At 45.1% G+C, this 72089-nt stretch overlaps 4 protein-coding genes across 4 annotated transcripts; all 4 read right to left on the bottom strand.

Moving 5' to 3' along the window:
• Positions 1–6110: 6110 nt before the first annotated feature.
• Positions 6111–7058, bottom strand: LOC122929187 (olfactory receptor 5V1-like). The gene has a single exon (XM_044282693.1). The coding sequence runs from the start codon at positions 7056–7058 to the stop codon at positions 6111–6113; it is 948 nt and encodes a 315-aa protein (XP_044138628.1).
• Positions 7059–36697: 29639 nt separating this feature from the next.
• LOC122929189 (olfactory receptor 490-like) lies at positions 36698–37711 on the bottom strand. The gene has a single exon (XM_044282694.1). The coding sequence runs from the start codon at positions 37709–37711 to the stop codon at positions 36698–36700; it is 1014 nt and encodes a 337-aa protein (XP_044138629.1).
• Positions 37712–53092: 15381 nt separating this feature from the next.
• LOC122929190 (olfactory receptor 5V1-like) lies at positions 53093–54034 on the bottom strand. The gene has a single exon (XM_044282695.1). It carries the CDS (start codon positions 54032–54034, stop codon positions 53093–53095), a length of 942 nt encoding a protein of 313 aa, XP_044138630.1.
• A 12782-nt stretch (positions 54035–66816) lies between these two features.
• On the bottom strand, positions 66817–67758 carry LOC122929191 (olfactory receptor 1468-like). Its single transcript, XM_044282696.1, has one exon. It carries the CDS (start codon positions 67756–67758, stop codon positions 66817–66819), a length of 942 nt encoding a protein of 313 aa, XP_044138631.1.
• Between the last annotated feature and the right edge of the window lie 4331 nt (positions 67759–72089).

Here is a 72089-nt window from a genome sequence, read left to right on the forward strand (position 1 = left end):
TTATACAGTCAGTCTGACATGTCAAGGGTGGAGTTCCAACGGGTGGAAATGTTGCATATCAGTCAATGTCGGGGAACGCTATTCTGCCTTTGCAGCTCAAGAAGAGCCTGCTTTGCAATGTAAAAGTGACTGAAGAGCATGTACAGTTTCCTAGTCATTTTCTGAATGTCTTGCAGCTGGGTGGTAGACTTAAAGAACTGCTTTACAACCAGATTAAGACATGCATCATGCAGGGTGCATGGCTCAGCCCTCTTTGGTGCAGCACCGACACAATCTTCTTCCCGTTGTCGGTGACCATGGTTCTGATTTTAAGTTGGTGAGGAGAAAGCCAGTATTGGATTTGCTCTTGAAGGACACAAAGAAGTTCCTTCCCAAAGTGACTCAGTTCACCCAGGCAAACCAGGTGCAAAGCAGTGTGTCACCACCGTGCTCTGCACAGGTAGTATGCTGGAGTGGCACTCCAAATTGTGCCTGCAGTGGAGGCTGAGGACAAGGTGGAGGATGAGGAGGCAGAGGAGGACATTGCCGCAGGACTGACAGTTTGAGAACGTGAAGGCGGCAGTGCCGTCACCTGGTCAAGTTGCTGGTGTGGCTGGGCAGGAACCACATTTTCCCAGTGGGCCATAAAGGACATATATTGTCCTTGACCGTAGTTACAGCTCCACACGTCGGCACTGGAGTGAACTTTAGCAGACACCAACAGGCTCAAGGACTGGCCCACCTTCTGTTCAACATATGTGTGCAGGCTGGTATAGCCTTTTGGAGAAGTAATGACGGCTTGAGATTCTCCACGGCTCGGCACAAGCCATCAGTTCTCTGAAATTTGCACTGGCCACCACATGGAAAGGGAGCGACTGTAGTACCAACAACTTGGCCAGGAGCACATTCAACTTCTGCACTGTTGGCTGAGTGCACGCATACTGTTGTCTTTTTGCAATCTCCTCAAGGATTGATTGCTGACAAATCGGGTGACTATGAGTAGGAGGTGGAGGAGGAGCAGGAGTATCAGGACCAGTAGACGATGGGAAGGACAGACAGCTCCCTTCTTCTGAGGTGGTGGAGCCTTGACTGCTGGAGAATAGGTGCAGGTGACTGGGTGATTCAGCAGTTGATGAGTCAGGCTGTACCACTACAATAAAGCCACAGTTTTCCTAAGCCACTTTATGGTGACACTACATGTGTTGACTCAAGGCCATGGCTTCAACCTTGGCCACACTTCACCTTCTGCCCACATATTCTACCAATGGCCACGCTGATGAAAAATTACTACACCGCCAAGTATGGCAATTTCCCCCTACCTCTCTGTGCTGACTAGTTCTTTGCAGAAAGGTAGGCTCCTGCATAGCAGACAGTTTACCCCAGGCACGTTTGGCTCCAGACCTCACACTGCTGTTACCCTGCTGACTCAACGCCACGCTACCAACTTGCTGGCTCAGCTGCTGCCTTACAAGCAAGCGGTCACCCTCTTCTCCCACTTGTGATTGGCTACATCATCATCCGCTACTGTCTGCACATCACTGATGTCACCCTCACCAGTCTCAGGGCCACATGCCTGACAGCTTACAACACCAGCTTCCACACAACTCTCATCATTGCTACTTGCCTGCCTACCAGAGCAAATAGAGGATCTCTCCTCCAGATCTTGGCTGGGCAGTATCTGCTGACTGTTCTCTAGAAGCTCGTCCTTGCTGAAAAGTGAAGCCAACGGCATGCAGTACTTCTCGAGCAGAAGGAACCAAAAATTAAAGAAGCAGGTTCAGGACAGGTGGGGGCACAGAGCTTGTTCCCAGGCCATGTCAACTAAGTGTGCTGTCAGAGAAACCAACCAACTCCTGGGTGAGGGTGTCTGAGAAGAGGTAGAAGGCCGAGTCAACCATTCAAGGACCGCTGGGTTGTTAGTCAAAACACGACCGCTAGCTGACACTGGCAGCTCTGTCCTGTCACTGGGACTGCTGCTACCACCCCATTCTTCTTCTGCTGCTACTTCTTAACTCCAGAAACATTTTTGTCACTGCCCTTTCCCTTAGAAGGGCTTGTCTCCTGTCTGTCAGACATACTGTACTGGAACTGTAAGGGTAAAAGAGCAATAGAGTTAGGCCACAATTTCACACTAACTCCACAACTAGGTATTAACGTATATGTCAAATAATTTGAGCTCTCTAAAATCTGTATCAGGTCCCAATTTCACCCCAGAATCAAGGATGAATGGATGTACTTATAGATTTTAAAAAAATACACCCCTAAACTTGTAGTATCAGTCCCCAAGTTCACCAATTCCAGAATTAGGGATTGACAGATATACTTATGTATAATACAACTTAAGCAACCTAAAAAGTGTAGTATCAGGCTGCAATTTCACCCCAATTAGACAATCAAGGATTAACGGATTGAATTGTGTATAAAAGAACTCAAGGACCCTAAAATCTGTAGTATCAGACCGCAGTTTCACTCCAATTACAGAATCAAAGAATGCAAACAACCTAAAATCTGTATTATTAGAGCACTTTAGATCCCCAGTTAGTGCAGCAAGGTGTAATAGAATAGCTCCTATTACCCAGGCTGTATTCTCTTCTATTGGTCCCTGCTCTCTCCCTATAGTGTAGATGATGCCCCCCTATCATTTCCCTATGCTAATCTTCCCCTGAACTGCTCATTAGGAATATTTTGTGAATAAAGTGTTTTGTAATCACTGTCCCTAGCGCCTGTCACGTCTCTCCCTGCACTAAGTTCACTGGAAAATGGAGGAGACCAGGCAGGAGGAGACATCACAGAGGCTCTGCTGATTGGCTGCCTGCATGACATTGTGGGTAATCCCTCATTCCTGGGCTTCATACTGCCTCTTTCTAACAAGTGCAGCAGCCTTTGTCAATGTTAATTCGTTCATCTTTATCCAGGGCACACTGTGTACACAGCTTGCCACTAGCAGGTCTGTAAAGGGAAGCACCTCTCCACCACCCACCTTAACAAACCTGCTGCTGCCACAAGCAGCAGAAGTCAATTCAGTCTCCTCAACATGATAGAACAGTTTTTCCATGTGCCATGTCAGGCCTAGGACAATCAGCAAGCCGACAACTCCTGCCTCAATGACCAGGTTCAGACCTATCTAGACTCTGGCCGGTCCCTGTTCCCTGACGCCATGGCAGGCAGACTGTCACGAGTTGGAGGTCCGAGGAGAGACCAACGCGTCGTCAAGCAATAAACAAACGGAAATCAGGTACAGACACACAAGAGTTAATTGCACAAACAAAAACCAGGGAAGGCAGCACAGACAAAACATGAGCTCTATGTACCGTCTGCACAGTGGGAGCAAACCCCCACTGCACCACTGTCAAGTAATACTCCAGAGGGGCGTGACTAAGCAACTCCTGGTATTCACTAGGGCCCCGGATGGTGGGGTTAGGCTTTGCAGCAGGAAGTTGCCAGGGTCCACTCTGGAGCGTGAGCTAGACAGTGACAGCAGGAACAAATGGACAACAGGTACCAGAAGGTACCAACGGCACATAGGCATACATAACATAGAAAGGCAAATACAAACAGGGCAACTAATAACACAAGCAGGAGTTCATAGCAAGGAAACAGGAGTAACAATGAGCAGAGAAGGACTTGCTCCACCAGTAGTAAATTGCATGGCCTTGCCCATGGCGTTCTGCTGCAAAGAAAGGTGCAGCAAGGGCTTGCTGAACAGAGACATATGAATACACACAAGGTAACAAACATAACTGGCCGAACAGATACAGAAACACAGGAAAGAGGACATCAATGAACAAGTAGGAAACCCACAGAGCACAGACAGACACGGGTCCCATGGGTCAGCAGCATGGGAGAGTGGGTACAAACAAGGAGCAGGACAACACACACCAGGAGAGCTGACCCAGAACTGAGGAAACCTCAGCCTTATATACAGGTTCCATGGGTGCATCAGAGAGGATTAACTCCTAATAGGAACACAGGGGAGTTAACCCATACAGAACCACAAATAACACACAGAAACGAAACTTCAGCGAGGAGCGCCGAACGAGCAAGGACGGAAGGTCACAGCCAGAGATAGTGGCTGTGACACAGACTGGAACAGCATGCTCTCCATCTCATTTTCTGCCAAGCCTCCAGTGTAATTTCAGAGGAGGATTTCAGAGCTGCAAGCAGTGTGGTGAAACCCAAACGGATAATGCTGTCCTCTGCCAGTGTTAAAAAAAGGACTTTTGTCAAAATAAAGCAAGCCTGGATTCGGGAGAACCTTTACACTCCTCCGGCTAAAGCCAATGAATAAATCTGACCTTGCTGATCCTGTTCCTTGTTGCCATTACTGCTGCCTGCCTACCAATGTATACCATTTGGCTGCCATAGCTGCTACTGCTCGCTGTTAACCCCCTACTGTCAACAATATTAAGGTTACGCATCTGCTTCTACTACCAATAGACATACCATATATAGTCTTGTATGCTCCATGCTATGCTGCCGTTACTATTGTGGCCACGAGCATCTTATTACCACACCCTCTACACATCCACACTGCACTGCTGCTACTACTACTACCACTACTATTACTACGATTACTACTACTACTACTATTACAACTACTACCCATAGACAGCCAATTTTTTGCCTTGTATGCTCCATGCTATGCTGCGTCTGCTACCGTTACTATTGCGGCCACATTCCTCTTATAACCCTACCTTTTCCACTTCCACACTGCACTGCTGCTGCTCCCAATTAAAATGGAGAATTTTTCAAAGTTTGTTCACAAAGAGCCACTTTTTCTTCTGATAATTAACACTTACACATGTCATTCAGAGTGGCATTAGGTCCCTTTCAAGGCATAACTTTTGGATGTATTGTCCCCCCGCAACCCATAGTTTTTGTGGATTGTGTGTTTAAACATCATCTGCCCACGACAAGGGACAATTTTTGGAAGTTTTGGAATAAGACAAAGCAGAACACCTGTGCAGCGCGGTGCAGGTTAACGCCATCAAACATGTGTTTACCCATATCTATGTATGTCAGGGTCACTCAGACATCATTTACTATCGCTGTCATTTCATTCAAGAGTTAAGGAAGTGGAGTGGCAAAAAGCAAAAATTCATAATGAAATTAAAGAAAAGAGACATATTTTTCTACAAAGTCTGAATCTTAAGAGAGTGGAGGGAGTTATGTACAAATTTCAGGGGCAACAGGAACTACTGGGTAGAATCAATTCAGGCTTATATCTGTAAAAAATAAATCAAGGCAACTGGACGTACTGTAGATTTCTTGAAAACGTTTCACTCGTTCTTCCAACGAGCTTTCTCAATTCTGAGTGACTGTACAAGAATTCTGGGAACAAATATGTAACTGAATCCACATCTCGTAATTATACCCAGCATTGGGTCAAAGGAGTTGATACCATTATCCTAATTGAAGTCAGTAGGTGATAAAGACTTCCCAGAAAAAGGTGTCAAGACAGCATTGTATGTGGCAGACAATAGATGTCTAACCCCCCCCCCCCCCCCACCTCTATTCAAGCTTGGCTTCTCCATTTTTGCGTAGATGGCCTCCTTCACGCCTCATTTGTACCAATCGGCCTCCTTATCCAAAACACGTACTTGACTGTCTTCAAAGGTGTGACCTGTTTCTTTTAGATGTAAAAGGAACAGGCAATTCAGGCTTGAACTTCGAATAATCGGAAAGGAACCAAATCTCGAAAGGTGTGCTCATCTCGAATAGGAGAGGGTAAAGGTTGTACTGTCTGGTCTGTGTTATATCTGTTTATGCTGTCTACTGGATGAGTAGTGGTGTGGATGAAAGTATCTGTGGATTCTCAATAAAACTGGACATTGATAAGAACTTCAATGATCTGTATATGATATCTGCTGTGCCCAATTTGGTTGGATCTGTCTCGGGGGGGGGGGGGGGGGGGGTGAAGTGAGTTGGGGTAATGTTGTAACTGGATGTTACAGAAACTGGATGTTACAGAAGCTACTGTATATATCATGATTCCTCATGACTCCTGTATTGTGGATGTACGTGGTTCAATTTGTTTTTGTTGTTGGAAAAGGAAAACTGTGAAAGATGAGACACATTGCTCCGATTAATGGAGTTTATTAATATTATAACTAAGTTAAATCTCTCTTTAATTACAACCAGTTTTTAGCATGGTCCTGGAAATATTTCATTGCAGAAGACTGAATCTCTTTGTTCCTTAGACTGTATATAATAGGATTTAGAAGGGGAGTCAGTACAATGTAGAGAAGGGAAATAAACTTGTTAACAGTCAGCGAATGTCCTCTGTAAGGGACCATGTAGATTACGAACATGGACCCGTAAAAGAAAGAGACGACCACCAAGTGAGAGCTACAAGTAGAGAAAGCTTTTTGTCGGCCAGAGTTGGAGGAAATCCTATGAATGGTGATAAAAATATAAATATAAGTTATAATAATGAATAGAAATGGCAAGGCAACTATTGGAAAACAAATAACAATCATTTCGATGTTTAGAACAGTTGTATCGGAGCAAGAAAGTTCTAAAAGAGGTGCAAATTCACAAAAGAAATGGTTAATTACATTCGGTCCACAGAATTCTAAGCCACAAATAAGTACAATTGTAATAAGTGCCATCATAAAGCCAAGCATCCAGGGTGAGATGATTAGACTGTATCTAAGCTTGACACTCATTATTGAGATATAATGTAAAGGTCTACAGATGGCCAAGTAACGGTCATAGGACATGGCCGTGAGCAAAGAACACTGTGAACAAACTGATCCTCCATAGAAGAAACATTGAGTTAAACACCCAACATAAGGAACTGTGCTCCCTCCTCTTATAATAATATCCAGCATCTTAGGAACAATAATTGTCACAAGGACGATGTCTGACAGCGCCAAATGTCCAAGGAAGAAATACATTGGAGAAAGGAGATGTTGGCTTGTGGACACCAGTAAAATGATCAAGAGGTTTTCACCTATAGTCATGGAATACATGAGGAGAATAATGGAGAAGAAAGGCAACTTGTAATAATTCAGAGCCGGGAATCCCAGTATAAGGAACTCAGTGACCTTGGTGGAGTTGACTTCATGAACCTTCATCTGTAAATGTTGATGTAAACACATTTATGTGATGAACAGGTCTTAGATGCTCTGTCAAATAGCTTTTTGGACAGCAAACATGTTTCATATGTTCTGTATTTATTGTTATACATAGTGATATTACTCTGGATCCCTCCATAGCAAACTTGTTTCATTTCTCCATGTTTATCTCTAAGCAAAATGCAGTTCTCTTTTCTATAGACTGGAAAGAGCTGGTCTGGTTTCTTCTAAATATCTAGCCTATATATACTTAACTAATTTCCAAGGAAGAGACCACTGGAGATAATATTATAACAAGATGTTTTGTAAAAACAACTCTCAGGGGATTCACAATTATGAACCAAAAGAAACAATGTCTAGGGTAATTCTATATATATATATATATATATATATATATATATATATATATACACACACACACACACACACACACACAGGTACATCTAATTAAATTACAATATTATTGAAAAGTGAATTTATTTCAGTAATTCAATTAACCCCCTCAGCTCCCCTAGCTTAAACTCAGTTAATGACCAGACCACTTTTTACACTTCTGCACTACACTACTTTCACGGTTTATCGCTCGGTCATACAACTTACCACCACAATGAATTTTGCCTCATTTTCTTCTCACTAATAGAGCTTTCATTTGGTGGTATTTCATTGCTGCTGACGTTTTTACTTTTTTTTATATTCATCCCAATTGACCGAAATGTTTGCAAAAAACTACATTTTTCACTTTCTGTTGTAAAATTTTTCAATTAAAACTACATTTCTATATACATTTTTCTCTAAATTTATTGTTCTACATGTCTTTGATTAAAAAAAAATGCAATAACTATATATTTATTGGTTTGGGTAAAAGTTATAGCGTTTACAAACTATGGTGCAAAAATGTGAATTTACGCACTTTGACTTTCTGAGCACCTGTCATGTTTCCTGAGGTTCTACAATGCGCAGACAGTAGAAACACCCCACAAATGACCCCATTTCGGAAAGTAGACACCCTAAGGTATTCACTGATGGGCATAGTGAGTTCATGGAAGTTTTTATTTTTTGTCACAAGTTAGCAGAAAATGATTTTCTATTATTTTTATTTTCTTACAAAGTCTCATATTCCACTAACTTGTGACAAAAAATTAAATTTTACATGAACTCACCATACCCCTCATGTAATACCTTGGAGTGTCTTCTTTCCAAAATGGGGTCACTTGTGGGGTATTCTCACGCTTGGAGTATTGTGCTCAGTACTGGAGACCATATCTCCAGAAGGATATTGATACTTTGGAGAGAGTTCAGAGAAGAGCTACTAAACTGGTACATGGATTGCAGGACAAAACTTACCAGGAAAGATTAAAGGACCTTAACATGTATAGCTTGGAAGAAAGACGAGACAGAGGGCATATGATAGAAACTTTTAAATACATAAAGGGAATCAACAAGGTAAAAGAGGAGAGAAGATTTAAAAGAAGAAAAACTGCTACAAGAGGACATAGTTTTAAATTAGCGGGGCAAAGGTTTAAAAGTAATATCAGGAAGTATTACTTTACTGAGAGAGTAGTGGATGCATGGAATAGCCTTCCTGCAGAAGTGGTAGCTGCAACTACAGTGGAGGAGTTTAAGCATGCATTGGATAGGTATAAGGCCATCCTTCATATAAGATAGGGCCAGGGGCTATCCATAGTACTTAGTATATTGGGCAGACTAGATGGGCCAAATGGTTCTTATCTGCCGACACATTCTATCATTCTATGTTTCTATGTTTCTATGTTTAGGGCCCATAAAATGCCAGGGCAGTATAAATACACCACATGTGACCCCATTTTGGAAAGAAGACACCCCAAGGTATTCTGTGAGTGGCATGGCGAGTTCATAGAAGTTGTTTTTTTTTGGTACAAGTTAGCGGAAATTGATTTTTTCTTGTTTTTTTCTCACAAAGTCTCCCATTCCACTAACTTGTGACAAAAAGTTCAATCTTTCATGGACTCAATATGCCCCTCAGCGAATACCTTGGGGTGTCTACTTTCCGAAATGGGGTCATTTGTGGGGTGTGTTTACTGTTCTGGCATTTTGGGCAGGGCTAAATTGTGAGCAACCCTGTAAAGCCTAAAGGTACTCGTTGGACTTTTGGCCCCTTTACGCACCTAAGCTGCAATAAAGTGTCACACATGTGGTATCGCCGTAATCAGGAGAAGTGGGGCAATGTGATTTGGGGTGTATTTTTACATATACCCATGCTGGGTGAGAGAAATATCTCTGTCAAATGACAACTTTGTATAAAAAAAATTGTAAAAGTTGTCTTTTAAAGAGATATTTCTCTCACCCAGCATGGGTATATGTGAAAAGACACCCCAAAACACATTGCACTACTTCTCCTGAGTACGGCGATACCACATGTGTGACACTTTTTTGCAGCCTAGGTGCACAAAGGGGCCCAAATTCCAATGAGTTCCTTTTAGGAGGGCATTTTTACGCATTTGCATTCCAGACTTCTTCTCACGCTTTAGGGCCCCTAAAATGCCAGGGCTGTATAAATACCCCACAAGTGACCCCATTTTTGAAAGAAGACACCCCAAGGTATTCCGTGAGGGGCATGGCGAGTTCCTAGAATATTTTTTTTTTGGCGCAAGTTAGCGCAAATGATTTTGTAAGAGAAAAAAACAAAACAAAAACTTTTTCTGCTAACTTGCCATGCCCCTCACGGAATACCTTGGGGTGGTCTTCTTTCTAAAATTAGGTCACTTATGGGGTATTTATACTGCCCTGGAATTTTAGGGGCCCTAAAGCATGAGAAGAAGTCTGGAATATAAATGTCTAAAAAATTTTACGCATTTGGATTCCGTGAGGGGTATGGTGAGTTCATGTGAGATTTTATTTTTTGTCACAAGTTAGTGGAATATGAGACTTTGCAAGAAAAAAAAAAAAAAAAACATTTCCACTAACTTGTGGCAAAAAAAAAAAAAAATCTATGAACTTGCCATGCCCTCAAAAGTGATCTTTATAGCGCCGCAGCGATTTTACTGTGTTTTTGCAGTGATCAGAAAAAATTAATTCTGTCACTGCGGTGGGGCGGACTGAACGCAAGTGTGCGCACAAGATCAGGCCTGATCGGGCGAACACTGCGTTTTTTGTAGAGCCTATAGAACATGTCCTATTCTTGTCTGCAATTGCGGACAAGAAAAGGCATTTTCTATATAGTTCTGGCAATGTGCGGATCCGCATAATGCGGAAAGCACATTGCCGGTGTCCGTGTTTTGCACATCTGCGGTGTCCTTGTTTTGCGGATCCGCAGATCCACAGATCCGCAAAACACATACAAACGTCTGAATGGAGCCTTACAGGGGGGTGATCAATGAAAGGGGGGTGATCAGGGATTAATAAGGGGTTAATAAGTGCTACATATTACAGAACTGCCTGTGTCCTCTGGTGGTCGATCCAAGCAAAAGGGACCACCAGAGGACCAGGTAGCAGGTATATCAGACACTGTTAACAAAACAGCGTCTGATATTCCTTTCAGTGGTTAAAAATCGCATCTACAGCCTGCCAGCGAATGATCGCCGCTGCTAGCTGTAGATCCACTAGTTTACCTTTGGTTCCTGTGAACGTGCGCTCCTGTGTGAGGATGCCACCGAGTGTCACAATGAAAGAGTCTGGAGGTGGCAACAGTATGAGGAGGCCACAGAGTGGCACAATTATAGAGTGTGGAGGTGGCAGCAGCATGATCAGACCACAAAGTGGCACAATGACAAAGTCTAAAGGTGGTGGCAGTATGAGGAGGCTGCCAAGTGGCACAATAACAGAGTCTGCAGTTGGCGGCAGCAGTATCAGGAGAAGGCCACTGAGTGACACAATAACAGAGTGTGGAGGTGGCAGCAATATAAGGCCACTGAGTGTCAGAATGACGGAGTCTGGAGTTGGCAGCAGTATGAGGGAGCCACCAAGTGGAACAATGACCGAGTCTGGATTTGGCAGAAGTATGAGGAGGCCACCGAGTGTCACAATGACCGAGTCTGGAGTCGGCAGCATTATAAGGAGGCCACTGAGTGGCACAATAAAAGAATCTGGAGGTGGCAGCAGTATTAGGAGGGGGCAGAGTGGCACAATTACAGAGTGTGGAGGTGGCAGCAGCATGAGCAGACCACAGAGTAGCACAATGACAGAGTCTTGAGGTGGCAGCAGTATGAGGAGGCCATCGAGTGGCACAATAACCAAGTCTGGAGTTGGCAGCAGTATGAGGAGGCGGCAGAGTGCACAATTACAGAGTGTGGAGGTGGCAGCAACATGAGCAGACCACAGAGTGGCACAATTACAAAATCTAGAGGTGGCACAGTGACCAGGGCCGTCTTTAATATTGATTGGACCCTGGGCAAAAATTTACTTGGGCCCCCTGGATCTCGCCTTCCCACACCTGGGCCCTCCACCACAACACACACACAAAAAATCCACACATGTGGTAGAGTACAGTGAATGACTGTAAATACTTCCAGTTCTGAAGACTCCAGCGGCTCAGGATCAGTGCTCTGGGCAGCTGGGCTCAGGCTGGAAGTGGGCACCGCTCTGCAGGAAGGAGACCAGGGCTCGGCTCACCCTAGTGTTACAGTGCACCCCAGCACCCCACAGTATGCAGTATAGCACCCCACACTATACAGTACCCCACAGTATATAGTAGAGCAGTGTAGCAGCCCACAGTATAGCACCTCACCATATACAGCACCCCAAACTATACACGATACAGCCCCCCACATTATACAGTACAGCAGTATAGCACCCCACACTATACAGTACCCCCCAGTATATAGTAGAGCAGTATAGCAGCCCATAGTATACAACACCTCACAGTATAGCACCTCACCATGTACAGCACCCCAAACTATACACGATACAGCCCCCCACACTATACAGTACAGCAGTATAGCACTCAACACTGTACAGCACCTACAGTATACAGACCCCCCCAGTATACAGTACAGCAGTATAGCACTCCACAATATACAGCCCCCCACACTATACAGGCCCCCCACACTATACAGCCCCCCCACAGTATACAGGCCCCCACAGTATACATCCCCCCACAGTATACAGGCCCCCACACAGTATACAGCCCCCCCCCCCAGTATACAGTCCTCCACACTATATAGGCCCCCCACACTATACAGGCCCCCACAGTATACAGGCCCCCCCACAGTATACAGGCCCCCCCACAGTATACAGGCCCCCCCACAGTATACAGGCCCCCACAGTATACAGTCCCACACAGTATACAGGCCCCCACAGTATACAGTCCCACACAGTATACAGTCCCACACAGTATACAGGCCCCCCACAGTATACAGGCCCCCACACAGTATACAGCACCCCACTATACAGTAGTTTACAGTATATTAACATAACAGCCCCTGTCACCTTTTTCTGATGTAATCTTCACACAAAAAAGCTCCACAGTTAACTTCTGCAACACTCCTGGTAGGACCTGTGATGACCTCATAGCCATGTGACCAGTAATATTGCTAGGTTAATGGTCACATGGTGATGATGTCATCTAAGGTCCTAGATCACATTCACAGCTCTAACACAGTACGATGCCTGGGACTCAGTGCCGGCAGGCATGGCAGCACCCCCTGTGTAGCTGACAGCCTGACACCTGGGGCAGTGGCTAGCAGGGCTCAAGAGGCAGCTGCCTTGGGCCCCCCAGGAGCAACTGGGCCCGGGGCAGCTGCCCCTTGGTAAAGACGGCCCTGACAATGACCGAGTCTGGAGTTGGCAAAAGTATGAGGAGGCCACAGAGTGGCACAAAGACAGAGTCTGGAGGTGGCAGCAGTATGAGGTGGCCACCGAGTGGCACAATGACAGAGTCTGGAGGTGGCGGCAGTATGATGAGGCCACCGAGGGTCACAATGACAGAGTCTGGAGATGGAATTAGAATCAGCAGGAGAAAGCCACCGAGTGGCACAATGACAAAGTCTGGAGTTGGCAGCAGTTAGAGATGTCCCGAACTATTCACCGGTGAACAGTTCTCAGAGAACATCGCTTGTTCGCGTTCGCCGCGGCGGGCGAACATATGTGATGTTCGGTCCGCCCCCAATTTGTCATCATTGAGCAAACTTTGACCCTGTACCTCACAGTCAGCAGACACATTCCAGCCAATCAGCAGCATACCCTCTTTCCCAGACCCTCCCACCTCCTAGCAAAAAGCAAGGACAACATCCATCTTAGATTCATTCGGAAGCTGCAGTGTTAGTGAGAGCAGGAACAGTGCAGCTGCTGCTGATTTAATAGGGAAATCGATAGCTAGCACAGTGTATTCAGTGTCCACTCCAGTCCTGAAAGACTCATCTGATCTGCTGTAAGGACAGCATCCTGACAGCACCCCAAAAAGCCCTTTTTAGGGCTAGTACATCAGTCTGCTTTTTTCCCCCCTCTGTAATCTAATTGCAGTTGCCTGCCAGCGTGTGTATCAGGCCCACAGCATATACTGTGCCCACTTACCCAGTGCCACCACTCATATCTGGTGTCACAGTAGCTTGCATTTAAAAAAAAGAAAAAAAAAAACTTTTGGGACCTTAATATAATTGCAGTTGCCTGCAAGCGTGTGTGTCAGGCCTATAGCGTGTACTGTGCCCACTACTGCCAGTGCCCAGTGCCACCACTCATATCTGGTGTCACAGTAGCTTGCACGCATAGTGCAACTAATCTAAAAGAAATGACAGGCAGAGGCAGGCCACCCCGCAGGGGCCGTCGTGGTCATGGTGCTGTGATTTACTTTGGCCCTAGACTAATGCCCAGTGTCAGGGCCGGTGCAAGGATTTTTGCCAACACAAGCGAAGCTACATTTTGGCGCCCCTCCCCCCACGCTTCTCCTCTCTGTGGTCCTGGTATCTTCTCTCTGCTTCAGACAATGGCTGGTTTAAGGACCATATTTTTCGCCCTCTAAGACACACCTAGGTTTTAGAGGAGGATAATAAGAAAAAAATATTTTCCATTACACCTCAGGTCAGACCAGCAATCAGACCCCCAATGTTAATCAGACCTCAGATCAGAACCCCATGTCAGACATCATCCCCCAGCCATCAGCCCCCAATGTCAGCCATCAGACCCCCATGTCACATTTCTCCCCCTCCATGTCACATTTTTCCGCCCTCCCCCAGGGTGCGCCCTAAGGCGGCCGCTTGGTCTGCCTTATGGTAGCACCGGCCCTGCCCAGTGTTCAGAGGCCACGTACCCTGAACTCGAAAAGTTCTGAGGACATAGTTGACTGGCTAACACAGGACACCCAATCTTCTACGGCTTCCGCTCGGAACCTTGACACACCATCCTCCTCCAGCTAAGCTTCGGGCACCTCTCAAGTTACCACTCTCCCGCCTGCCGCCTCCACCACCACCACAGCCACCACAGCCGCTTCACTTGATTCCTCAGAGGAGTTATTTACACATCAGTTGGAAATTAGTGATGCGCAACCATTATTGCCAGGGGATGTAGATAACAGGGATATGTCTCAGTCAGGCAGCATTACACCCATTGACGTACGCTGTGATGATGATGATGTTGTACCCGCTGTTGCTTCCTTTGCTGAGTTGTCAGACACAAGTGAAGCGGTTGATGATGACGATGTGTCTGTGGATGTCACGTGGGTGCCTGCTCGAAGAGAAGAACAACAGGGGGAAAGTTCAGATGGGGAGACAGAGATGAGGAGGAGGAGACGAGTTGGAAGCAGGGGGAGGTCGTCGCAAGGAACTAGTGGCACAGTCAGACAGCATGTATCGGCACCCGGGGTTAGCCAGACAGCACGCCAATCAACGCATGCTGTTGCCACCACCAGAATGCCGTCATTGCAAAGCTCAGCAGTGTGGCATTTTTTGTGTGTCTGCCTCTGACAACAGCGATGCCATTTGCAACTTGTGCCAAAAGAAACTGAGTCGTGGGAAGTCCAACACCCACCTAGGTACAACTGCTTTGCGAAGGCACATCTCACATCACAAACGTCTATGGCATCAACACATGATGACGAGTACAAGCAGCACACAAACTCAAAGCCACCATCCTCCTCCTGGTCCAGCATCTTCAGCCACGTCAACCACTGCTATCCTCCTTGCCCCCTCTCAACCACCCGCCACTCCAACTCTCGCCTTCAGCATTTCCCGCTCATCTGCCCACAGTCAGGTGTCTGTCAAGGAAATGTTTGAGCGTAAGAAGCCAATATAACAGTCCCCCCTTTGCCTGGCGTCTGACAGCTGGCTTGTCGGAACTCTTAACCCGCCTGCTTTTACGATAGAAGCTGTGTAGTCTGAGGCCTTCAAAAAATTTGCAGCTATTGGGACACCGCAGTGGAAGGTACCCGACCAAATTTTTTTTTCACAAAAGTCAATCCCCAAACTGTACTCTATTGTGGAAAAGAAAGTCATGGCATGTCTGGCACACAGTGTTGGGGCAAGGGTCCATCTGACCACTGATACCTGGTCTGCAAAACACGATCAGGGCAGGTATATCACGTACACTGCGCATTGGATAAACCTTCTGACAGCTGCCAAGCATGGAATGCGTGGCTCTGCAGAGGAGTTGGTGTCACCACCAAGACTTGCAGGCAGGACTGCTGCCACCTCCTCTACTCCTCCTACTCCATCCTCTTCGTTTGCTAACCTCCTCGGCTGAGTCCTCTTCTGCTGCTGCGTTTTGCTCCACATCAACTGCACCCCCCTAGCTCCCCAGGGGCTATTCCACATCCCGGATACAACAGTGTCACGCTGTCTTGGGGTTGACTTGCCTGAAAGCAAAGAGTCAGACCGGAACAGCACTCCTGTCCGCCCTGAACGCACAGGTGGATCAGTGGCTGACTCCGCACCAACTGGAGATTGGCAAAGTGGTGTGTGACAACAGAAGCAATTTGTTGGCGGCATTGAATTTGGGCAAGTTGACACATGTGCCGTGCATGGCACATGTGTGTAATCTGATCGTACAACGGTTTGTGCATAAGTACCCAGGCTTACAGGACGTCCTCAAGCAGGCCAGGAAGGTGTGTGGCCATTTCAGGCCATGGCGCACTTTTCAGATATTCAGTGGCGAAACAACATGCCAGTGAGGCGCTTGATTTGCGACAGCCCGACACGTTGGAATTCAACACTCCTAATGGTCGAACGCCTGCTCCAAAAAGAAAAAGCTGTCAACGAGTATTTGTATGACCGGGGTGCTAGGACAGCCTCTGTGGAGCTGGGTATTTTTTTGCCATGTTACTGGACGCTCATGCACAATGCCTGTAGGCTCATGCGTCTTTTTGAGGAGGTGACAAACCTAGTCAGTCGCACCAAAGGCACCATCCCATTTGTTTTTTTCCTGGAGCGTGCCCTGCGAAGAGTGCTGGATCAGGCCGTAGATGAGTGTGAAGAGGAAGAGGAAGAGTTGTGGTCACCATCACCACCAGAAACAGCCTTATCAGCATTGCTTGCTGGACCTGCAGCAACGCTGGAAGAGGAGTCTGAGGAAGAGGAGTCAGAGGAGGAATGAGGTTTTGAGGAGGAGGGAGACCAACCACAGCAGGCATCCCAGGGTGCTCGTTGTCACCTGTCTGGTACCCGTGGTGTTGTACGTGGCTGGGGGAAGAACAGACCTTCAGTAAGATCAGTGAGGACGAGGAACGGGACATGAGTAGCTCGGCATTCAACCTTGTGCAAATGCGGTCTTTCATGTTGTCATGCCTGTTGAGGGACCCTTGTATAAAAAGGCTGAAGGAGAACGACCTGTACTGGGTGGCCATGCTACTAGACCCCCGGTATAAGCAGAAAGTGGCTGAAATGTTACCGAATTATGGAAGTTGGAAAGGATGCAACAGTACCAAAACAAGTTAAAAAGTATGCTTTACACAGCGTATAAGGGTGATGTCACAGCACAACGGGAATCTAACAGGGGAAGAGGTGAAAGTAATCCTCCTCCTACCATGACCACACCGGCAAGGACAGGACGCTTTACAGACTTGTTGTTGATGGAGGACATGCAGAGCTTTTTAAGTCCTACGCATCGCCACAGCCCTTCGGGGTCCACCCTCAGAGAACGACTCGACCGTCAGGTAGCAGACTACCTCGCCTTAACTGCAGATATCGACACTCTGAGGAGCGATGAACCCCTTGACTACTGGGTGTGCAGGCTTGACCTGTGGCCTGAGCTATCCCAATTTGTGATAGAACTTCTGGCCTGCCCCGCTTCAAGTGTCCTGTCAGAAAGGACCTTTAGTGCAGCAGGAGGTATTGTCACTGAGAAGAGACGTCGCCTAGGTCAAAAAAGTCTAGATTACCTCACCTTTATTAAGATGAATGAGGCATGGATCCCGAACGGACTGACAGTGGGCGATACATTTGACTAAAAAAAGGCCTGATGAGATTAGATGCCTTGGGCTAAAAATGGTCCACACGCTGCTGTATTTTATCTCTGCATGCCCGATGACTTACGTGACTTCTCCGCCACTAACCACCAACTAGGGCTCAAGCCGCAATGTTTTAGTGCACTTTCTGCCTGGAAAACCTCAATTTTTCCGCAGCGGCTGCAACAATACCTAATTTTTCAGGCATGTGTACATGCCCAATTTTTCTGGCCTCTGGTGCTGCACTGTGGCTGCAAAAACAAAACAAAAAAAAGGCACATACATGTGTAAATTCCCCTTCGTGATCGTTACCTTGTTGTGGTGAAGGGGCTTGCGTATCACAATGAAGCGATCACCTCTATGAGTGTGTTGGCAATGTCTATGTTGGCACACCCAGATGATAAGGTCGTTGCTTCATTGTGAACAGACCAAAAGTGATAGGCTGGATAATTTTGCATAGAAAATTTTCTTTGTGATCATCTAAGGTGATCATTAAAGCCTACTAGGCCAACAATGGGCCCACACTGCAGAATCATTGTTTTCTGGGTCACTTAACTGTCGGATCGGGTAGCACAGTACATTGCACGGCACACATGCACTGCCCCAAATTGGAAGTAAGAGGACCGACCAAGCATCTTTTTCCATCTCCTGGTTCATAAAATCTATTACATACACATCCCCTGATAGGGGAAGTAACAGGGATTAAACTGATAGGAATTTTATAACATGACAGGAGGCTTCCTATTTTGCATTAACTCTCTTTACTAACTCCACAGCAGTAAAGAAAAAACTTAAAGAGTAACAAGTAAATCACTGCGCAGCATAGTATATAAGGGTCATGCTGCCTGTACACTTCCTCTTTCTTTACTGCTCCATCGCAGACAGGTCAGACTTTTTGCTCCCCTGGAGCTTTACGTACTTATTGTACTTTAATCTTGATTATATTCTATTATTATCATTCCCTCGGTTTCCTCAGGTTCCCACACTGCCCCCTAGCCTGGAGTACCCTCCTGGGCTTCCTCCTTGCGGCCGAAACCGTTCACGGCCGTTTCCGCGCCAGCCTGCTTCCAATCGCGGCCGGCCTAAAAATTTAGCCCCCGGCTTGCGGCCTACACTCGCGGCCGCCATTTTGGGTCGCGGACATCGTGAGATTTTGCGGCTATCTTAATTTTACCTCAGGCATCTCATTGGGGACTCAGTGTGGCTGTACTAACTTGCTGTTACCCCTGCATTGCTGGTTTTCAGCCCCTTTGTGTCTGGCACCCCTGTGCCTGTCTCGGATTACCTGCTCAGCATTCCATCTGCTTCAAACAGACTGCTACTCAGTTTTCTCTGTGCCTCATCTAACTACCTATCAAGCTCTATCCTATGGCTGGGTCAGTCAGGTCAGTGCTGCTGCCTGTTTATTATTGTGACCCGCACTTAAGGGTCCCAACCCTGTGCAACCGGGGTGAGCCCCCACTATAAATACGCTGCTTATTGGAAGACTAGCTGTTGCAGTTCTCTCTAACAGGGTGAGCCGCAGTTTTTTTAAGGTCACTACTATACCCTGCTGGGGTTTGTACTGGGCTCTGTTCCCATACTATTAAAACTGACCCTACGCCTGTTCTCAAGACCTGGGTGCCCGTTTATTACTGTGCCTTTCGGTGACATACCAGCCTACCCTTATCATGGAAGATTCCCAGAACGCCCTGTGGACTTCCAGGCCATGATTAACGCAGCTGTCGCTGCCTCTGTGGAGAAGGCACTCTCCAAGGCCCGAGCTTCGTCTCCTGACGTACCTAAAACCCGCAGATGTCCACATCACGAGTCGGACTCCGATCGATCTGACTATCAGACAGGAGATGAATCCCGCCCTACAAAACGCCATGACAAAGGCGAGGACTATGCACCCAAACCATCCAAGGGTAAGGCACCTGCCAAGCGTAAATCTGCCAAACTACACACCCCGGCCCCGCGTCAGGAGTACTCTTCAGATGAAGAGCAGGGCCCTGCCCAGTCCATGTCAGTGCTGGATGAGTGGCAAGCTGACGCTTCTGAGTTGAATTACGACGCATGGGGCTCGGACGAAAAGTCTGTCTCCGCTTTCAGAAATATCGAAGACACTGCGGACGCAGAACCTCCTCTTGACTCAGACACCATTGTGGACCCCCCAGGTCAGGCGATGTTCAACCCCCGCAACATACGGCACCCCAGATCGGGTGACAGGTTGCCTCCAGAACACTTTTCCAGGTTCATGCACCTGTGGCTCCGCAAACCTCTGGAGAAAGAGGTCCGCAACCGACTCAGGTCTGAATGCCCACGCCCTTCCCTGCCGGATAAGGTCGCTCAGACCCCAGAATTTGACAAGGTTATGACGACCTTTATGATGCGCAGTGGCAGAGACCCTCGACGGGGGGTAGAGAAAGGCCTATGGGGCGCCCAAGATAACCTGTTGGATTCCGTAGGCCCCCTCGCTCGCATTATGTATTTGGCGGATGACGCCTACGCCATAGCCGATTCCTTCTCCACGAGGACATCAGGGAATGGGCACATGACATTCGGGAGTGGGCACAACGGTGTTTTTGTTTCATCGGAAACACCAATGTTACGCTCTCTTCGGAGAGACGAAAAGCAGCGTTATACCGTATTAACGGTAAATTGGCAGACCTTGGCACAAAGGAGATTGGGCCCCAGGCACAAGGGAAACTTTTCGGTGAACCATTCCTCAAGGAACTAAACAAACACGTCAACGTGTTTACCTCCCTTAATAAGGCGCAATCCTCAATGCGCAGTGTTTTCAGAAGCAACCCTACCAGAGGGGTTTTTGGAAGGGCTGGCCGGCAACGGGGCCGTGCCGCCAGCCGCTTTTGGCCTTCAGGCCCCCGTACTCAACCAACACCATTTTATCCGACAAGAGACTATCAGCAACGACCCTTTTCCAGAGGCTCGGATAGAGGCCGTGGACCCCGCGGACGCGGACGTTCCCGCTTTGCTGCAGGTAAGGACCCATATTCCTCCGTTGTTACAATGTACCTGCACTGCGGGCCGTATTTCCCTTTCTTTCCACAACTGGGCCGCCCTATGCTCAGACACATGGATTCTACAAACAGTGCAGGGATATATCTTAGACCTAGTGGGGACCCCCTTTCAGGTTCAGCCCCCTCGCCCCATCCGCATGTCGTCTTCCGACCACAACCTCGTCAACGCGGAGCTACGCGAGCTTCGAGACAAAGGGGCTATCCAGCCGGTCCACGACGAGGGAGGTTACTTTAGCAACATCTTCCTGGTTCGGAAAAAGTCGGGAGAATACCGCCCCATCATCAATCTACGCGCCCTCAACGCGTACGTGGTCTACCGCCACTTCAAGATGGAGGGCATCCACCTCCTGCGGGACCTTCTTCGGAGCAACGACTGGTTCACCAGGCTCGATCTGAAAGATGCATACCTGTCAGTCCCGGTGCACCCGGACTGTCGAGCACTCCTACGTTTCCTCTGGCGCTGACGCCCTTGGCAATTCACTTGCCTCCCTTTCGGGCTCAGCTCAGCCCCATGGTGTTTCACCAAACTCCTAAAACCGGTGGTGGCCCACCTGAGGTCCAGGGGCATTCGATGCATCATCTACTTAGACGACCTCCTCCTGTTCTGCTCCGACGAACGCAGACTACGCCAACACACTCATCTGGCAGTATCCCTACTGGAATCTCTGGGCTTCGTGGTGAATCAACAGAAATCGGAGCTGACCCCTACCCAGACGATACAATTCCTCGGCTTCGAGATCGACTCGACGACGTGCACTCTGAGGCTACCAGCCTCAAGGATCGCAACCATTCGCAAGGAGATTCGCAGAGTTCTCCGGCTCCATTCCATCCCTCTACGCAACCTGGCCAGGATTGTGGGACTCCTCTCTGCTTCCATTCAAGCCATATTTCCGGGTCCTCTCCACTACAGGGCCATGCAACGTCTCAAGGCGAAATACCTACGCCGGAGACCTACTTACAACCAACCCGTCCCGGTGACGATGGAGGTTCGTGAAGAGCTGTCATGGTGGCTGGACAGCATGCAAGCCTGGAACGGCAAGGCCATATTCGGAGACACTCCAGATTTCGTTTTGGAATCAGACGCCAGCTTGTGGGGATGGGGTGCCACCAACGGAACCATCTCCACGGGAGGAACATGGACGACGCAGGAGCTCCCCATGCACATCAATTGCCTTGAACTCCTGGCGGGATCCTTCGCGATCCGCAGCCTGGCCCGGGAGAGCTCCAATTGTTGCATCCTCCTACGTATGGACAACGTCTCCGCAGTCCATTACATCAACCTCCTGGGAGGCGCTCGCTCACGCCTGCTGTCGGATGTCACGAGGGACATCTTCAACTACTGCCTCCCTCGCAACATCACGTTACAAGCGGAATACCTGCCGGGAGAAATCAACCTCACAGCCGACTGGTTCTCTCGCCACTGGAGAGACGTCAGCGACTGGAAGCTAAACACGAGAATCTTCAGGGCCCTGGCAGCCCGTAGGGGTCCCTTTCACCTGGATCTGTTAACCTCTCGCGACAATCACCAGACCCCTGAATTCTTCAGCTGGCTCCCGGACCCGGAGAGCAAGGCGACAGACGCATTTCTCCAACAATGGCCAGTGACAGGAGCCTACGCCTTTCCCCCATTCTCCATGATTGCAAGAACACTACACCAGATGCGGACGCAACAAATCAAACTGGTTCTCATAATGCCCTTGTGGCAGAGCCAACCGTGGTTCCCGGACCTCCTGGCCTCCTCCTGCATGGATCCTCTCCTCCTTCCATCCTTCCAGGACCTGCTCACGGATCCCAAAGGGTGTCTCCACCCTGTCCTCCTGGAAGACCGGCTACCCCTGGTGGCTTGGTCTCTTTCCGGGGTTCCTGGCGAGTCAGCGGACTATCGCAGGCTGCTAGGGACCTCTTATGGGACTCATGGGCCCTGGGAACTAGACGCTGCTACCTTTCAGCTTGGGCCTCCTGGTCTACTTGGTGCATGGAACGGGACTCCGATCCATTTACGGCACCTGTTCCCATGATTCTTAATTTTCTTTCCTCCTTATTTTCTTCTGGCCGCTCTTATCGTTCTATCAACGTCGTTCGCTCCGCGGTTTCGGCAGCCCATACCCCCGTCGGGGATCTCCCGGTCGGCAAAGACCCTCTGGTCTGCCGCCTACTCCGTGGCATGCGGCTCCACCGCCCCTGGCCCCCAGATACCATCAACTATGGGACGTGGGACTGGTTCTCAGTTTTTTCAGGGATTGGCTTCCGAATGACCGCCTCTCCCTTCGCCAACTATGAGCTAAGTGCGCTTTTCTCCTTTGTCTGGTGTCTTTCCGACGGGTTTCGGAAGTTCGGGCCTTCGATGTTGATGCCTTTGAGGTGGCCCCTGAAGGAGTCACATTCCATATCTCTCATCGCACTAAGTCGGGTTCGGCGTCGGTCTTTTACCCCTTTTTTCCAGACGACCCGCAGCTCTGTGTCGTGTCCACCCTCCGCAGGTATGTTTTGGTTACCTCCTCACTCCGTTCCTCTACGTCGGGTCAACTCCTAGTTTCCTACGTGCGCCCTCACGCCCCAGTCTCGGTCACCACGCTGGCCCGTTGGATCCGCTGGATCCTTTCCCTCGCAGGTTTAGACCCCACTTTCGGCGCCCACTCCGTTCGCGGAGCGGCGGCTTCATCAGCCTTCCTGGCAGGGGCGTCCCTTTCGGATATTCTCCGAATGGCGGACTGGTCTAGGGAATCTACTTTCCGTACCTTTTATTTTCGCACTCCCCCTTCTGCGGGGACGTCTCTTCTTCAGCGTTAAAATTGCAAAATAGGAATCCTCCTGTCATGTTATAAAATTGAAGATTATGCTAGCTTTAGTGTACTAATAATCTTAATTTTAATAAGGACAGGAGGCGACTATTTTCCCTCCCTTCTGTTCCCTACCCTGACTCTTTGGGGGAGTGGATCTCAAGGTGACAGATATGGAGTTTGATTTTAGTAATCTCTCTATTTTTGGGACATATTTGGAATCTCTCACCCTCATATTGCCTTCTAGACGGACAGATTTTAGTTGTACTACATGCTTACACCTACCATACATTTAGCCACTAGACAATTTACACTCTGTTTGTAATGATTTAACTTTACACCATTCCGTTAAGGCCCACAGGCGTGAACAGTTACGGTTCATTACCTAACCTATATTTTATACTCTCCTTTCAGTGTAACCCTCTTCAGGACCTCCACTGGTCGCTGGTTTGTTAACCTCACGACTCCATAAGATGGGATGAGGGCTTCGTTTGGTCTTACCTCCAACCTCGTTTACCAGGAGTCTCCTCAAGTTCCGCTCGCCAGAAACCGCTGTTGCAGTTTTTCGTTGTATTTCTGGATGTTCGAGCTCAATCGGGACTTGGATGTTGCTTCTAGAAAGAGGAAGTGTACACGCAGCATGACCCTTATATACTATGCTGCGCAGTGATTTACTTGTTACTCTTTACGTTTTTTCTTTACTGTTGTGGAGTTAGTAAAGAGAGTTAATGCAAAATAGTCGCCTCCTGTCCTTATTCAAATTAAGATTATAAGTACACTAAAGCTAGCATAATCTTCAATTGTACTACTTAACATACCACTCATATCGGGTAGCACAGTACATTGCAAGGCGCACGTGCAGTGCCCCAAATTGGAAGTGAACGGGCCGACCAAGCATCTTTTTCCATCTCCCGGTTCCTAAAATCTATTCCATACACCACAATAGCCCCTGATAGGAGACAAAACAGAGATTAAACTGGTAAGAACAGATTTTTTTTATTTAAAAAAAGAGGACAGCCTTGGCGGAGCTGGGTATTTTTAAAAATTTTTGGCCGCGCTACTGAACGCTCATGCACAATGGCTGTAGGCTCATGCGTCCTTTTGCGGAGGTGAAAAACCTGGTCAGTCAAACCCAAGGCAACATCATCGACCTCATCCCATATGCGTTTTTTCTGGAGGGTGCCCTGCGAAGAGTGCTGAATCAGGATGGATGAGCATGAAGAGGAAGAGTTGTGGTCACCATCACCACCAGAAGCAACCTTGTTGTCGTCGATTGCTGGACCTGCGGCAACGCAAAGAGAGGAGTCTGAAGAAGAGGAGTCAGAGGAGGAAGGGACATTTGAGGAGGTTGAAGACCAACCACAGCAGGCGTCCCAAGGGGCTTGTTGTCAGCTTTCGGGGACCCTTGGTGTTGTACGTGGCTGGGTGGAGGAAAAGACCTTCAATGACGTCAGAGAGGACAAGGAACGGGACATGGCTAGCTTGGTATCCAACCTTGTGCAAATGGGGAGTTTGCGGTTGGGCAAATGGACTGTTTGCAGTTGTTTGTGGTGCGTTTAACAGGGAGTTTGGTCTGTCAGAGTTTGGTCTGTCACTGTGAAGCGGGCGTAACCCTTACACTACCTGATCGATACAACATCATACCTGATGTTTTAAAGCACGTTATTCCAAACAATTTGGAATGTTAGGTGATTTATGCCCTTTATGGATTAAAACCTGACTCTGCGTCAACTACGTAATTTTCCATGGGAGTTTTGCCATGGTTCCCCCTCTGGCATGCCACAGTTCAGGTGTTAGTCCCCTTGAAACAACTTTTCCATCACTATTGTGGCCAAAAGAGTCCCTGTGGGTTTTTAAATTTGCCTGCCTATTGAATTCAATTGCAGTTCGGCAGCGGTTCGCCAGTTCGCGAACATTTGCGGAAATTCACGTTCACCATTCGCAAATGGAAAATGTTATGTTTGCGACATCTCTACTGAGGACATGGGGCAAGGAACTCTGGGAAGGCAGGATCACCCAGACTGACATGCCTGCATGCAGCCAATCAGGAGCCAGTCAGCCCTATGATGTCACAACTCTATAAATACGGCAGCTATTTTTTATTCTGCCATTTTCCAGCATTCTGAGTACAGGGACAGACGTGAGAAGTCACTAGGGACAGCAATCTGAAAAACCTTATTGTGGAAAAATAAAACAGAAAAAATTATTTGTAAGTGAGGGAAATGATAAGTAGGAATCATTTCACAGCATCTGAGGGCAGGGAGAGACGGCGCTAGTGTCAGAAGGTGCTAGGGACAGTGATAGGAAAGTAATTTGCTAATGCTGGGAAAGATTATCTGGGGATCCAAATAGCCATTATATGTCATTCCAGCTATTTGTTCTTCAGGTGCTCGGGAGAGTCCCAAACCGTCATTTCTTTGCCAAAAAGGCAGTGCCAGCCCTGCACAAACATGTAGAACAAAAGGTGGCCCAGTCCTTGACCCTGTCGGTGTCTGCCAAAGTGCATGGTAGCTCCGACGTGTGGAGCTAGAACTACGGTTAAGGACAGTACATGTCCTTTACGGCCCACTGGGTGAATGTGGTTACTGCACAGCCATACCCGCAACTTGGATAGATAACGCCGCCTCTGCCTCCTCATCCTCCACCATGTCCTGAGCCTCTACTGCCGGGACAAGTCACAGTGCCTGACCAGAATAACCTATAGACATCAGAACCTATCACACTACCTAGCACACTGCACTGCAACAGCTACACTATATCAGGATATAACATACACTGACTATCTCCTACTAACTATCTGTGTTTTACATATATAAGCTATCTAACTATCTATCTAATGTAGTGTGGAAAGCACAGAGCACAGCAATGACACTGCTCTCTCTCTCAGAACTTTAAAAAAACCCTGTAGAAAATGGCTGCTAGGGAGGTTCTTATATAGTAAGGGGTAGGCAACTTTCCTATTGGTTGCTAGGGATGTTGCTAAGCTCTGACAAAGTCATTGCAGCCTTCTCATTGGCCCACAAGCAAAAAGGGAGGTTACTGATGAAAAAAAAAACTAGAATATTCAAAATTACGAATATATTTATCACTGTATTCTAAATATTTGCAAATTCTCAAAGTGCTGATACTTGCAATTAATATTTGCGATTCAAATATTCAAATATTTGCGCCCAACACTACTTCTCTAAAGCTGCCACCTGCCTGATTCAACACATCTGATGCCAAGTGCTCCTTCTTTCACCCACCTTTATCAGCGGGTACTGGTAATGCCACCCACCACCCCACTCACTAACTTTGTGGACTTCTCATGCTGTTCCCACCCTCCCCAATTCATGAATGGGCCACTATTTTGCCTTTGGGCATGGCTGACATCATCATTTATTCCACCTTGTTCAACTTGAGTTATTTGGTTAGTTTGGGCGAATTTAAGTATACTTTCTTATAATTTTAATCAAGTTATGGTTCAATTTAATATTAAATATTTAATAAATTTACTAATAAAAATTACATGTTGCCTAAGACAGGAGAGAATTGTCCAGTATTCAGTTTAGTCAACAACGTGGTGTTGCAATGGCGAAAGCATTCCAAGAAAACAATTCCTCTCCACCTGGAGACGAGTCCTGTCAAGATTGATGCAAGTGCGGTATTGGCTGCTCATTGACCAAGATACTTCTGGGGGAAACCTGCCTGGCATGAACAGGCCTCTACTAGGCACCGGACAATGAGAAGAAGACAAAGCAAGATTGCTTGTAAGCCCGGAAGCTGTGTGCATCAGTTATCCCAGAGACTATAGACAATAACCACCTGTGCCAGGTACATGTAGAAGTGGGAGAAACTATGGCAGTTGCTTTGTTGGACTCAGGGAGTCTGGTGTCCCTGGTAAGAGCTACCCTGGTGCGGCCCGATAAATATACTGGATAAAAAAATTGGGGTCGTGTGCATACATGGAGATTTAAAGGACTCTATCCATGGGAGGCAGCAAATTGACCCACGAGGTGGCCGTTGCCACCACTTTACCTTATGATTACTAATAATAGGGAAACACTTTCCTGTGGCCGGCTGTGAGAGTTGTTGATGCCCCTGAGTAAGGGGTAACTTCAGCAGAGTGGCCTGGCTCGGATGAGAGGCCAGAACCCTGGGAACCCGAGGTCGAAGGGCCAGTGGTAGGGGTGACCGCCACTTCGGTGGAAAAGGGGGAGACAACCCTGATAAATGTGTTGGTAGGAGATGTTGAGGACTTGTAGCAGGGTCCTGAATTGGCAGATCTCATTGTCTCCGGTGAAAATTTCGGAACCGCACAACACCGCGACCCAACCTTATCCCGGGTCTGGGAGAATGTTGTAATAATTGATGGTGAACCGCTAAAATCTGGGCCCGGGTCAATGTTTTCCTGTTTTTTCGTTCACCAGGAAATGCTGCATCGGGTAAACCAACTACGGGGTGAGAATATTGAACATCTGGTGGTTCCCAAGGCGTATTGCAAGCTCATATTGGAGCTTGCCCACCAACATGTTCTTGGGGGTCACTTGGAGTGGCAGAAAATGCAGGATCGGATACTACAGCGGTTTTACTGGCCCAGTGTGTTCAGAGTAGTAGAAGAGTTTTGTAAGTCTTGCCCAATCTGCCAGATAAATAGCCCCCAGTCACATTTCCAGAGCCCCCTGGTGCCTCTCCCAATTATTGAGGTCTCGTTTGATCAAATCGTTATGGAGATCAAAGGCCCAGTCCCGAAGTCCACTAGAGGGCACCAACACATCTTGGTCGTCCTCGACTACGCCACTCGGTACCCGGTATCGTTGCCACTGCGACATACATCAGCAAAACTCATAGCTAAGGAGTTAGTAGAGATGTTTTCTCGAGTGGGTCTACCTAAAGAGGTTCTGACTGACCAAGGGACCTCTTTTATGTCCAAGATCATGAGGGAACACTGTAAGTTGCTACATATAAAACAGCTTCCGAAGTCCGTGTATCATCTGCAAACAGATGGCCTGGTAGAGAGATTTAATCAAACATTATTTTTTTTTTAAAAAGAGTGGTGTCTAAGGATGGGAGGGACTGGGACCTTCTTCTGCCCTATCTCATGTTCACAGCACGAGAAGTGCCCCAGGCCTCTACTGCGTTCTCGCCCTTCGAACTGCTATAGGGCAGACACCCTTGCAGTCTGTTGGACGTGGCCAAAGAGGCGTAGGAACAGCAACCCACAGATGCAAGGACGAATGGAAACAGTGTTTTCTCTGGTTAGGGAGCATATGGAGGCAGTGCAGCGAGCCCAGAGTAGGGTCCATAATCGGCGGGCTCTGGTCCGGAACTTTAACCCGGGTCATTGTGTTTTGGTTCTGGTTCCAACAGTAAGTTCCTAGCTAGGGGGTAGGGGCCCTGCGAGGTACTAGAGAAAGTGGGAGAGGTAAATGACAGGGTATACCAGCCGGGGAGGCAAAAGCCAGAGCAGGTGTACCATGTGAATTTACTAAAACCATGGAAAGATAGGGAGTCCTCTACTGAAGACAGCCTACTGCCAGGTTTTGTAGGAGAAAAGATTCAAGCTCCTCTGTCTGATGCAAGAGAAGCAGTTGCCACAGTAAAAATTGCTGACAGCCTCTCCTCTAAACAGGCTCAGGAAGCCAGGGAGTTCATTAGTCGGAACACGGATGTGTTCTCGGACCTCTCTGGATGCACTTCCATAATCCAGCATGACATTGTCACTGAGCCTCAGGCAAAAGTCCAGATAAAACCATACCGGGTACCCGAGGATCGGGGACAAGCCATCTTGGAGGAACTGCAGCTAATGCTGCAACTAAACGTCATTGAGGAGTTCAAAAGTGAGTGGGCTAGTCCGATTTTCTTAATAAAAATATGGTTGTTTGTGATGGCTCACCTGATTATTGCAAATGGAATGGGTGCCCCAACCAATATAGACACACCCAGTCTACAGAAAGAAGATCAATATAATATATAGAGTGGTTGTGCACACCTCATTTGGAGGAATTCATCTATCGTTTATTTAAAACAAATTGCTGGTATATAATGACAGTTTTATTTACTAAAAATGGAAGTGGGAATCTCAGAGATATTCAACTGCGTAGACCTAGGTCAGGTGGACCATAAATGTTAGGGTCTCTGTAATGATTATCCCGGATTGTCCTCAACTTGTTATATGGCTCTCTGACAATTCAAGCAAAGTAGAAATCATATGTCAACATTCATCAGATAGATATAGGTGTTAGCCAGATTCATCAGTATAGTAATGACGCTGATATCAATAGAAATAGATACAGGCGTTAGCTAGATATGGAAAAAATAAGTCCACCTATTAAAAAATATTGTGATTATGTTGGAAAGGAGCCTTATATTTAGGTGTGAGATAATTCCACCTATGTAGACAATATTTCCACCTAAAAAAAGAGAGTACTGTCACGGCTGAGGATGGGGGAAACCCTCAGTCGTGCGATGACAGAAGATAATGGTCTCTGTTAGGCCAGGACAGAAATCAGGGAGCAGGTCACCTCCTAATACGTCCCTAAATCTGATCCTGACTCCTAGCTGTATGAGCCAACGCTGATGGTAGGAGGGCTCATACTCCGGAACCTAGGGTCCCTACTAGCCCTCAGGGTAGCCTTGGACTAGGAGCAGGGTAAGACGACCTGTTCCTCCTAGACAAGGACGAACAGGAGTCTCACTGGCCAAGCTGCAAGGAAAGGGGAACATATACAGCATATGGCAATGGCAGGTAAGTGAAACAAGTACCACACCTACCTGCCACATATGCACAGTCTGGAACCCATGTACAAGTGCTGCTGTCCACAACAACACAAACGGACACAGCACACACTATACATCACACAGGAACCCAGGAAACCATAGCTGCAATAAACACAAAGAGACCATAGAAACATCTTCATAGCATCATACATAAGCTTATGACCACAAGGGTGGCCCTCACTGGATAGATGGTATATGACCAGGAGGATGACTCCAGCATAACACATGGCTGGAGTACCCCTCAGATATAGGCATCCAGCGGAAGTTAAAAAGCCCAAGTAGCCACACCCACACACAGACACACCCAGTGTTCACACACTAGGAAGGAAGTTAACCCTTCCAACACCAGGCAAGGGAAGAAAGCCACTTAAAGGGGAAGTGTACAAACAACATCACACTGCACCTGTTACCGCTGGCAACAACATGCATGGCAACCATGTCCTGGGATCCAGCCAGAAGGCCGAGACACTGCCACCACATGTACACAACACCACACGTTGCCACCTAAATTAAAAAGAGTTCCACCTGTACAGAGAAAAAGGAGGATTCCACCTGAAGGGAACTTGCTGTATAACTATTGGAGCAACTTCCCTTCAGGTGGAATCCTCCTTTTTCTCTGTACAGGTGGAACTCTTTCTTTTTTTGGTGGACGTACTCTCTTGTTTTAGGTGGAAATATTGTCTACATAGGTGGAATTATCTCACATCTAAATATAAGGCTCCTTTCCAACATAATCACAATATTTGTTAATAGGCGGACATATTTTTTCCATATTTTTTAATAGGTGGATTTATTTTTATTTTTATGCATTCACTTTATTATAAGTATTTGTATTGTGAATATACTGTATTTTACTATTGTCCTTTTTACTATCATCATTACTATACTGATGAATCTGGCTAACGCCTATATCTATCTGATGAATGTTGACATATGATTTCTACTTTGCTTGAATTGTCAGAGAGCCATATAACCACTTGAGGACAATCGGGATAATCATTATGGAGACCCTAACATTTATGGTCCACCTAACCTAGGTCTACGCAGTTGAATATCTCTGAGATTCCCACTTCCATTTTTAGTAAATAAAACTATCATTTTATACCAGCAATTTGTTTTAAATAAACGATAGATGAATTCCTCCAAATGAGGTGTGCACAACCACTCTATATATTATATAGATAGTCTTAATACTCAAGCCGGACAGGACGTTACGGTTCTGTAACTATTTTCACAAACTAAACAAAATCTCCAAGTTCGAAGCATATCCGATGCCCCGGGTAGATGAGCTTATCGAGAGGTTAGGACAAGCCCGATATGTTTCTGTTTTGGACCTCATGAAGGGCTACTGGCAGGTGCCCTTAATGGAGGCTGCCAAAGAGAAAAATGACTTTGTCACCCATGAAGGGATGTATCATTATAAAATGTTACCCTTTGGTCTGCATGGTTCCCCCACTACATTCCAACCACTCATGGACATTGTACTTTGTCCACATCGTCAGTACGCATCGGTTTACCTGGATGATATCGTCATCCACAGTACCGACTGGGAAAGTCATCTACCCAAAGTGCAGGCTGTAGTGGACACCATTAGGAAGGCTGGACTGACTGATAACCCCCAAAAATGTGTAATAGGGTTAGAGGAGACTAAATACCTGGGGTACATCATTGGACGTGGAGTTATCAAACCCCGCGTGAATAAAATATTGGCAATTCGGAATTGGCCAAGACCTGTCACCACGAGGCAAGTTAAGTCTTTCCTGGGAATGGTAGGCTATTATATGAGGTTCGTTACCCATTTTGCCACTTTAGTGTCTCCTTTGACAGGGCTCTTGAAGGGACGGAAGTCTGTGATGGTCCGCTGGAATGACCATGCGGAATAGGCTTTTCCGCGTTGAAGTCGGTCCTGTGTGGGTCACCGGTTTTGGAAATGCCCGACTTCAAGAGGGAGTTTGTGGTACAGACCGATGCCTCTGAAGTAGACCTCAGAGCTGTACTCTCTCAGGAAAAATATTGGGGATGAGTGGAGAGAGAGTGCCTGGCCATCAAATGGGCACTCAAGTCTCTCCGTGATTATATATTTTGGGAGAAAGTTCCATCTGGTGACCTACCACTCCCCTTTCAAGTGAATGAGCCAAGCCAAAGAGTAGAATGCTCGGGTTACCAGATGGTTCTTGTCATTACAGAACTTCAAGTTCTCAGTGGAACACAGGGCAGGCCGCTTGCAGGGAAACGCGGATGCCCTGTCCCGGGTACACTGTCTGGCAAGTGTTCTCCCCCTCAGGGTAGAAAAAAAGGAGGGAGGTATGAAGAAAGCCGCAAAGGTCCATCGTTGACTGAAGGTATGTGTCACCGAGGTTCCTGGCCTTGGTGAAGTGAGAGCTGGTATTTTCAGGTGTCAGTGGCAGCTTATGCTAATTGACACTTTACTATTTTAGTATGGCTGTATAGCTGATCTGGGACGGCTCTTACTGGGAGTAGGCAAAGTCCTGAGTGGGTGACTTCTCCCCACGTTCCAGGCCGTGTCTTGGTTTGGGGCAATAAAACATAAGCAGCACTGTCAGGTAGTGTGGATTACTCTTCTCTGACAGTGGAGCTCTGTCAGTCTCTGTTTTGGGACCTGGTAGTTTGGGCCTGGATTAAGGCCTGCTAACTTGTCACTTACTTAATGTGTGAAGAAACACTGAACTCTTTAATTTAAAGACTTTGTTGTTGCCTCTATACTGCATCCGCTAACCTGCCTTTCAGAGCAAACCCCCACAGTAGATACTGATTATTAGGGTGATATCTACAGAGTTTATAAGTGGTAATCATAAAAAAGATGAAAAAGTAAAACCTTAATTTTGGCCTTTAGGGCTGAGGCTGTCAAGGCGGTAAATCCACCTAGTTTCTTCTTGAAGAAGGATTTTGTCAAAATCCCCCCTACGTGCTCCAAGAGACCTTTTTGTTATGCCCCAAAAAATGAGACACCTTGGGTCCCCATTATTAAAAGAACCTAACATGGCGTGAAATTGTCGTATCAGATTTGTTGTTTATACTGCTGATATGCTGGCAGATCCGCCTGCAAAATTCTTGGGATGTCTTTCTAACATATAGTTTGGAACAAGGGCATTGGACAATATAAATAATGCCCATAGTTTGTCAAACTTTTTTCCATCTACCGGACTGATAAAATCTTTGGTCTTTATGATATAAAGGAAAAAACTGCGCCTACCACATGGAAAACTGCCCACCACATTAGATCTAAGCCGTGTACTGTTAGGGGGAGTGACTCTATAAAAACTGTGAACCAACAAGTCTTTTAGATTTTTACCTCTACGGTAGGTTGTGCTGGGTTTAGAGGTCAACACCTCACTAAGATCATTGTCAGCTTGTAAAACTTGTCAATGTTTCTGTAAAATTTGAAAAATCCTGTGATTCTGCATGTCAAAAGTACCAATGCATCTGATTGTTGAGGGAGTTGTGATATTTTTTTTGTTTGTTTTGGAGAAGATCACAGCGATTTAGTTTTTTCTGGCCCTATAGAATGCCTTATGTAAAGTCCTTTTTGGGTACCCTCTTTGATGAAAACGATGGTATAGTGTGTTGCATTCATGGAGGAACCCAGAATCATCAGAGCAGTTTCTACGGGCCCGTATATACTGTCCTATTGATATTCCGCTCCTAAGCGGCAGAGGATGGTAGCTTTGCCAGTGCAGCAAATTATTGGTCGACGTTGGCTTACAATACACTTCTGTTTTTGCCAAGAACCTCTTTCCTTTTTAAGATGTACAGGTTTCAGTTTCCCAGTCTATATCTGGGTAGTTGAAGTCTCCCAAAATAATGACCTCATCATGATTTGCCACCTCGTCTATCTCATTTAGAAGTAGATTTTCTTTCGACTCTGGTATATTAGGGGCTTAAAATAAACCCATATTAGTATTTTAATATTGTTTTTTCTCCATGTATTTCTACCCACAATGACTCCACATGTTCATGTCCCTCACTTATATCTTCTCGGACTATGAGCTTTAGACCGGACTTTACATAAAGGCAAACCCCTCCCCCTTTCCAGTTTTGACGATCGTTTCTAAACAGGCTGTAACCCTATATGTTAACCACCCTGTCATAGCTATCATCCAGCCATGTCTCATTTATTCCCTCTTTGTCATAGTCCTCCTCACACATCACTAATTCCAGTTCACCAGTTTTATTAGTCAGGCTTTGGGCATTAGTGTACATACAATTGAGAGGTTTATGTATATTTTTATCCTACACTTTTCTTTATGAACTGTTCTAGTCCCTCCTTCCATTCCTCCCGCAGTCCCATTACCTTGCTTCAGGTCTCTATCTGCACTATCTTCCCCTCTTATAATGTAATTACCCCCACACGCATACCATTACCTCACCCTCAGGTCTCTATCTGCACTGCATATTCCCCTTCTATAATGCATTTCCACTCCCCCAGTCCTTAGTATAAATATTCCTCTTCTAGCCATTTTCTCCCCCACAACAGCTGCCCCTTCCCCATTGAGGTGCATCCCATCCCTCTGATAGAGCCTGTAGCCGACAGAAAAGTCAGCCCAATCCTCGAGGAACCCAAACCCCTCCTTTCTACACTAGTTCTTGAGCCACTTGACTCCCCCAATCTTCTGCTGCCTTTCTTTTGTGGTTCGTGGTACAAGTGGTATTTCAGAAAACTTTACCTTTGAGGTCCTTTCCCTAGGAAATTAAATCTGTTAAATAGAGGGATACAACTTTTTTTGGTATACAACAATTTTATTTATTTTTTTAAATGGGGTAAAGACCTGTAGCAATACGGAGAAGGCTGTTGTTGACCACTTGAATAGTGTTGTTCAGTATTTTCTGAAGGTGGTGTTAATAGTGTTAAAGCAGGAGATTACCTCTGGTTGAAAGGTTTTAATCCAGTGTTTTTGAGGACAGTAGCTCGAGGATTCGGCTGCAGTATTTTTGAAGGCAGATGATTTAAGTGAATAAGCATTTTTGAAGTAAGGCATTAGTTTCAGATCACGTTCACCTAAGAATACTTAAAGACTTCGAAACTGCTGTTGCTGTACCTCTCTTTTATTTGTTTAACTAATCCTTTTGTACAGGTGATGTTCCTTATGATTGGACAGTGGCCAGTGATGTACCCATCCATAAGACTGGAAGTACAGAAGAAGCCGAAAAAACTACTGACAAGTTAGTCTTATATCTGTAGTATTAAAAATAACAAATTCTCCACAAATAGATGATAATTGACCACCAAGAGACCAAAAATATGTTGGTCAAAAACATGAATTTACTGAGAGCAGATCATCTCTTCAATCTCATTGATTTCATCAACTATGTCAATAAATTATAGAATGAAGGTGGTGCTGTGGACATCATGTATGTGGATTTCAGCAAAGATTTTCATACAGTTCTACAGCTGTTCTAGTAGATAGATAGATAGATAGATAGATAGATAGATAGATAGATAAATTATTGAAAATTGGACTTAACACTTGGATAGATCAGTGGATTTGGTTAAAAGGCGGAGGGAGAAAATAAGTTTCCAACATATGCCTCTCTTTATAGGAACTAGTTAAAGGAGTTTTAAGACTGTTCAATAGTGTGTGTCAATTGGGACGTGAAAGTCACCATTGAGAGATGTCGGCAATGTCAATTTAGAGAACCTGTAGAAGGCAAGTAGTGACGTGTCGGCAGGGCCTGGTGGTCAGTACATGACAGCTATTTGGAAGCTGGGGGTGAGTAGATGCATAAAGCATTTACTTTAAAATAAGGGGGATGAAGGAGAGTAAAGCTGGAATTTGCTTGAAGAAGTTATCTGATAAGAGAAGGCCAACTCTTACAGTTTGTTTTTGTTAGGCCAGAGAATATGAGCCAACACAACCCATGCTTCGGTGTCAAGTCTAACACTTTATCCTTGCCAACCCCAAAGTTCTGGTTCCTGCACCCCAATAATCCAACTTGCCATTCCTTTGCAAATTCTTTGCCAGTTTAAACAGTCTTACCAAAATGACCCATTGTAAATGAATGCAATCATGTACATTTCCTTTTAGAAGGCTTGGAGATAATCATATCCTTCTCACTGATACTAAATATATCAGTCTTTTTCATGGAGACCACATGGGTTTATAAAAAACAGCATCAGGTTTCAAAAACATTGAAATAACTTCTAAATGAGACAAATAACCAAGGATTAATTTACAAATAAGAAAAAAAAAAACTTTTGTGCCAAGAAATTTGAATTTGACTATACCAGATAAGACATTGTAATACTGTAAAACTAATATCTTATCTAGTGTGTTATAGAATTGCTAAAAATCAGGTTTGTATCTAAGCTATCTCTGTTACATTAGTAGAAGAGATAAAAATGTATTTTGACTGCAAATATAATTATGCCTTAAAGTAATTGCCCAGGATTTTCAAAGTGATGGCCTTTCTTTTGTATAGACCATCAATCTATGATTGGTGGGGATCCAACACCCCAAACACCCACACACCAGCTGAGAATGAGCCAGAACTACACAGCTCTATGCAATGTGTAGTGGATAGAAGTGACTACAGCAGGACTTCTATCACTCACTACTGATAGAAACAACAGAATGACTTGGGATGGCTTTTTGGACCCTTGTAGATCAGATATTGATGGCCTAGCCGGAGGATAAGCCTAAGGATAGAATATGACTTGTCAAATCCTGGAAACCCTCTTTAATTACATCTCTTGATAGTTTGTGTCACTTTCTTCTACTAACTATGTGTCACTTTCTTCTTATTACAAACCTTTAGATATATAATAACAGAAGACTGAATCTCCTTGTTTTTTAGACTATATATCATAGGGTTTAAAAAGGGGGTCAGGACAATGTAGACAAGAGAAATAAACTTATTAACAGTCAGTGAATGTCCTCTGTAAGGGACCATGTAGATGATGAGCATGGAGCCATAATAGGAAGAAACAACCACCAAGTGTGAGCTACAAGTGGAGAAGGCTTTTTGGCGGCCTGAGGTGGAGGAAATTCTGAAGATGGTGATAAAAATATAAACATAAGTTATAATAATGAGCAAGAAAGGTAACAGAGTGATTGGAACAGAGAGTACTATAATGTCAATGCTCACAATGGTTGTGTCGGAGCAAGAAAGTTCTAAAAGAGGGGCAAAGTCACAGAAGAAATGGTTAATAACATTGGACCCGCAGAAGTCTAAACCAAAGACAAGTACAAGTGTGATAAGTATTAACATCAAACTCAGGCCCCAGGATGATATGACCAAGATGTATCTAAGCTTGAAACTCATCATTGAGATATAATGTAGAGGTCTACAGATGGCCAAGTACCGGTCATAGGACATGGCCGTGAGCAAAAAACACTCAGCACTGACTGATACCCCATAAAGGTAAAACTGAGTTGTACACCCAACAAAAGATATGATACTCCCCTCCTTTATGATAACATCCAACATCTTAGGAACAACATTTGATACTTGGATGATGTCTGAAAGTGCCAAATGTCCAAGGAAGAAATACATTGGAGAACAGAGACGTTGGCTTGTTGACACCAGTAAAATGATCAACAAGTTTTCACATATAGTCATGGAATACATGAGGAGAACAATGGAGAAGAAAGGCAACTTATAATCATTCAGAGCCGGGAATCCCAGTATAAGGAACTCAGTGACAGTGGTGGAGTTGAGAGAAATTGTCAACTTGACTGATACATTTTCTGAGGCTAATATTGCTGAGGAAAGAATAGGTTTTGCCTCCATTATAAATGTTTTCTTATTTCATTTTCAATGTCAATCTTCATCCTGGTCCCAGTAAGCATTTTTCAGATAAGTGCAAACAATTATTTTCCTCAATATGTTTCTGAAAATAATACAGAATATATTTTCTAAAACCTTGATGAGGATGTTATGACTTCTTCTAGAAAAAAAACTTGACTGAGGATTTCACGTTAAATGTACAGTATATATCTCAATCTTAAACCCTCAAAGAAGGGACAATTGGGGATAATATTACTCAAATGATTTGAAATTAGAGGGATAAAAATAATGAGTCTCGGTGAGAATAATAATTAACAATATGCAGAAAATCAGTTTTAACTTAAAAATGTAGACTTTTTTATTAACAACACATAAAGAATGCTTTATCTAATTATTAATGTTAACATTCAATTATAGTTTAGAACTAGAAATAACTGAACCCTTAGAGGTTCGGTTCAGGTTCATGAATTTCTCAAAAAGGTTAGTTTAGACCCAAATTTGTTTGCGCATACACTTCCAAATCCTACGCTACTGTACGCGTGACATACTTTAAAGCATATATAACATTTAACATAAAGAAGGTGAGCTGTAAGGGATGCGGCAGTGGCCCTAATGCTGATGGTGCACGCAGAGGCCGTGGCCCTGTGCGCGGTAAAACTGTGTCTGCTGCCAGAGCACAAGAAAAACAATTATCCACAATACCTAGCTTCATGTCCCAGTTTGCTGCGCGATGCAGGACACCACTCTTGAATTCCGACCAGGTGGTCAGTTGGATTGCAGCAGATAATGCTTCCAGTCGGTTAAGCACCACCCTGTCTTCCACCAAGTCCAGTCTCAGTAGCCAAGAGTCTGCTCAACACAATCCTCATCCTGATCCTCCTTTCTCTCACCATGGAGAGTCTGGGCAAACAAGTGATCCCACACTAGGATATACCGAGGACCTCTTTTCAGCGCCATTCCTTGATTTGGCCCTCTCGCTAAGCACGCTTGAGGAAGAACAGATCTTGTGCCCTGATTCCCAAACTCTTGAGCATCCATAGTCACATGAAGATGATGGTGGGGGACGGCAATTACTGTTTAATGAGGTGGATGATGATGAGACACAGTTGCCAATAGGTCAAAGGCAATTACTGTATCAAGAGGTTGATGAAGAGGATGAAACACAATTGTCAATCACTGAGGTTGTGGTTAGGTCAACAAGTCAGGAGGATGAGCAGAGTGAGGAAGTCGAAGAGGAGGTGGTGGATGAAGAAGTCACTGACCAAACCTGGGAAGGTGGAAAGCAGTACAAAGGAGTTGGGTTCTGCAGCACTGCAACAGGCTGGAAGAGGCAGTGGGGTGGCAAAAGGGAGAAGGAGGACCATACCAAACAGGCCCGCAACTGTTCCACAGATCTCCCATGCCCAAGGGGTAGGTGTTCAGCAGTATGGCACTTTTTTAAGGAAAGTGTGGACGAAAAAACAATAGTAGTTTGCAACCTGTGCCATACAAAAATGAGTTGGGGCGTGAACACTAGCAACATCACCACTACCAGCATGATCCGCCACATGGCATCCAAGCACAGTAATTAGTGGGACGAATGCCAGGGTTAACAATCTGTGTCTGCAGGTCACACCATGCCTCCTTTTCCCCTGTGTTACGTGCTGGCCAATCCCCAGTCGAAGGCACAGGCCGGGATGCCTCCCGCCCAGCACCTGGACCTTCACAATCACCATCAGCTAGCATGTCAACTTCTGTGTCCCAGCGCAGTATCCAAATGTCCTTATCTCAGGCATTTAAACGCAACCACAAATACCCAGCCACCCACCCACAGGCCATAGCATTAAATGTGCAGCTTTTAAAATTACTGGCCCTGGAAATGTTGCCATTTACCGTAGGCTTGTAGACACTGAGGACTTTCATCGCCTGATGTCTGCAGCTGTCCAGCATTACGCACTCCCCAGCTGCCACTATTTTTCAAGGTGTGCAGTGCCCGCCTTACACAAACATGTGTCCCGTAACATGACATGTGCCCTGACCAAGGCAGTCGCTGGGAAGCGGACACATGGACAAGTGCATTTGGCCAGGAACACTACATTTCCCTGATGGCACACTGGGTGAACATTGTGGAGGTCAGGAGCAAGTCGTACCCTGGGATGGCACAGGTGCTACCAACGCCGAGGTTTGGGGTCCCTAATTCCATCAGGGTTTCCGCCAGCACCTATGTAAGTGGCTCCAACCCCCACTTCTCCTACTCCTCCGCCTCCTTGTCTACTTCCACCTCCGAATTATCCGCGTGTAGCACCAGTCAGCTATCAGCCAGTAGCTGGAAGCAGTGTAGCACTGCAGTGGGGAAGCGTCAACAGGCCGTGCTGAAGCTGATATGCTCAGGGGACAAACAGCACACTGCCGCAGAATTGTTGCAGGGGATAAGAGTCCAGACTGAGCTGTGGCTCTCGTCACTCAATCTATAGCCAGGCATGGTTGTGTCTGATTTTGACTGTAACTTGGTGGCGGCTTTGGAGCTCGGGAAGCTCACACACATCCTATTCCTCGCCCACATCTTAAAGTTAGTGGTTCAACAGTTTCTCAAAACCTATTCCAATTTGCCTGAGCTACTGGTGAAGGAGTGCCGCATGTGTGCACATTTCCGCAAGTCATCGACAGCTTCAGCCGGTCTTTCAACGCTGCAGCAGCGCTGGAAATAGCCAGCTCTCTGCCTGTTTTGTGAGATGAGCACGCACTGGAACTTGACGTTCCATATGTTGGCCAGGCTTTGTGAGCAGCAGAGGGCAGTAGTGGAATACCAGCTGCAACATGGTCGTCACCTTTTGTGACGGACTGAACCGTCACTGGGGCTGCTGGAGAAGCCTGAGTGCCAGCCTACTTCCTACAGACTATGGACCAAGAACTATGGAGACCCCCTCAGACCTTTTGGGGTTACAAGGAACTATAAACCCTGATTTATGTGTGTAATTTATATGCCACATATTTCCTATTGCCCATTAAAAAGGCATGGTGTGGATTCAGCAACACAAAAAGGGTTAACTCTGCACTGAGACTCCCACTGATTGTGTTAGTGATGGGATTAAGATAGAAAGAGAAAAACAAAAAAATATATAGTGGCAATTCTGCCAAGAGTGTTTTATATGATTAATTGCTACATTTTGTGTAGTTTGCTCTTGTGGTGCATGTGGACCGCGCCAATATCCTCCATTGTATGCATATTTTGCTGGGGTTAGTCGATTACTGCGGTCCACATGCGGTCGGGCTGCTCCCCCAATAAAAGACACGCCACAGTGTCAGGGGCTGACAGCTCCTCCAGAATTGCCACTATATATTTTTTGGTTTTTCTCTTTCTGCCCTGTTAGATTTTAGTGCGTTTGCCTTTACTTGGCATTCTAACACTCTTTTGCACCTGGTAACCTCCATCACATGGTCTGGTGTGGGTGTGGCTCGCTGCCTGGCTTCATTCACATAGTACTACCGCAGTATACATGCTGGGCATTTGTGGGAAGCTTGGCTGCGAGTTGAATTATATCACCTTCAGACCGTGTTCACACCATAGTTAGAGCAGCGGTTAGGACCCCTTGCCATGCTGAGAACCGTGACGTGGTGCATGATGGGCTCCGATATCTCCATGACTGGAATATATTGGCAAAAGTCTCAGCTTTTAATACCTGCATTTATGTCTTGCCAGCATAGTCAGTGTTATATCTGTTTGGTGCATTCTCTCTCTGTGTTTTATGGGATTAAGATAGTTGATTATAATAACAGCCGACTCCTATGATACACTCAGGAGATAATCCCATCACATGTGTCTCCTCTTCCCATTCATTAATTATGGAGGGAGTGAATATATCTGTTTGCATATTCATTGTTGGTTGTTCATTGCGTCACAGACAATGCCATTGTGTTTGTTGAATAGGGTTAGTTTTGTGTTTAAACTGTACAGGATTGGCTGCTATGTCATGTCCTCAGTATGTCATGTGTATATAAGTCAATGCTGTGTGTTCAATAAAGAGTTCCTGTTTTACCCTTCATCATGTTGAGGCTGGTGTTTGGGTCACTGATCAACACTGGGGATTGCTATACGCTGAAGATTTGCTATACTCCCCTTGCTATAACTACTAGCTCTTGTAAGAGCTGTTCCTATTCCTTGTTCCTGTGGTGGTTTTAGTGTAGAGCGGAGTGCTTGGAGTCCTCGGGAAGCACTAGGAGCATCCATCAACTGAGGTACCCGGTCGGGGTGCTAGGAGATCCTTTACACGTTTCCAGTCAGCTTCCGCTATTCACAATCGAGGAGTGGGCATGGATGTCTGACCACTTTGAGGAATTAACACAGATGGTGAGCGGTGATAACACTATTATCAGCATCACCATCCCACTTCTGTGTCTACTCAAACGCTTGCTGCTCACAATTAAGGACAACGTTTGCATGTGGAAGAGGTGGAAATGGGGGAAGACATTACACAGGGTGATAGCCAAACCACCCTCACTTTGCCTTCTCAGTATGAATTGGACCATGAAGAGGAGAAAGAGGAGCAGAAGACGGTTGCCTCTGCTACAAAGGATAGTACCAATGTAAGTTTAATTCCATCTGTTCTGCGTGGGTAGACAGAAGAGGAGGAAAATGATGAGGAGATGTCACGGATGGTGTTGCAGAAAGCTGGAACTTATAAATAAACATCCAACTGGCTTGATCCCAAACTAAGGAGCATATGGGTGAGCCCTTTAAAACCCCTAGAGCTCTCCCTGACTGCTATACCAATGCAAAGGTCTTAATGGTAGACGGATGCATGCCCTCGTAACTTATACTATGTGACACCTGAAAACCCTACAATAGTGAGAGGACACGACCACCGGTTCCCTGCACTTAATACGGACAGAGTCAGGGTCACCTACAATCAAGCCAGCAAGAAAACACAAATAAAGGAAACAGACTTATCTGAGGAATCAGGAGAAGCAGCATCCAGCAGTGAACACAATCCAGGAAGAAGTATAAACCGCAAAGTGAGGCAGTATGGGAGGGAATATAAAGGGAGACAATCAGTGCAAATATTTTACAGCTGGGAGAAGGATGGGAGATTAGAAAGTGAAACCAAAACAAAGAACATAACACAACAGGTAGAGAAGAACGTCTGCCAGATCTTCTCACAGAGCTGGCAGTGAGAGGAGATTGAGAGTCATCCTCCTGATGATGACAGCAAAGTCTTGCCTGTTGGTACTCTTGCACACATGGCTGACTTCATGTTAGGCTGCCTTTCCCACGACCCACGCGTTACACACATTTTAGACAACACCTTCTCGACCCCCGCTACAAAGGGAACTTCTCATCTCTCATTCCTGTTTTGGAGAGGACGAGCAAAACGGTGCTCCAAAAATTTCCATCTGACAATGCTGGTGGCAGAGTCCGTAGTCCTAGGTCAACCGAGGACGGGAGACAAGGGGAACACACAGGAGTTCCAACAGAGGCAGGGAAACACTCTCCAAAGCCTGGGACAGTTTCATGACACCCCTCCAGCACCCTCACCCTGATGCGCAGCCTACTGTCACAAGGAGGGAAAAACTTTGGAAGATGGTGAAGGAGTACATAGCAGACTGTTTGAGCATTCTCAATGATCCCTCAGTGCCTTTCAACTAATGGGTGTCCGAGCTGGACATGTGGCACAAACTGGCACCCTAATCCTTGGAGGTGCTGGCCTGCCCTGCCGCCAGTGTTTTGTCTCAGCGGGTATTTAGTGCTGCTGGTGGCATTATAACAGATAAGCGTCTCTGCCCGTCAACTGAAAATGCTGACAGGTTGACTCTTATAAAAATGAACAAGGCCTGGATTGACCATGACTTCTCGACTCCACCAGAGGAAAGCTGATGAACATAAAAGCACTTTAAATGTGTTGTTTATAATGTACTGAATACACAGTGTTCCCATGCCATGCACCTCTTCCACCACAAAAAAGGGTATATGTTTGAATCTTCCTTTTCTCATGTTCCTCCTCCTCTTCCATCATATCAACATGTGTATTTGTCTGCCCTCGCAGGCCCTTAACTACAATCATTTAGAGGGTCAGCTCACCAGCAGGCCCTCTCCTACAATATTTTAGAGGGTCCGCTCACCTGCAGGCACTCGCCTACAATATTTTAGAGGGTCAGCTCACCTGTAGGCCTTTACCTACAAAATTTTAGAGGGTCAGCTTACCTGCAGGTCCTCTCATACAATATTTTAGAGGGTCAGCTCACCTGCAGGCCCTCGCTTATTATGTTTTAGAAGGTCAGCTCACCTGCAGGCCCTTGCATATAATGTTTTAGAGGGTCAGCTCACCAGCAGGCACTTACCTACAATCTTTTAGAGGGTCAGCTCACCAGCAGGCCCTCACCTACAATATTTTAGAGGGTTAGCTCCCCTGTAGGCCCTTGGAAATAATGTTTTATAGGGGTAGCTCACCAGCAGGCCCTCACCTAGAATATTTTAGAGGGTCAGCTCACCCGCAGACCCTCACCTACAATATTTTATAGGGTCTGCTCACCAGCATGCCCTCACCTACAATCATTTAGAGGGTCAGCTCACCTGTAGGCCCTCACATATAATCTTTTAGAGGGTCATCTCACCAGCAGGCCCTCACCTACAATCTTTTAGAGGGTCAGCTCACCAGCAGGCCCTCGTACATGATGTTTTTGATGGTAAGATCAGCAGCAGATCCTCACCCCTAATGTTTTCGATTGGTCAGATCAGCAGCAGGCCCTCACCCCTAATGTTATGGAAGGTCACCAGCAGGTCCTTGCTCCTAATTTTTTCGAGGGTCACCAGAAGGCCATCAATAATAATTTTTCGAGGGTGTGTGTGATGCCCTCCTTTATGTGTAATAAGGGGTGTATTTGACTAACGGTTGCTTGTAATTTTTGGCAGCCCTTTCACTTACTGCATAGTCTTTATGAGTGTAGGAGTCCCACTACCTGAACATTTGTGCCACAATGGGAACGAGGCCCTCCTTTATGTGATATACAGGGTGTATCAGAGTACCTCTTGCTTGTAATTTTGGCAGCACTTGCACTTTATATACAAGTAAATATACAGGAAAGAATGTTTCCTAACAATATTTCCTCTAAAATTAATTTTATCTACGGTTTTGTGTGTATTATTGTCAGTCTGTAAAAGTGGTGTATTACTCGGACAACATCGTTCTCAGCAGCGATCTGGGAGTCCAAGATGCATCCAGACATCCTCCCCATGCTGTTCCCAAACCATTTGAGTGGTGTTTCCATCAATTTCTGACCTTTTCCTATGAACCAGACACTTTCCCTTCTCCAGAGCAGGTGGTGCCTAGTTTAATGCTTAGGTTCTCCCATTGACTTCAATTGTGCTCGGGTGCTCGGTAGAGCACACGAGCATCCTTCGGTGTTTGGCCCGAGTATCCGAGCACCCGAGCACTTTGGTGCTCGATCAACACTAGTTAAAATTAATTCATCACAAAGCTTGTTAAATCAGCTATATACAGTCATGTGAAAAAATTAGGACACCCTTTGAAAGCATGTGGTTTTTTGTAACATTTTTAATAAAAGGTTATTTCATCTCCGTTTCAACAATACAGAGAGATTAAAGTAATCCAACTAAACAAAGAAAACTGAAGAAAAGTCTTTTCAAGATCTTCTGTAAATGTCATTCTACAAAAATGCCTATTCTAACTGAGGAAAAAGATAGGACACCCTCACATGTATTCCCTCTTAAATTGGCTCAGATCTCACACAGGTATATCACAGCATCATCGTGCAGGCCACCAACAGTCCTTGCTGACCCCTTGCTAAGCCAAAAGAAAAGCATACAGCAGTCTTCTAGTAAAAGAAAAAATAAAATAAAATACTGCGTGTCCCTGCAAGATCTGCCAACTGCAAATGATATTTTTTTTTTATGTCAAAAGATTTGGATTGCCCCTTGAACGAGTGGTTGCTCTTTCATCAAGTACTTGGTGGCAGTATTACACTGCAAGATGATTGCTAGTGAGCATTCATACGAATGATCGTTAGCGATTATCAGCCCAAAAATCGGGCAGTGTATAACAGGGTTAAGATGTTCCAATAAAATTCTGATCATTCCTGCTATATTAGGCTCTACGTCACTGCTGGGATTGTGTCATTCCTGGCATTCACTGGATGACGATGGATAAACACTTCAGGTCTACACTAAATATAAAGGGAACATTACTTTACTTACGGCGAGTTCACATTAGAAAGAAATATACACTTTGCATTCTGTCTGTTAGGCTACTTTCACACTTGCGTTAAAGTTTTCCTTGAGTTCCATCCTAGGGGCTCAATACCAGAAAAAAAACACTTCAGTTTTCGTATCCGGCATTATTTTCCATTGAAATGTATTAGTGCTGGATCCGGCATTAAAATTGCCGCATTGACGGATCCGGTCTTCCATTTTGCGCATGCGCAGACCTTTAAAAATTTAAAAATATTAAATACCTGATCCGTTTTATTCGGATGACACCGGAGAGACTGATCTGGTATTTCAAAACATTTGTAAATCCGTTTGCAAACGTTTTTACGGATCCGGCAGGCAGTTCTGGCAACGGAACTGCCTGCCGAATTCCTCAAACGCAAGTGTAAAAGTACCCATAGTCAATGGAAAAAAATGTATGAATTTGGGAATATTTTGTGAAGAAATGTTTGAATTATTTATATATTACATTTTTATTGATTTACTTTAACTTGGTTTACAATAAAGCAGAGCCGAGTACATTCTTAAATAGACATTTATTTTATTACTTACAAAATCAAAATTGTATTTAATAAAATGAGGAATCCTATAATAGACGGTTCATAGATTTCATTCATATTATTGTCAGAAATAAAAAAAATAAAAAATTCTATTCAATATAAAAAATAAAAAAATAAAGTTCAGAAATCTGTCTTTTTTAGGGCACGGCTATATGTTGAAATTTTTCATGCGACATAAAAGTCACGCAACATTTCATATCATGTATTTTAACGGATCTATGTCAGATTTTTATGCGATTGTTGTGTGGCAGTCACATCATGACGCATTGAGACACCAGTGAAAAACGTTACATGAAATGTCGTGCGATTTGGAGCCGTACAGACTTTTTGAGACCTTTTTAGAGATTCTTTTTTATATGTGTGTTGGAGACTGCTAATAACAACCTGAACTTATAATTATATTGTCACGGTCCCTCAGGTGACTGATGTCAGGAAATCAAGGAGATTGGCTGAGCGTGGATGAATCTAACAGCCTCCTTGATTTCTCTTGATTCAGTGTTGATAGGGTTAATGACCACTTCTTTTTTCTCAGCTGTTGCTCAGTGGTCATCACTTCTACCTTTTATAGTCTGACCCCACCCTTCTGACTATGCGGTAGATAGCTTCATTTGGTTTGGCTGAGCTGGTGTGAGTTTGTCTCTGGTGTTCCTGCTCGTCCGTCCCTACAGAAGTTAAAGGGAACCTGTCATGTGAGGATATTTGATTATAATCTAACTAATTATATACAATCATTAACTACTAAAAAGTACCTTAGATGAATTCACTTACTGGTGTGACAGATGGTTACCTCATAATATACACGCAAAGATGCCGCATGCCACATGCTAATGAGATTATTTGAGTCCAGCGTGATGTCAGTGAGTCCAGCGTTTATTTAATTCAGAGCTATAGCCACTCCCCTGCCCACCTGCTGCTGATTCATATGGAAAATAACTGTCAATCAGCAGCAGGTAGGCGGGGAGAGTCAGGAGCTCATGAATATTCAGGACTCATCATTATCAGCTGGAGCTTTTCAATACAAGATGTTGGCAGATTGACTGGGTCAATTAAAGAAAGTGACCCAACATTTTGCTAAGAGAATCAGTCACTTATTTATGCTGCCCTTAGTTAGGACACCATAAAACTGGTGACAGGTTCCCTTTAAGTGTCGTGTTTGTTTGTGTTTATATATTCCCAGTTGTTTGTATCTGGGCCTGAGACAGAGACCTCCATTAGTCCATCTGGTGAGGAATGGGTTGTCTCTGCTCCTAAACTTTTCAAGGGCCTTATAGGGATATACTGCATATGAATATTCCTACATTCAAGGTCTATTCATATTGATAGGTAGTCAGGGCCCGGATTAGGGTTGTCTAGGAGGTGACCTTTTTCTTCCCTAGTTTCCAGGCCCAGCTACTGTTCCCCTTCCCTCCTGTGTTCAGTGTGGATTTTCCCCCAGACACTGATCATGACATTATCTACCGCCATATAAACCGCTATTTCGTTCAGGTCAGTGCAGCTATAGATCCTATGTCTGTACTGGTCGAACAGCTGCAGGGACTGTCTTTGGAGGTAGCGGAACTCCACACGACAGTCTTACGGATTCAGAGACCACAGGTGGCTGGTTCAGATGGTGGGAACCAGGCCTGCCCTGAACCTAAGTTTGCCCTCCCGGACAGATTTTCCGGGGTTAGTGACAATTTCATTTGGTTCAGGGAATCGTGCAAGTAGTACTTTAAGCTGCGTCCATACTCTTCTGGGGATGAGAGTCAACGTGTGGGTATGATCATTTCTTTGCTTAAAGATAATGCACAGTCTTGGGCTTTTTCTCTGCCGAGCGGATCACAGTCCCTCCAGTCAGTAGATGAATGTTTTAGAGCCTTGGGTCTTATTTATGATGACCCGGGTCGGATCTCTCAGGCCGCGACCAAGTTACGTGGTTTATGGCAGGAAGAACGCTCCACGGAAATATATTGCTCAGAATTTAAGAGATGGGCTACGGATACAGAGTGGAATGATCCTGCTCTCCGCAGCCAGTTCTGTCAGGGTCTATCTGAGAGGCTGCAGGATGCGTTTCCCATGCTGTCATGAAAAACCTGAGTCAATGGAAGCAGCTATGTCCCTTGCTGTACGTTTGGATAGACGCCTGAGGGGGAGATCTAAGGGTCCTCACCCTCAGGACGCACTGTCAAATAAGGCGGCGGCTTCCTTTGACACTTATGGTAAAGAGACACATGTGGTTACGCCTTGTGAGGAGCCTATGCAGTTGGGGGAGCTACTCCTGGGACTGCTGGTAAGAGCTCTGGTCATATGAAGGCAGTCTGTTTTTGTTGTGGAAAGAAGAGACATTTTGTGAATATTTGTCCGTACATTCAGCGTCAAGGTGTAAACAAAAAAATAAATAAAAATAAAACTTTATTCCCAAATTACTTTTGGTGGTGTGGGTGGGGAGCAAGAAAACATACTTTTGTCATTTACTGGTAGTGCCCGATTTCTCCTGTCTGCCGAGGTGACGCTAGAGTCCAAAACTGTGAAAATCAAGGTATTTATCGACAGTGGGGCTGGGGTTAACCTGATTGATGGACAGTTTGTTCGTATTCACGGGTTGACTACTAGTGCATTAGAGAAAAGCATTTATGTCTTTGCAATTGATTCTGCACCTCTTACCCAAAAATGCCTGTCGCAGGTGGTAAATGACATCCATTTAAGAGTGGGTGATTTCCATCAGAAATCTGTCTCGTGTTATGTGTTGGAGAGTCTGCCTGCTCCGATGATTTTGGGCTTACCGTGGTTAAGCAAACAACCGTCCCATCGACTGGCAAGCGAGACAGATTCTTGATTGGAGTGATTTTTGCATGGACAACTGTTTTAATGTGTCTTTCTCTGTGGTCACCACTAAAACTGTACCCTCATTCATTTCCAAATGTCTAATGTGTTTTCTGAGAGTGGTACCCAGGACTTACCCCCGCATTGGTAGTATGATTGTTCCATCAATCTTATTCCTGGAGCTAAACTGCCCAAATCTCGGTTGTATAATCTTTCGGAGCCCAAAAGAAAGGCTATGCGGGAGTATATTCTTTGTTGTTTGTATCTGGGCCTGAGACAGAGGCCTCCATTCGTCCATCTGGTGAGGAATGGGTTGTCTCTGGTCCTAACTTTTTTTCAGGGCCTTATAGGGATATAAAGGCCTATGTATACTGTATATGAATATTCCTACCTTCAAGGTCTATTCATATTGATAGATAGTTAGGGCCCGGATTAGGGTTGTCTAGGAGGTGACCTGTTTCTTCCCTAGTTTCCAGGCCCAGTTATTGTTCCCCTTCCCTCCTGTGTTCAGTGTGGATTTTCCCCCCACACTGATCATGACAGATATGAAAAGATCAATGGGGGGGGAATTATCATTAAAACGCCAATTGTCCGGCATGAAAAAGGGGTGCAATAATGTCAGGGAGGCCAGTACTTTTGCCACATTCATCATTTTCTATACCAGTTTTCTAGCATACAAGAACACTAAAACCAATGCCAACCAAGGGCTGGCCTAGATTTCAATACAGGCACACAGACTACCGGATGCTTTGCCAAATTTATGATAAGCTGCACTTTTACCTCACACTCAAAGCAGAAAAAAATAATAATAATAATTTTATCGAACAATTTCCTTACTTATATTGTTGAAGATGACAGAAATGGGTGTGCTGTTTTTCCAGGAGCTACAGTAACTCAACTGTATTTTCAGTCGTCATCTGATCCACATTGGGGCAGCAAAAAATGTGAAAGGCACATGGATGTAGTCCATGTGCTGTCCACGTCCATGCGGCTGTTACTCAAATTATAGAGCTTGTCCTATTCTTCTCTGTTTTGCAGACAAGAATAGGCATTTCTTTAATAGGTCCTGCGGGAAGTGTGGGATGCACAATGCTGTTATTCAAATTCTGTGAATCCTCGGTTTGGGACCACAAAACAGATATGGCCGTGGAAATGTAGTCTTAGAGTATGAAATATTCACTTCCGTAATAATTATATAAGAAAGTCATAAGCAAAGTTCGGAGACAATTGTGTTTTCTCTCTTATATTATTGGGACAACCCTAATACGATGGTGGCATGGAGGCCACATATGTTTGTAAAACTGGACTCTCTGAAGATCAAAACTAGAGCACATGTCTGAGTTCTGCACGGAATATCTACAGTATGTGTCACAAAAACTAATAATGATACCTCAAATCGATCCATGCAGTGTCTATCTGGTTAACCCTTTCACGCATTTGGACGTAACTGTACGTCTAAATTCCAAGTAACTTGCTTCATTTAAATGTACAGTCACATCCAATCTGCTTACCAGGGCTGTGACACTATAAAGTGTCACAGCCCCGGAGTCTCCACTCTCCCGGAGAGCAGAGACATCGGGGAAGTCGGCAAGGGACCAATCAGAGTGCCAGCAAGTGCTCTGATCGGTTAGACTTTGCAGACTAATCGATCGGAGCGCTTCATTGAGATAAATGCTGGTTTCAAATTGTGATGTCCACACTGGAGATCACGGCCTAAAATCAGGCATGACTCCCACCTTTCCCCCAGTGCCCCTGATAAATTTAAGTGCCCCCCCTCATGTGGCCATTGTGCCTCATCGCCCCCAGATGCCCCCTGCTGCAATGACCTCTGTGCCGGCTCTGAAGGCAGCGGCTTAGGAAAGGAGCCACTGCCATCAGTGGAAAGTGTCTGCTGTAACTTACAGCTGACACTCTGCTGCTACTGCCAAAATCATTGCTGGCACCGATCTCAGGTGTTTAACCCCATAGATGCTGCGGTCAGCAGCCTCCCGCAGCATCCATAGGGCTGAGAGGGAGGGAGCTCCCTCTCTCTTGCATTGGGCTGCCGCTGCTGTGATGGCAGCAGCCCTTTGGTTGCAGATGCCTTACAAAGGTGCCCAGGCTGCCATGTACCTAAGAATGGGTCTTGATAGATAAAATTTTTTTTTTTTTTAAAAAGTAAAAAAAATATAAAAATTGAAATAAAAATAAAATAAAAATTGTCTTTCTCATATCTGTTCATGTCATAATTTTTTTTTATAAATAAAAAACTACTCATAATTGGTATTGCTGCATCCGTAATGACCTTATCTATAAAAGTATCATAGAAATAATCCCCTGCGGTGAAGGCTGTAAAAAATAATGTAGAAAAAAAATTAAGGAATTGCTGTTTTTGTCACCTTACATCCATAAATAAAATAAATAACAAGTGATATAAAAGACATAAGTACCACAAAATGATGCCAATAAATACTACAGCCTGTCCCATAATAAACAAGCCCCCAAACATCTACATTGGTGATAAAATACAATTGTTATGGGCCATAAACTATTTTCAGCAAATTACATGTTGGAAAATCCTGATGCCGCTTTTACCCTTCTGAATTCTGCCGTGCCCCCAATCAGCGGTTTATGACCACGTATGAGGTTTTGCCGTATTCAGGAAAAAATGCGTAACAAATTTTGGGGTGCATTTTCTCCTGTTATCCCTTTTTAAAAAGAAAAATTTGGGGCTAAAGCAACTTTATATTGGAAATAAAAGTTATTTTTTATTTTCACAGCCATGTTTTTCTAAATTCTATGAAACCCTTGTTGGGTTAAAGCATTCACTTCATTACTAGATTTATTTCTTGAGGTGGGTAGTTTCCAAAATTGGGTCCATTTTGGGGGTTTTCTTTCTAGGGGTAACTCTTCAAATGTGACATGGCACCTGAAAACCATTCCAGCAAAATCTGCCCTTCGTTGACAATATTGCTCTTCTTTCTCTCTGCAACCCACCGTGTGCCCATAAAGCAGTTTATAACCACATATGGGGTGTTTCTGTAAACTGCAGAATCAGGGTAATAAGTTTTGAGGTTTATTTTGCTGTTAACCCTTGCTGTGTTACAGGAAAATTGGATTAAAATGGATAATCTGACCCCAAAAATAAATGTTTTAAATTTCTCCTCCATTTTGCTTTAATTCTTGTGGAACAAGTTATTCAAAATCAGTTTTGAATAACTTGAGGTGTGAAATTCTAAAATGTGGTCATTTATGGGTGGTTGCTACTATGTAAGCCCCACAAATTGACTCCAGGACTGAAATGGCCTTAAAAAAGTGGGTTTTAGAATATTTCTTAAAAATTAAAAAATGTGCTTCTAAACTTCTAAGCCTTCTAACATCATTAAAAAAATAAAATGACAATTACAAAATTATGCCAAAATAAAGTAGACATATTGGGAAAGTAAGGTGATAACTATTTTATGAAGTATCACTATCCCCCTTAAAAGCAAAGAAATTCTAGTTTTGAAAATAGTGAACTTTTCCAAAAATTTGGCAAATTTGGGATTTTTTTTATGCCTAAAGGTAAAACGTATCAACCCAAATTCACCACTAACATGAAGTACGCTGTATCACAAAAAACAGTCTCAGAAAAGCTGGGATAATTAAAAGAGTTCCAAAGTTATTACCACATAAAGTGACACATGTCAGATTTGAAATCGCGCTCTGGCATTTGGTCCAAACTGGCTGTCGCTTGAAGGGGTTAAGTAATATCCTTGAAGCGAGATGTGGTTGAGAAGACCTACTCACATCAACCTAACCATTGCTTATTCCTTCCTTCCATGTGTCTCTACTACCCCAAGTCTATTTTTTACTACAAACCATCAAATAAACAATCACAGAAGACTGAATTTCCTTGTTCCTTAGACTGTATATAATGGGGTTTAGAAGGGGGGTCAGCACAATGTAGACAAGAGAAATAAACTTGTTCACAGGCACTGAATGTCCTCTGAAAGGAACCATGTAGATGATGAGCATGGAACCATAATAGGTAGAAACAACGACCAAGTGAGAGCTACAAGTGGAGAAAGTCTTTTGTCTACCTGAGGTAGAGGAAATTCCAAAAATAGTTCTAAAAATACAGACATATGATATGATTACTAGTAGGAAAGGTAGCAAAATAATAGGAAAAGAGAGGACAATCATTTCAATACCCACACCAGTTGTATCTGAGCAAGAAAGTTCTAAAAGAGGAGCAAAGTCACAAAAGAAATGGTTAATAACATTTGACCCACAGAAATCTAAGCCACATACAAGTACAAATGTGATAAGTACTAACATAAAGCTGAGCAGCCAAGATGAGATGATCAGGCTGTATTTAAGCTTGACACCCATCACTGAGATATAATGTAGTGGTCTACAGATGGCCAAGTACCGGTCATAGGACATGGCCGTGAGCAAAAAACACTCTGCACAGACCGCTCCCCCATAAAGGTAAAACTGGGCTAAACACCCAACATAAGGAATTGTGCTCCCTTCTCTTATAATAACATCCAGCATCTTAGGAGCAATACTTGTTACAAGGACGATGTCTGACAGCGCCAAATGTCCAAGGAAGAAATACATAGGAGAACGGAGACGTTGGCTTGTGGACACCAGTAAAATGATCAAGAGGTTTTCACATATAGTCATGAAATACATGAGAAGAACAATGGAGAAGAAAGGCAACTTGTAATCATTCAGAGCCGGGAATCCCAGTATAAGAAACTCAGTGATCGGGGTAGAGTTGACTTCTAAAGTGTTCATTTTCAAATGCTATATATCATGTAGAAAGTTGTGATCAATCTTTGATCTTGATGGATGATTGTGAATAGAAATTAGATTTTATATTCTTCAAAGCTGATTTACTTAGGATGGTAACTTCTCATTGTAGAATTTGCTTTTCATCTATATTCAATTTCAGTGGATCAAAAGTCCAATAGTCCACTGAGTTAGACTTTATCAGATACTTCCATTCATTTGTTTTCTTCATAAGCCCCTTAAAAAATAAAGATATTTCCTGTCCTGTATTTATATCTAAACCTTAAATCCTCATGGAAATGACCACTGGGGATAAAGTTACTACAGATTGCAGTAACATCGGTGCTGAAGGGATCTACAATTAGCGATACAAGAATAATAAGTCTAAGAGGATGTATATGACTAATAAGCAGAACAATAATTTTATCTAAACATGAGGAAGATGTATTAACTGCATAAAAACATGGTTTAATTGTTCAAACTGAAAATGAGCAAATCTTGAAATTCATTTTGTGTTCAATTTGACAAATTTTTCCCAAAAATGTATTCAGACCTAAAACGATTCTTAGCAAATCTTAGCAAATATGCTTCAATTGCCCTAAACGTTTTTACACAACACACTCTACTCTCCTAAGATTATTTTTATTGAAAATATGTTATATTTTCTGGTGTGTATTTAAAGTATGCCGGCAAGAGACGCCAGAACAGTTCCGGCGTGTCTTGCTTGCATAATATTTAGAAGTTTTTTTCAGCATTACTATTTTGTTTTTTATTTTGCCGATCATTCCATCTTTTATCTTTTATTTGGCCATAATATTACATTTTTATACAGAAGGTTATTCCTTTACTGCTCTTAGTATCGTCCATCCTCTCGCTCATGATCTGCAGATACACAACACAGATTGATTGCCTGAAAATAAAACAATAATAAAGAGATGCACTGATTTCACCTGAATCTAAAGAATGCTGAAGTTACTTTTGCATCTACAGTGTGAAGTGGGAACCATAACTAAAACACCCATACCTTCACCTTGAGAGTCAGGCATCATGTTGTTTAAACACACACGGTATTATGGGATATGTTTAAACACACACTTGTTGGGACCAAGCACCCACATTTAGGCCATAACGGTGGAAGATCCTTGCCCCTGTTCATACACATAATGTCAGAAGAAAGAGTCACTTGTTATTCAAAAGCATCCAATAATTATGCATTATTGGTGGCAGAAAGCCTCCCCGTGTTTATGCACACACAAGTGTTAATTGTCAGAAGAAAGAGTGGCTTATTTTGAACAAGTCTGCAAAATTCTCCCTTTGAATTGGGAGCAGCAGCAGGGTAGTGTGTGTAGTGTCCCTACTGCAAAGTGGTGAAAATTGTAATGTCACTGTTAGAGTTGAGCGAACACCTGGATGTTCGGGTTCGAGAAGTTCGGCCGAACTTCCCAGAAATGTTCGGGTTCGGGATCCGAAACCGACCCGAAATTCGTCCCGAACCCGAACCCCATTGAAGTCAATGGGGACCCGAACTTTTCGGCACTAACAAGGCTGTAAAACAGCCCAGGAAAGGGCTAGAGGTCTGCAAAAGGCAGCAAAATGTAGTTAAATCCCCTGCAAACAAATGTGGATAGGGAAATGAATAAAAGTAAAAATAAAATAAATAAAAATTAACCTATATCAATTGGAGAGAGGTCCCATAGCAGTGAATAAGGCTTCATGTCACCCACCACTGGAACAGGCCACTGTCAGATATTTAGACCCTGGCACCCAGACAGAGGAGAGAGGTCCCATTGCAGAGAATCAGGCTTCATGTCATAGCAGAGAATCAGGCTTCATGTCATAGCAGAGAATCAGGCTTCACGTCACCCACCACTGGAACAGGCCATTGTCAGATATTTAGGCCCTGGCACCCAGACAGAGGAGAGAGGTCCCATAGCAGAGATTCAGGCTTCATGTCATAGCAGAGAATCAGGCTTCATGTCACCCGACACTGGAACAGGCCACTGTCAGATATTTTTAGGCCCTGGCACCCAGACAGAGGAGAGAGGTCCCATAGCAGAGATTCAGGCTTCAAGTCATAGCAGAGAATCAGGCTTCATGTCATAGCAGAGAATCAGGTTTCATGTCATAGCAGAGAATCAGGCTTCATGTCATAGCAGAGAATCAGGCTTCACGTCACCCACCACTGGAACAGGCCATTGTCAGATATTTAGCCCCCGGCACCCAGACAGAGGAGAGAGGTCCCATAGCAGAGATTCAGGCTTCATGTCATAGCAGAGAATCAGGCTTCATGTCACCCAAAACTGGAAAAGTCCATTGTCAGATATTTAGGCCCCGGCACTAGGGATGAGCGAACCCGAACTGTATAGTTCGGGTTCGTACCGAATTTTGGGGTGTCCATGACACGGACCCGAACCCGGACATTTTCGTAAAAGTCTGGGTTCGGGTTCGGTGTTCGTCGCTTTCTTGGCGCTTTTTGAAAGGCTGCAAAGCAGCCAATCAACAAGAGTCATACTACTTGCCCCAAGAGGCCGTCACAGCCATGCCTACTATTGGCATGGCTGTGATTGGCCAGAGCACCATGTGACCCAGCCTCTATTTAAGCTGGAGTCACATAGCGCCGCCCGTCACTTTGCTCTGATCAGCATAGGGAGAGGTTGCAGCTGCCACGTTAGGGCGAGATTGGGCAGTGATTAACTCCTCCAAAGGACTTCATTCAGAGATCGATCTGCAGCTGTGGATGATTGAACTGCTGCTATTGAATTGCTCACTGTTTTTAGGCTGCCCAGAGCGTTTTTCAGTCACTTTTTTCTGGGGTGATCGGCGGCCATTTTGTGTCTTGTGGTGTGCCAGCACAAGCTGCCATCAAGTGCATTTAACCCTAAATGGTGTGGTTGTTTTTTGGCTAAATCCTACATCAGGGTGAAGCTGTCACACCAAGTGCATTTAACCAGCAATAGTCTGGTTATTTTTTGGCCATATACTACATCAGGGGCAAGCTGAGCCTGTCACCAAGTGCATTTAACCCTCAATGGTGTGGTTGTTTTTTGGCTAAATCCTACATCAGGGTGAAGCTGTCACACCAAGTGCATTTAACCAGCAATAGTCTGGTTATTTTTTGGCCATATACTACATCAGGGGCAAGCTGCGCCTGTCACCAAGTGCATTTAACCCTCAATAGTGTGGTTGGTCAAGCTGTCACACCAAGTGCCTTTAACCATCAATAGTGTGGTTATTTTTTGGCCATATCCCAGTCTAATTCTGTCAGTAAACGTATACCTGTCACCCAGCACCTAAATACTAGGCCTCAAGTTTATATCCAGCTAAATCTGTCGTTACTGCTGTGGCTGGTCAAGTTATTTAGTGTCCGTCAAAGCACAGTTTTTGTTCTGGGTTGAAATACAATTCCCAATTTAGCAATTTCTTAATTTAGTGGTTTCTGCTGTATCAGGCCTACTTTAAATGTATCCCTAAAAGGGTATATCAGATTCAAGGTGCACATAGGGTCATTCTGAATAACTTCACACACACGCTACTGTGCATTTCCAAGTCAAATTCTGTCAGTAAACCTATACCTGTCACCCAGCGCCTAAATAATTGGCCTCAAATTTATAGTCAGCTAAATCTGTGGTTACTGCTGTGCCTGTATTAGTGTAATACGGTACCGAAATAGATAGCCAGATAGTGTTAGTTGTCTTTAAAAAAAGGCCTGAATTTGAATTCAATACATTGGGCCAAATAATATTTTTGTTGTTGTGGTGAACGATAACAATGAGGAAAACATCTAGTAAAGGACGCAGACATGGTCGTGGTGGTGTTAGTGGACTCTCTGGTGCTGGGAGAGGACGTGGCCGTTCTGCCACAGCCACACGTCCTAGTGTACCAACTACCTCAGGTCCCAGTAGCCGCCATAATTTACAGCGATATTTGGTGGGGCCCAATGCCGTTCTAAGGATGGTAAGGCCTGAGCAGGTACAGGCATTAGTCAATTGGGTGGCCGACAGTGGATCCAGCAGGTTCACATTATCGCCAACCCAGTCTTCTGCAGAAAGCACACAGATGGCGCCTGAAAACCAAGCCCATCAGTCTGTCACATCACCCCCATGCATACCAGGGAAACTGTCTCAGCCTCAAGTTATGCAGCAGTCTCTTATGCTGTTTGAAGACTCCGCTGGCAGGGTTTCCCAAGGGCATCCACCCAGCCCTTCCCCAGCGGTGGAAGACATAGAATGCACTGACGCACAACCACTTATGTTTCCTGATGATGAGGACATGGGAATACCACCTCAGCATGTCTCTGATGATGACGAAACACAGGTGCCAACTGCTGCGTCTTTCTGCAGTGTGCAGACTGAACAGGAGGTCAGGGATCAAGACTGGGTGGAAGACGATGCAGGGGACGATGAGGTCCTAGACCCCACATGGAATGAAGGTCGTGCCACTGACTTTCACAGTTCGGAGGAAGAGGCAGTGGTGAGACCGAGCCAACAGCGTAGCAAAAGAGGAAGCAGTGGGCAAAAGCAGAACACCCGCCGCCAAGAGACTCCGACTGCTACTGACCGCCGCCATCTGGGACCGAGCACCCCAAAGGCAGCTTCAAGGAGTTCCCTGGCATGGCACTTCTTCAAACAATGTGCTGACGACAAGACCCGAGTGGTTTGCACGCTATGCCATCAGAGCCTGAAGCGAGGCATTAACGTTCTGAACCTTAGCACAACCTGCATGACTAGGCACCTGCATGCAAAGCATGAACTGCAGTGGAGTAAACACCTTAAAACCAAGAAAGTCACTCAGGCTCCCCCTGCTACCTTTTCTGCACTGCCGCCTCGGCCTCTTCTGCTGCTGCCGCCTCGGCCTCTTCTGCTGCTGCCGCCTCGGCCTCTTCCTCCGCCTCTGGAGGAACGTTGGCACCTGCCGCCCAGCAAACAGGAGATGTACCACCAACACCACCACCACCTCCGTCACCAAGCATATCAACCATGTCACACGGCAGCGTTCAGCTCTCCATCTCACAAACATTTGAGAGAAAGCCTAAATTCCCACCTAGACACCCTCGATCCCTGGCCCTAAATGCCAGCATTTCTAAACTACTGGCCTATGAAATGCTGTCATTTAGGCTGGTGGACACAGACAGCTTCAAACAGCTCATGTCGCTTGCTGTCCCACAGTATGTTGTTCCTAGCCGGCACTACTTCTCCAAGAGAGCCGTGCCTTCCCTGCACAACCAAGTATCCGATAAAATCAAGTGTGCACTGCGCAACGCCATCTGTGGCAAGGTCCACCTAACAACAGATACGTGGACCAGTAAGCACGGCCAGGGACGCTATATCTCCCTAACTGCACACTGGGTAAATGTAGTGGCAGCTGGGCCCCAGGCGGAGAGCTGTTTGGCGCACGTCCTTCCGCCGCCAAGAATCGCAGGGCAACATTCTTTGCCTCCTGTTGCCACCTCCTCCTTCTCGGCTTCCTCCTCCTCTTCTTCCACCTGGTCATCCAGTCAGTCACACACCTTCACCACCAACTTCAGCACAGCCCGGGGTAAACGTCAGCAGGCCATTCTGAAACTCATATGTTTGGGGGACAGGCCCCACACCGCACAGGAGTTGTGGCGGGGTATAGAACAAAAGACCGACGAGTGGTTGCTGCCGGTGAACCTCAAGCCCGGCCTGGTGGAGTGTGATAATGGGCGAATCTCGTTGCAGCTCTGGGACTAGCCGGTTTGACGCACATCCCTTGCTTGGCGCATGTGCTGAATTTGGTGGTGCAGAAGTTCATTCACAACTACCCCGACATGTCAGAGCTGCTGCATAAAGTGCGGGCCGTCTGTTCGCGCTACCGGCGTTCACATCCTGCCGCTGCTCGCCTGTCTGCGCTACAGCGTAACTTCGGCCTTCCCGCTCACCGCCTTATATGCGACGTGCCGACCAGGTGGAACTCCACCTTGCACATGCTGGACAGACTGTGCGAGCAGCAGCAGGCCATAGTGGAGTTTTAGCTGCAGCACGCACGGGTCAGTCGCACTACGGAACAGCACCACTTCACCACCAATGACTGGGCCTCCATGCGAGACCTGTGTGCCCTGTTGCGCTGTTTCGAGTACTCCACCAACATGGCCAGTGGCGATGACGCCGTTATCAGCATTACAATACCACTTCTATGTCTCCTTGAGAAAACACTTAGGGCGATGATGGAAGAGGAGGTGGCCCAGGAGGAGGAGGAGGAGGAAGAGGGGTCATTTTTAGCACTTTCAGGCCAGTCTCTTCGAAGTGACTCAGAGGGAGGTTTTTTGCAACAGCAGAGGCCAGGTACAAATGTGGCCAGCCAGGGCCCACTACTGGAGGACGAGGATGAGGAGGAGGTGGAGGAGGATGAAGATGAAGCATGGTCACAGCGGGGTGGCACCCAACGCAGCTCGGGCCCATCACTGGTGCGTGGCTGGGGGGAAAGGCAGGACGATGACGATACGCCTCCCACAGAGGACAGCTTGTCCTTACCTCTGGGCATCCTGGCACACATGAGCAACTACATGCTGCAGTGCCTGCGCAACGACAGCAGAGTTGCCCACATTTTAACGTGTGCGGACTACTGGGTTGCCACCCTGCTGGATCCACGCTACAAAGACAATGTGCCCACCTTACTTCCTGCACTGGAGCGTGATAGGAAGATGCGCGAGTACAAGCGCACGTTGGTAGATGCGCTACTGAGAGCATTCCCAAATGTCACAGGGGAACAAGTGGAAGCCCAAGGGCAAGGCAGAGGAGGAGCAAGAGGTCGCCAAGGCAGCTGTGTCACGGCCAGCTCCTCTGAGGGCAGGGTTAGCATGGCAGAGATGTGGAAAAGTTTTGTCAACACGCCACAGCTAACTACACCACCACCTGATACGCAACGTGTTAGCAGGAGGCAACATTTCACTAACATGGTGGAACAGTACATGTGCACACCCCTCCACGTACTGACTGATGGTTCGGCCCCATTCAACTTCTGGGTCTCCAAATTGTCCACGTGGCCAGAGCTAGCCTTTTATGCCTTGGAGGTGCTGGCCTGCCCGGCGGCCAGCGTTTTGTCTGAACGTGTATTCAGCCTGGCAGGAGGCGTCATTACAGACAAACGCAGCCGCCTGTCTACAGCCAATGTGGACAAGCTGACGTTCATAAAAATGAACCAGGCATGGATCCCAAAGGACCTGTCCATCCCTTGTGCAGATTAGACATTAACTACCTCCCCTTAACCATATATTATTGTACTCCAGTGCACTTCCTCATTCAATTCTATTTTTATTTTCATTTTACCATTATATTGCGAGGCTACCCAAAGTTGAATGAACCTCTCCTCTGTCTGGGTGCTGGGCCTAAATATATGCCAATGGACTGTTGCAGTGGTGGCTGACGTGAAGCCTGATTCTCTGCTATGACATGCAGACTGATTCTCTGCTGACATGAAGCCAGATTCTCTGTTACGGGACCTCTCTCCTCTGCCTAGGTACCGGGGCCTAAATATCTGAGAATGGACTGTTCCAGTGGTGGGTGACGTGAAGCCAGATTCTCTGCTATGGGACCTTTCTCCAATTGATATTGGTTAATTTTTATTTATTTTATTTTAATTCATTTCCCTATCCACATTTGTTTGCAGGGGATTTACCTACCTGATGCTGCCTTTTGCAGCCCTCTAGCCCTTTCCTGGGCTGTTTTACAGCCTTTTTAGTGCCGAAAAGTTTGGGTCCTCATTGACTTCAATGGGGTTCGGGTTCGGGACAAAGTTCGGATCGAGTTCGGATCCCGAACCCGAACATTTCCGGGAAGTTCTGCCGAACTTCTCAAACCCGAACATCCAGGTGTCCGCTCAACTCTAGTTAGGACACCATAAAACTGGTGACAGGTTCCCTTTAGTGTCGTGTTTGTTTGTGTTTATAAATTCCCTGTTGTTTGTATCTGGGCCTGAGACAGAGACCTCCATTAGTCCATCTGGTGAGGAATGGGTTGTCTCTGGTCCTAAACTTTTCAAGGGCCTTATAGGGATATACTGCATATGAATATTCCTACATTCAAGGTCTATTCATATTGATAGGTATTCAGGGCCCGGATTAGGGTTGTCTAGTAGGTGACCTGTTTCTTGCCTAGTTTCCAGGCCCAGTTACTGTTCCCCTTCCCTTCTGTGTTCAGTGTGGAGTTTCCACCACACACTGATCATGACATTATCTACCGCCATATAAACCGCTATTTCGTTCAGGTCAGTGCAGCTATGGATCCTATGTCTGTACTGGTCGAACAGCTGCAGGGACTGTCTTTGGAGGTAGCGGAACTCCACACGACAGTCTTATGTATTCAGAAACCACAGGCAGCTGGTTCAGATGGTGGGTACCAGGCCTTCCCTGAACCTAAGTTTGCCCTCCCGGACAGATTTTCTGGGGGTATTGACAATTTCATTTTGTTCAGGGAATCGTGTAAGTTGTACTTTAAGCTGCGTACATACTCTTCTGGGGATGAGAGTCAACATGTGGGTATGATCATTTCTTTGCTTAAGGATAATGCCCAGTCTTGGGCTTTTTCTCTGCCGACCGGATCACAGTCCCTCCAGTCGGTAGATGAATGTTTTAGAGCTTTGGGTATTATTTATGATGACCCGGATCAGTTCTCTCAGGCTGCGACCAAGTTACGTGGTTTACGGCAGGGAGAACGCTCCACGGAAAAATATTGCTCAGAATTTAAGAGATGGGCTACTGCTACAGAGTGGAATGATCCTGCTCTCCACAGCCAGTTCTGTCAGGGTCTATCTGAGAGGCTGCAGGATGCGTTTCCCATGCTGTCATGAAAAACCTGAGTCATTGGAAGCAGCTATGTCCCTTGCTGTACGTTTGGATAGACGCCTGAGGGGGAGATCTAAGGGTCCTCACCCTCAGGACGCACTGTCAAATAAGGCGGCGGCTTCTTTTGACACTTATGGTAAAGAGACACCTGTGGTTACGCCTTGTGAGGAGCCTATGCAGTTGGGGGGAGCTACTCCTGGGACTGCTGATTAGAGCTCTGGTCATATGAAGGCAGTCTGTTTTTGTTGTGGAAAGAAGAGACATTTTGTGAATATTTGTCCGTACATTCAGAGTCAAGGTGTAAACAAAAAAAAATAAAAATAAAACTTTATTCCCAAATTACTTTTTGTGGTGTGGGTGGGGAGCAAGAAAACTTACTTTTGTCATTTACTGGTAGTGCCCAATTTCTCCTGTCTGCCGAGGTGACGCTAGAGTCCAAAACTGTGGAAATCAAGGTATTTATCGACAGTGGGGCTGGGGTTAACCTGATTGATGGACAGTTTGTTCGTATTCACGGGTTGACTACTAGTGCATTAGAGAAAAGCATTTATGTCTTTGCAATTGATTCTGCACCTCTTACCCCAAAAATGCCTGTCGCAGGTGGTAAATGACATCCATTTAAGAGTGGGTGATTTCCATGAGAAATCTGTCTCGTGTTATGTGTTGGAGAGTCTGCCTGCTCCGATGATTTTGGGCTTACCGTGGTTAAGCAAACAACCGTCCCATCGACTGGCAAGCGAGACAGATTCTTGATTGGAGTGATTTTTGCATGGACAACTGTTTTAATGTGTCTTTCTCTGTGGTCACCACTAAAACTGTACCCTCATTAATTTCCAAATTTTCGAATGTGTTTTCTGAGAGTGGCACCCAGGACTTACCCCCGCATTGGGAGTATGATGGTTCCATCAATCTTATTCCTGGAGCTAAACTGCCCAAATCTCAGTTGTATAATCTTTCGGAGCCCAAAAGAGAGGCTATGCGGGAGTATATTCTTTGTTGTTTGTATCTGGGCCTGAGACAGAGACCTCCATTCGTCCATCTGGTGAGGAATGGGTTGTCTCTGGTCCTAACCTTTTCCAGGGCTTTATAGGGATATAAAGGCCTATGTATACTGCATATGAATATTCCTACCTTCAAGGTCTATTCATATTGATAGATAGTTAGTGCCCGGATTAGGGTTGTCTAGGAGGTGACCTGTTTCTTCCCTAGTTTCCAGGCCCAGTTATTGTTCCCCTTCCCTCCTGTGTTCAGTGTGGAGTTTCCCCCCACACTGATCGTGACAGATATGAAAAGATCAATGGGGGGAATTATCATTAAAACGCCAATTGTCCGGCATGAAAAAGGGGTGCGATAAGGTCAGGGAGGCCAGCACTTTTGCCACATTAATCATTTTCTACACCAGTTTTCTAGCATAGAAGAACACTAAAACCAATGCCAACCAAGGGCTGGCCTAGATTTCAATACAGGCACACAGACTACCGGATGCTTCGCCAAATTTATGATAAGCTGCACTTTTACCTCACACTCAAAGCAGAAAAAAAAAATAATAATAATAATTTTATCGAACAATTTCCTTACTTATATTGTTGAAGATGACAGAAATGGGTGTGCTGTTTTTCCAGGAGCTACAGTAACTCAACTGTATTTTCAGTCGTCTTCTGATTCACATTTGGGCAGCAAAAAATGTGAAAAGCACACGGATGTAGTCCATGTGCTGTCCACGTCCGTGCGGCTGTTACTCAAATTATAAAGCTTGTCCTACTCTTCTCTGTTTTGCAGACAAGAATAGGCATTTCTTTAATAGGTCCTGCGGGAAGTGTGGGATGCACAATGCTGTTATTCAAATTTTGTGAATCCTCGGTTTGGGACCACAAAACAGATATGGCCGTGGAAATGTAGTCTTAGAGTATGAAATATTCACTTCCGTAATAATTATATAAGAAAGTCATAAGCAAAGTTTGGAGACAATTGTGTTTTCTCTTTTATATTATTGGGGCAACCCTAATACGATGGTGGCATGGAGGCCACATATGTTTGTAAAACTGGACTCTCTGAAGATCAAAACTAGAGCACATGTCTGAATTCTGCACTGAATATCTACAGTATGTGTCACAAAAACTAATAATGATACCTCAAATCGATCCATGTAGTGTCTATCTGGTTAACCCTTTCACGCATTTGGACGTAACTGTACGTCTAAATTCCAAGTAACTTGCTGCATTTAAATGTACAGTCACGTCCAATCTGCTTACCAGGAGTTTCCACTCTCCCGGAGAGCAGAGACATCGGGGAAGTCGGCAAGGGACCAATCAGTGTGGTTCCTTGCCGGCAAGTGCTCCGAATGGTTAGTCTTTGCAGACTAACCGATCAAAGCGCTTCATTGAGATAATACTGGTTTCAAGCTGTGATCTCCACACTGGAGATCACGGCCTAAAATCAGGCATGACTCTCACCTTTCCCCCAGTGCCCCTGATAAATTTAAGTGCCCCCCCACATGTGGCCATTGTACCTCATCGCCCCCAGATGCCCCCTGCTGTGATGACCTCTGTGCCGGCTCTGAAGGCAGCGGCTTAGGAAAGGAGCCGCTGCCATCAGTGGAAAGTGTCTGCCGTAACTTACAGCTAACTCTCTGCTGCTACTGCCAAAATCATTGCTGGCACCGATCTCGGGTGTTTAACCCCATAGATGCTGCAGTCAGAAGCCTCCCGCGGCATCCATGCGGTTGAGAGGGAGGGAGCTCCCTCTCTCTTGCATCGGGCCGCCGCTGCTGTGATGGCAGCAGCCCTTTGGTTGTTATGGCAACCGGATGCCTTACAAAGGTGTCCGGGCTGCCATGTACCTAAGAATGATCAGACCTTGAGGGTCTGATCAGCCATAGTGTAAGTGTAGCACTGACTATACAGTGCATTGCAATAGATGACTTTTGCAATGCACTGTATAGCCACCAAGCCCAATGGATCTTTAAGATTCAGATGGGTCTTAATAAATAAAATAAAAAAAAGTAAAAAAAAGTAAAAAAATAAAAATTGAAATTCAAATAAAATAAAACTTGTCTTTTCTCATATCTGTTCATTTATGTCATAATTTTTTATTTATTTTTATAAATAAAAAACTACTCATAATTGTTATCGCTGCATCCGTAATCACTTAACTATAAAAGTATGATATAAATAATCCCCTGCGGTGAAGGCTGTAAAAAATTATGTAGAAGAAAAATTAAGGATTTGCTGTTTTTGTCACCTTACGTCCATAAATAAAATAAATAACAAGTGATAAAAAAGACATATGTACCACAAAATGATGTCAATAAAAACTTTTGCTTTAATTCTTGTGGAACAAGTTATTCAAAATTAGTTTTGAATAACTTGAAGTGTGAAATTCTAAAATGTGGTCATTTATGGGTGGTTGCTACTATATAAGCCCCACAAATTGACTCCAGGACTGAAATGGCCTTAAAAAAGTGGGTTTTAGAATATTTCTTAAAAATAAAAAAATGTGCTTCTAAACTTCTAAGCCTTCTAACATCATTAAAAAAATAAAATGACAATTACAAAATTATGACAAAATAAAGTAGACATATTGGGAAAGTAAGGTGATAACTATTTTATGAAGTATCACTATCCCTCTTAAAAGCAAAGAAATTCTAGTTTTGAAAATAGTGAACTTTTCCAAAGATTTGGCAAATTTGGGATTTTTTTTATGCCTAAAGGTAAAACGTATCAACCCAAATTCACCACTAACATGAAGTACGCTGTATCACAAAAAACCGTCTCAGAAAAGCTGGGATAATTAAAAGTGTTCCAAAGTTATTACCACATAAAGTGACACATGTCAGATTTGAAATCGCGCTCCGGCATTTGGTCCAAACTGGCTGTCGCTTGAAGGGGTTAAGTAATATCCTTGAAGCGAGATGTGGTTGAGAAGACCTACAAACATCAAGCTAACCATTGCTTATTCCTTCCTTCCATGTGTCTCTACTACCCCAAGTCTATTTTTTACTACAAACCATCAAATAAACAATCACAGAAGACTGAATTTCCTTGTTCCTTAGACTGTATATAACAGGGTTTAGAAGGGGGGTCAGGACAATGTAGACAAGAGAAATAAACTTGTTCACAGGCACTGAATGTCCTCTGAAAGGAACCATGTAGATGATGAGCATGGAACCATAATAGGTAGAAACAACGACCAAGTGAGAGCTGCAAGTGGAAAAAGTCTTTTGTCTACCTGAGGTAGAGGAAATTCCAAAAATTGTTCTAAAAATACAGACATATGATATGATTACTAGTAGGAAAGGTAGCAAAATAATAGGAAAAGAGAGGACAATCATTTCAATACCCACACCAGTTGTATCTGAGCAAGAAAGTTCTAAAAGAGGAGCAAACTCACAAAAGAAATGGTTAATAACATTTGACCCACAGAAATCTAAGCCACATACAAGTAACAATGTGATGAGCACTAACATAAAGCTGAGCAGCCAAGATGAGATGTTCATGCTGTATTTAAGCTTGACACCCATCACTGAGATATAATGTAGTGGTCTACAGATGGCCAAGTACCGGTCATAGGACATGGCCGTGAGCAAAAAACACTCTGCACAGAGTGATACCCCATAAAGGTAAAACTGGGCTAAACACCCAACATAAGGAATTGTGCTCCCTTCTCTTATAATAACATCCAGCATCTTAGGAACAATACTTGTTACAAGGACGATGTCTGACAACGCCAAATGCCCAAGGAAGAAATACATTGGAGAACGGAGACGCTGGCTTTTTGACACCAGTAAAATGATCAAGAGGTTTTCACATATAGTCATGAAATACATGAGAAGAACAATGGAGAAGAAAGGCAACTTGTAATCATTCAGAGCGGGGAATCCCAGTATAAGAAACTCAGTGATCGGGGTAGAGTTGACTTCTAAAGCCTTCATTTTCAAATGCTATATATCATGTAGACAGCTGTGATCAATCTTTGATCTTGTTGGAGTATTGTGAACAGAAATTAGATTTTATATTCTTCAAAGCTGATTTACTTAGGATGGTAACTTCTCATTGTAGAATTAGCTTTTCATCTACATTCAATTTCAGTGGATCAAAAGTCCAATAGTCCACTAAGTTAGACTTTATCAGATACTTCCATTCATTTGTTTTCTTCATAAGCCCCTTAAAAAAGAAAGATATTTCCTGTCCTGTATTTATATCTAAACCTTAAATCCTCATGGAAATGACCACTGGGGATAAAGTTACTACAGATTGCAGTAACATCGGTGCTGAAGGGATCTACAATTAGCGATACAAGAATAATACGTCTTAGAGGATATTTATGATTAATAAGCAGAACAATAATTTTATCTAAACATTATGTATTAACTGCATAAAAACATGGTTTAAATGTTCAAACTGAAAATTAGCAAATTTTAAAATTCATTTAGTGTTCAATTTGACACATTTTTCCCAAAAATGTATTCAGACCTGAATCGATTCTTAGCAAATCTTAGCAAATATGCTTCAATTGCCCTAAACGTTTTTACACAACACACTCTACTCTCCTAAGATTCTTTTTATTGAAAATATGTTATATCTTCTGGCGTGTATTTAAAGTATGCCGGCAAGAAACGCCAGAACAGTTCCGGCGTGTCTTGCTTGCATAATTTTTTGAAGTTTTTTTTAGCAATTCTATTCGTTTTTTATTTTGCCGATCATTCCATCTTTTATCTTTTAGTTGGCCATAATATTAAATTTTTATACAGAAGGTTATTCCTTTACTGCTCTTAGTATCGTCCATCCTCTCGCTCATGATCTACAGATACACAACACAAATTGATTGCCTGAAAATAAAACAATAATAAAGAGATGCACTGATTTCACCTGAATCCAAAAAATGCTGAAGTTACTTTTGTATCTACAGTTTGAGGTGGGAACCATAACTAAAACACCCATACCTTTACCTTGAGAGTGAGGCATCATGTTGTTTAAAAAACACACACGGTATTATGGGAGAAGACAGTGGCTTGTTCGGACCATGCACCAAAAATTTAGGCCATAACGGTGGAAGATCCTTGCCCCTGTTCATACACATACACATGTTAATGTCAGAAGAAAGAGTCACTTGTTATTCAAAAGCATCCAATAATTATGCATTATTGGTGGCAGAAAGCCTCCCCGTGTTTTTGCACACACAAGTGTTAAATGTCAGAAGAAAAAGTGGCTTGTTTTGAACAAGTCTGCAAAATTCTCCCTTTGAATTGGGAGCAGCAGCAGTGCAGTGTGTGCAGTGTCCCCATTGCAAAGTGGTGAAAATTGTAATGTCACTGTTAGAGTTGAGCAAACACCTGGATGTTTGGGTTCGAGAAGTTCGGCCGAACTTCCCAGAAATGTTCGGCTTCGGGATCCGAACCCGACCAGAACTTCGTCCCGAACCTGAACCCCATTGAAGTCAATGGGGACCCGAACTTTTCGGCACTAAAAAGGCTGTAAAACAGCCCAGGAAAGGGCTAGAGGGCTGCAAAATGTAGTTAAATCCACTGGAAATGAATAAAAAATAAAATAAATAAAAATTAACCTATATCAATTGGAGAGAGGTTCCATAGAAGAGAATAAGGCTTCATGTCACCCACCACTGGAACAGGCCACTGTCAGATATTTAGACCCCGGCACCCAGACAGAGTAGAGAGGTCCCATTGCAGAGAATCAGGCTTCATGTCATAGCAGAGAATCAGGCTTCACGTCACCCAAAACTGGAACAGGCCATTGTCAGATATTTAGGCCCTGGCACCCAGACAGAGGAGAGAGGTCCCATAGCAGAGAATCAGGCTTCATGTCATAGCAGAGAATCAGGCTTCATGTCATAGCAGAGAATCAGGCTTCATTTCATAGCAGAGAATCAGGCTTCACGTCACCCACCACTGGAACAGTCCATTGTCAGATATTTAGGCCCTGGCACCCAGACAGAGGAGTGAGGTCCCATTGCAGAGAATCAGGCTTCATGTCACCCAACACTGGAACAGGCCACTGTCAGATATTTTTAGGCCCCGGCACCCAGACAGAGGAGAGAGGTCCCATAGCAGAGATTCAGGCTTCATGTCATAGCAGAGAATCAGGCTTCATGTCATAGCAGAGAATCAGGCTTCACGTCACCCACCACTGGAACAGGCCATTGTCAGATATTTAGGCCCCAGCACCCAGACAGAGGAGAGAGGTCCCATTGCAGAGATTCAGGCTTCATGTCATAGCAGAGAATCAGGCTTCACGTCACCCAAAATTGGAAAAGTCCATTGTCATATATTTAGGCCCCCGGCACCCAGACAGAGGAGAGAGGTCCAATAGCAGAGATTCAGGCTTCATGTCAGAAGAGAATCAGGCTTCATATCATAGCAGAGAATCAGGCTTCACGTCACCCACCACTTGAACAGGCCATTGTCAGATATTCAGGCCCTGGCACCAAGACAGAGGAGAGAGGTCCCATAGCAGAGATTCAGGATTTATGTCATAGCAGAGAATCAGGCTTCATGTCATAAAAGAGAATCAGGCTTCATGTCACCCAAAACTGGAACAGTCCATTGTCAGATATTTAGGCCCCGGCACCCAGACAGAGGAGAGATGTCCCATAGGGGAGATTCAGTCTTCATGTCAGCAGAGAATCAGGCTTTATGTCATAGCAGAGAATCAGGCTTCACGTCACCCACCACTGTAACAGGCCATTGTCAGATATTTAGGCCCCGGCACCCAGACAGAGGAGAGAGGCCCCATAGCAGAGATTCAGGCTTCATGTCATATCAGAGAATCAGGCTTCATGCCATAGCAGAGAATCAGGCTTCACGTCACCCACCACTGGAACAGGCCATTGTCAGTTATTTTAGCCCTGGCACCCAGCCAGAGGAGAGAGGTCCCATAGCAGAGATTCAGGCTTCATGTCATAGCAGAGATTCAGGCTTCATGTAATAGCAGAGAATCAGGCTTCACGTCACCCAAAACTGGAACAGTCCATTGTCAGATATTTAGGCCCCGGCACCCAGACAGAGGAGAGAGGTCCCATAGCAGAGATTCAGGCTTCATGTCAGCAGAGAATCAGGCTTCATGTCATAGCAGAGAATCAGGCTTCACGTCACCCACCACTGGAACAGGCCATTGTCAGATATTTTAGCCCTGGCACCCAGACAGAGGAGAGAGGACCCATAGCAGAGATTCAGGCATCATGTCATAGCAGAGAATCAGGCTTCACGTCACCCAAAACTGGAACAGTCCATTGTCAGATATTTAGGCCCCGGCACCCAGACAGAGGAGAGAGGTCCCATAGCAGAGATTCAGGCTTCATGTCAGCAGAGAATCAGGCTTCATGTCATAGCAGAGAATCAGGCTTCATGTCACCCAAAACTGGAACAGTCCATTGTCAGATATTTAGGCCCCGGCACCCAGACAGAGGAGAGAGGTCCCATAGCAGAGATTCAGGCTTCATGTCAGCAGAGAATCAGGCTTCATGTCATAGCAGAGAATCAGGATTCATGTCACCCACCACTGTAACAGGCCATTGTCAGATATTTAGGCCCGGCACCCAGACAGAGGAGAGAGGTCCCATAGCAGAGATTCAGGCTTCATGTCTTAGCAGAGAATCAGGCTTCACGTCACCCAAAACTGGAACAGTCCATTGTCAGATATTTAGGCCCCGGCACCCAGACAGAGGAGAGAGGTCCCATAGGGGAGATTCAGTCTTCATGTCAGCATAGAATCAGGCTTTATGTCATAGCAGAGAATCAGGCTTCACGTCACCCACCACTGTAACAGGCCATTGTCAGATATTTAGGCCCCGGCACCCAGACAGAGGAGAGAGGTCCCATAGCAGAGATTCAGGCTTCATGTCAGCAGAGAATCAGGCTTCATGTCATAGCAGAGAATCAGGCTTCACGTCACCCACCACTGTAACAGGCCATTGTCAGATATTTAGGCCCCGGCACCCAGACAGAGGAGAGAGGTCCCATAGCAGAGATTCAGGCTTCATGTCAGCAGAGAATCAGGCTTCATATCATTGCAGAGAATCAGGCTTCACGTCACCCAAAACTGGAACAGTCCATTGTCAGATATTGAGGCCCCGGCACCCAGACAGAGGAGAGAGGTCCCATAGCAGAGATTCAGGCTTCATGTCATAGCAGAGAATGAGGCTTCATGTCATAGCAGAGAATCAGGCTTCACATCACCCACCACTGGAACAGGCCATTGTCAGTTATTTTAGCCCTGGCACCCAGACAGAGGAGAGAGGTCCCATTGC

This window comes from Bufo gargarizans, chromosome 2 (genome assembly GCF_014858855.1).
Source record: "Bufo gargarizans isolate SCDJY-AF-19 chromosome 2, ASM1485885v1, whole genome shotgun sequence".
In the NCBI taxonomy this organism is placed as follows: Eukaryota; Metazoa; Chordata; class Amphibia; order Anura; family Bufonidae; genus Bufo; species Bufo gargarizans.

What these genes read in the sequence shown, in the direction of transcription:
- LOC122929187 (XM_044282693.1), bottom strand. Translation starts at nt 7,058, where the DNA reads ATGAAGGTTCATGAAGTCAACTCCACCAAGGTCACTGAGTTCCTTATA.
- LOC122929189 (XM_044282694.1), bottom strand. Translation starts at nt 37,711, where the DNA reads ATGGAGGCAAAACCTATTCTTTCCTCAGCAATATTAGCCTCAGAAAAT.
- LOC122929190 (XM_044282695.1), bottom strand. Translation starts at nt 54,034, where the DNA reads ATGAACACTTTAGAAGTCAACTCTACCCCGATCACTGAGTTTCTTATA.
- LOC122929191 (XM_044282696.1), bottom strand. Translation starts at nt 67,758, where the DNA reads ATGAAGGCTTTAGAAGTCAACTCTACCCCGATCACTGAGTTTCTTATA.